Source organism: Glandiceps talaboti, chromosome 16, assembly GCF_964340395.1.
Source record: "Glandiceps talaboti chromosome 16, keGlaTala1.1, whole genome shotgun sequence".
In the NCBI taxonomy this organism is placed as follows: domain Eukaryota; kingdom Metazoa; phylum Hemichordata; class Enteropneusta; family Spengelidae; genus Glandiceps; species Glandiceps talaboti.
The window spans coordinates 5249633-5302860 of record NC_135564.1 but is presented as its reverse complement, the minus strand read 5'-3'; the positions used below and the strand labels follow the sequence as shown (position 1 = coordinate 5302860).

At 35.3% G+C, this 53228-nt stretch overlaps 1 protein-coding gene across 1 annotated transcript; it reads left to right on the top strand.

Annotated features, from left to right (window-relative positions):
• The first annotated feature begins 13310 nt into the window (after window positions 1–13310).
• On the top strand, window positions 13311–49782 carry LOC144447285 (N-chimaerin-like). The gene is made up of 12 exons (XM_078137208.1): window positions 13311–13469; window positions 13749–13790; window positions 25936–26023; window positions 37833–37949; window positions 44114–44384; window positions 44882–44962; window positions 45365–45449; window positions 46567–46740; window positions 47428–47505; window positions 48252–48389; window positions 48790–48904; window positions 49588–49782. The coding sequence occupies exons 1-12, from the start codon at window positions 13451–13453 to the stop codon at window positions 49763–49765; spliced, it is 1386 nt and encodes a 461-aa protein (XP_077993334.1). The 5' UTR covers window positions 13311–13450; the 3' UTR covers window positions 49766–49782.
• The last annotated feature ends 3446 nt before the right edge of the window (window positions 49783–53228 follow it).

The following is a 53228-nucleotide window of genomic DNA, read 5'->3' as shown; positions in this document are numbered from 1 at the left end:
CTGTATTCAATGTTCATCATTGTAATATTTATATATCCGTGTCAAATAACGTAATGTACTTGTGGTCTAGGTAGGATTATTAGTCAATCACTGATGCTAGAATCAAGTAGAACCAAGCATAAATCAATACCTTCAAAGCTATGTATTCTTCGTTGAAATTACTGTATATCACTTTACTAACCTGCTTTTTATTCGGGACTAGTTGATATTTTGTTGAATCTTGAGCTCACCATTCATGTGACTTTGGGGATCACTAAATGCCAAATTCTTGAAGGGTTATATTAATTGTTTTGACATCGTGATAGTCTACAGAAGTGTAACAGCTCCATGTCACTCTTAGGCAGAACAAATGTTTGTTTCCGATAACATGATAAACAGGGTAGGTAGGTAGGAATTTTACTTTATATAGTTAAGTAGGCTAACACATTATGCAGACTGCGTTGTTATAGTCTAAGGGCAGGTGTTTTGAGTTAAACATGTTTTGTTTTCCTCAAACTGAACCCTCACCCCAGCTCCGATGACAAAGCCAAAGTGACCCTCCCAGTAAACATCACAATTTCCAAAATGCCCCTCCCCCACAGACACACGCCCCTGTATATTTTAACATAGCATTTTATAGGTCTTATCTGAGGTAAAGTGTTACCATTTGTACCTCCACTAAGGTAGTGTTATTTTATGCTACAGTCTGTCTGTCTGTCTGTCTGTATGTATGTATGTATGTATGTATGTCTGTCTGTCTGTCTGTCTGTCTGTCTGTCTGTCTGTCTGTCTGTCTGTCTGTCTGCCTGTCTGTCTGCCTGTGTGTGTATGTAATACTATGTATGTACTAACTGTCTTGTGAAAATGAAAATAAATCTAACTTGGCAATTGACTTGCAAATGCAAATAGATATGAAATAAACTTGTTTCTTTCATTCTACTTTTAAAAAAAATGAAAATCCCTTTTCTCCTTTTTCTTTTTAAATCAAAGTGTTATCACAAGCCTATTCAGTTGCCGTACTACACGAATATGATGACATTAATGTGATACAGTACAATTGAATCTTTGGCCATATACACAACCATGATATTGGTTGCTATGAATATAACGCCCAAGGAATTGTAGCTGCACTGTAGATCTTCAAAACTTCATTTTTGATATAAACCTAGCTTAGTAGTGTATGTTGAGATCCATTATCTGCATTGCTCAATCAAAGTGATCTTCAACCAACGCAACATATTATGACACATTTGTCATTTGAAGTACCTCAAATTTCTTCCAGACCCTGCGTTATTAGTTTTTGAGTATGCTCCACATGGCGAATTGAGGAAATATCTGCATAATCACAGAAACAGACTTGAAGAACGTGATCTGTTACCTTTTACAGTTGATGTAGCCAAAGGCATGAAATACCTCACATCTAAAGGGGTATGTATATTTAACAAATAGTCTCGACTAAACAATCCTCATTGTGTGTAACGTTTTATTAATACGCTTGGACTGTTCTCACGTAATTCTAAAGTGATACGATTTTATCAAAGAATCTAGAGAACATAATACTAACGATGCCTGTAAGTACCCCACAATTCCATTTGATGTGCAGCCTAAGACATGATTGCATCTTGAATTAAGACACATCTCACCTGTATATAGGATTTGGTGACAGCATTTTGCCACATACAAAGCTTCTGATCGCCATTTCCATCCATTCATACATATCAGAAATTTCATTTATTTAATGGCTACAGAAACGGCAATGGATCTATTCAACACCTCGCAGGCTTTTCAAAAAGTTATACAAGTGTATATGTTATGTATATGTTACCGGAAAAATGACCTTGGGTAGCATGATGTGGAACAGTAGTGGGGAAATAGCATACTTTTACGTCACCTGCGGGGTATTGTGACGTAGAACTACCAGGCTATATCATCAATATTTTTCTGTTCAAATACAATAAAGGGGCTTGCGCATGGTATAAATGTAGACATTCTGTGACAAAACGTTCAAAGAGTTCAAATGTTTTAATACAACCTCTTTGATGCTTTATATCCAGATCATACACCGTGACTTAGCTGCACGCAATGTCTTAGTAGGAAAGAATAGGATCTGCAAAATAGCAGACTTTGGATTATCCCGACTAGGAGAGATCTATGTCAAGGAGTCTAAGGTAAAAACTACAATTAACTGTACTATACGAAAGCCGATACGGCTCACATTTTCCATTGTTTTTTTATCACAAGGTATGGGCACACACACACACACACACACACACACACACACACACACACACACACACATACACACACACACACACATACACACACACACGTACGTACGTACGCATGTACATACGTACGTACGTACGTACGTACGTACGTACAACCATTTATACAGGTGAAAGTGTGACAAACAAAAAACTTGTTTATTACATGTATATGTGCGTTGTATCCTGGCGGAAATGTCGGAACCCTCCTCCGCCATCTTGTTTTCTCACAAGGTATGGTACTTCAAAATTCAAATTCAAAATTCAAAATTCAAAATTCAGAAAAAAAGTTGGCGGAATGCCATCAGTTTCAGTTTTGTCTAATGAGACAGTGTTCCCGCAGACTCCATTTTCTGAAATCGGGTCTATTGAATATGAATAACTTGCCTGGGTTTCAGAATTGAATCACTAATAAATTTGTTTGAAGGGTTTATTTATTGATGAGCACCACTAAGAAACCTTTATACAATTATTTTTACTACTATATACACTCTTTGTCATAAAAGCTTAGCATTTGGGTGTTTGAGACACACAAGCCTTGGTTGAGACACACTGAATCCTGGTCACAAGAGCTTAGCATTTGACGTTTTGTGCTACAATTTACTCTAAAACAGAACACATCAAAAGATGCGTTAGTCGGAGGTGACTTCTTCGAAGCATGTGCTGCTTTACACACTGTTACAAGTTCGTGTGGTGTCTAAGACACACTAACTTCTGGTCTGTTGAACAGAGTAAATTGTTGACATTAAATCAAATGCTAAGTATTTATGAACATCAGAAGATGCCGCTTTCAACGTTGAAGAGAGCGCTCGAGCAGTCAGTAGACGTCTACGCGATGTCCAGTGTTACATGCTTTCGGTGACCATCCCGCTTTCCACTGATATTTCTTGTGTCTTTTTTAACCCCTCTCTCGCTGTGTCTTTTCGTACAGTACGTACGTGTCTACATCAAATTTTAAAAACTGGCGTATGATACGTTCAAACTTCAATGATTCTTCTAAATATGATATATTGTACTGTGTTCACCATAGGGTAAGATTCCGATTGCTTGGACCGCTCCTGAATGCCTGAGCAGTGATAACCCTGAATACAATACGAAAACTGATGTCTGGTCTTTCGGCATTTTAATGTGGGAAGTAATGTCACTTGGTAAGTATTAGAACTTTGAATTTTCGAATGAACTTATTTATTGTATTTTCAAGCCGAGCATTATTTTCCATCGAAGTTGACAAAAGGTGAGAACGGGTCACGTGATCGAGGTTGCGATTGGTTTACTACACAGGCTTTTGGTGGTATTTAGTAGATCAATAACACTATGCATTTGATTTATATTGATTTATTTTTTATGTGTGCATGTAGACATAAAACGATGGAAGTCAGATACATCATCATGCACACATACCACATTTCTTTTTGTTAAAGTTTGCAAATTGCATCATAATCAAGTAAGCAAGACTTAAAGAAAAGTAAGCTTGATATGCCCAAGTGAAAAGTGTAAATTCTATTTTTGTTTTTAAGTAACCCTCTCCTCCCCTGATATTTTCTTTCCAGGAAAACAACCATATGCAAATGTGGCGAATCCCACAGCTCGCCTGTCGCAACTACTCTGCGTTCAAAATTATCGCATGGACAAACCAGATATATGTAACGAAGAAGTGTAGGTTGCTATTAATGACAGCATAAAGGATATAATAGTTAATACATACATGTCATATGAGTTAAAATGAAATATGACCTCCATATATAAACACTTATTATGTTCAACGCACACAATCACACGCACACGCACACACACACACATACACACAAACAAACAAACAAACAGACAGACAGACAGACAGACAGACAGACAGACAGACAGACAGACAGACAGACAGATACATCTCACTATAACATGAAATATTATAATCAGAGTAATAATACTATGTAAGAGCTCAATCTCGTCTATACATGTTTTGACAATGGTTTCCATTTGGCAGATAGTCACACATTAGAAACCTTCTATGTAATCTTTCTTCCAGAGAGTTACATGTGTAATTAATATATTATTTCAATAGTGTTGTACTGGTAAATTTACATTATCATGGAAAAGAAAATAATATTATTTAGGCATGCCTATCAAGAAGTCATATAAAAATCTATCTACAACTTCCAAATATTATTTTACAGATTGAGTTAAGTAAACACACATAGAAGTAATTATCAAATATTGAAATAATCAAAATTTATTTTCTTATCAAGCTACGAGATCATGGGGATGTGCTGGGCTAAAGACCAAAATGATAGACCTGATTTCTGTTATCTTGTACAAGCCTTGGAAAGAATCAACTGTGAATTGAATGTAAGTTTTCGCCGTTGTCACAAACAAGCTTTCTTTATAGTACATTATTTCTTTTATTACAATTTGGAACATATTATATTCCCAACAGAAAATATATTAATATTGTCATCTTTGTCGTCAATTAGAACAGCGTAATTGAACAGTTATGCATGTAATACTTACTGCGAATATCTTACAGTTTGGTTAATGTAAAGATCGTGGATCGTGGATCCATTGAGTATATCTGACTATTTATTTGAAGGAAGTAAGATCTTAGGAATCATGAATATCCAATGTTAATCTAATAAATATTCATAAATGACAAGACTCATGATCAAGGCATGGTGCTCCATTGAAAGAAATTAATAGATGAGAAATAGAGTTTCAATTTGGTGGTTTTTGGCACCTGGGCCAAAATGTGACTCTACAGAAACCAAAAACTATTGAATAGGAGAGGCGTATTATTAGCACAACTCAACTGCTAAGGTTCAGTAGTGCTATAGGCATGGCAAAGTGTCTGTCTGTCTGTCTGTCTGCATGTATGTATTGTGTGTTTATGTGTGTGTGTGTGTGTAAGCAACATAATTAACAAGTCATATTGAGAATGACATAGTCCCCGCTATGATTGGGTTTTAAGGAACTAGCAGTTCATATTGTCATTTTCTTGATATCACTACTCTGATCACTCAACAACACTTGTGAACCTAAATCAAACAGACTTAGATATGTTGTGTCTGCTCGTTGGACATGGAACACACCTACTCATGTTGTGTCTCCTCGTTGGACATGGGACATGCCTACTCTTCAAGATTACGTGATGGAATAAACCATTCAACAATAAAGGATCGGTTGGGTACGGGAGGGGGGGGGGGGACCTGTTCAAGCATGTCTGAGTTATGGCTTTGGACATGAAAACTGCGCCAACAAAGTCACTGCCAGGCAGCCATATCAGATTGTATCACAACGAAAATGAATATGCACATATATGTCATACAACACTGTCCTAAGACCAACTTTGAATGAGATCTGTTCAGGCATGGCTGAGTTATGGCTTTGGACAGGGAAAATTCACAAACAAAATGGCTGCTAGGCAGCCATATTTGATCATATCACGACAACAATGAATTTGCACATGTATGTCATAGAACACTGCCCTAATACCAACTTTGAATGAGATTTGTTCAAGCATGTCTGAGTTATGGCTTTGGACAGGGAAAATTCACAAACAAAATGGCTGCTAGGCAGCCATATTTGATCATATTACGACAACAATTAATTTGCACATGTATGTCATAGAACACTGCCTTAATACCAACTTTGAATGAGATCTGTTCAAGCATGTCTGAGTTATGGCTTTGGATAGGGAAAATTCACACACAAAATGGCTGCTAGGCGGCCATATTGGATCATATCATGAACCAAATTGACGTGCATATGTATGCCATGTTGCCTCTGTACTAATTTTGAAAAAAATTGGTCTGGGTATTTCCAAGAAACGGCTCTGGATGGACGGGCACACGCACGCATGCATGCACGGACAGACGGACGAACGGAACACAATCCATAAGTCCCCGTCAGGCAGGGACTAAAAAAGTCAAAAATCGCTGGACCGATTGCCATGACATTTGGTGGGTATACAACCTTGGGCGTATAGTTGGGAAGTTGTTAAAATCAAAATGATCATACTATCGGTATATGGCGTTGAATGCCTGCCAATATTCGAAAATTCAATACTGCAATGACTATATGCAATACTGCAATGACTATATGCGATATGACTACATGAGATGATTACATGCGATATGACTACATGCGATGTGACTACATGAGATGACTACATGCGATATGACTACATGAGATGACTACATGCGATATGACTACATGAGGTGACTACATGCGATGCGACTACATGAGATGACTACATGAGATGACTACATGCGATATGACTACATGAGATGACTACATGCGATATGACTACATGCGATGCGACTACATGAGATGACTACATGAGATGACTACATGCGATATGACTACATGAGATGACTACATGCGATATGACTACATGAGGTGACTACATGCGATGTGACTACATGAGATGACTACATGCGATATGACTACAAGAGATGACTACATGCTATACTGCAATGCGAGATGATGACATGATATGCGGCGATTTTGTAATGACGTTATGCTATTCGTAGATTATTCAATATGCATAAAGGGTAGAGCATTCGATATCCTGGGGGGCTTTGAAGATTGGTGGAGAGTCATTATTTTTTTCCCACCTGCTTGCCTGAGAATTATTTTTTTCTCCTTCGCCTATGCTGGCAACTTTTTTTTTCTTTGCTTTTCTGAGATATCCGTATTTTTTTTACGTCAATGTTGAACACCTACATTTGTTGCCACAATTTTCTGTTTGGTTTTGGCACACGGTAATAGAGAGAGTAAAAAGATGTTCTATCACACACATATTATATTTAGAAAACTACATATTTCATACATGTTTGATTTTCAATTAAATAAACATCGTTGACAGTTTTTATGCCATGGTATGGTGACACACTGAAAATACAAATCGGAAACTTGATTGGTGAGCTCAAACATTCAGATAGACCGGTCAGTTTCTTTAGCTTGGGGGATGGGGGGTGTCAGTGTTTTTTCCATTGGGCCGACAAAAAGTCACTGGCCCCCCTGAATAAAGTTTCATAGCATCTGACAGTAAGTTGTAGAGGGAAGAGCTTTGAGACTGGGATATGTCCACCTCTTGTGTGTGATTGTGTGTGTGAATGGGGGGGGGGGGTCTAGGGTTCTACAAAACGGCCTGGAGGATTTTTACTTCTAAAGGCAATGTTTAGGCTATTCACAGACACTTTCAGACAATAATTTACAAATTTTACAAGACAGCTCTAATATGTAAAAAGCAACTCTGTGAGGTTGAAACATTTTTGAAATAAAGTTTCATAGCATCTTGACAGTAAGAGTTGGAGGAAAGAACTTTGATTTGAGACTGGAACATGTCTACCTCTTACGGGGGGTTCTTGGGGGTCCCCTGGAGGTATTTTACTTCTAAAGGCAATGTTTAGGCTATTCACAGACACTTCCAGACAATAATTTACAAGCTTTACAAGGCAGCTCTAACAATTGTAAAAAGCAACTACATAAGGTTGAAACATGTTTGAAATAAAGTTCCATAGCATCTTGACAGTAAGAGGTGGAGGGAAGAACTTTGATTTGAGGCTTGGACATGTCTACGTTTTTTTTTACCAATTTTGGTGAATCTTATTGTTGGTTTAACGAATGAGTGGCCTCTGGGGTGATGGAGTGCAAGGGGTCCCCCCCCCGCCAGATCTGCAGTTTTTTGTTTCTATTTAGGCAATTTTTAGGTTATTCATAGCCTCTGAGATATATATTGCCAAGCATCGAAAAGCTAAAGTAAATATAACTTTTTACCTAAGTTTTCCATGTTATAAAAGTGGGCCTGTAACATTGGTATAGGGGCATTGATATTGCATGTATAGTAAAGTTACTGATGTGTTAGAGCACTTTAGGAGGTCATACCTAGTGTACAATAGAAACTTGAATTTGAGTTGTGGTGTCGATACATGTAGTGTCTGAAATATTAAGTATAGCATCCCTTTTGACACATTCATACTGAAGAGACTAGAACAATTTAGATTAAGTTCTTTTATAAACTATCCAATAGTATGAAGGTTACCATTACAAAACCTTCAAGTTCACTTTTGCCCCAAAGTGTAAGATAAGTGAAGCACTGATTGTGAAACAGCCAAACACTTACATGGCATGTTCTGTAACTAATGTGGTAGCTAGGTAATACATGTATTATATGTATAATGTTATGTATAGTTATTTATGAACCCTTACATGAAGTAATATTTAAACCATTTACGAAAGAAACAGAGAAAAGAACAAATATATATATATGTACCACATGCTAACGAAACTGACTGGTACCTGACATGTGTTTGAAACTGTTTGTCATGATTTGACAAGTGTCCTGGTTGGAGAGGTACGAGCAAGTTGAACAGTATATTCGAACCTGTGCATCATTTCCCTGCCAAGACATTTTTTTTCTAGCAGCAGTGGTCCATCTTTTTTTTCCATCACCCTCTCATCATATCCGGATTTTTTTTCAAGCAAATCCATTTGGCATCTTTTTTTTCCCGAAATCTTCCAAGCCCCCCCCCCCCGGATATCAAATGGTCCACCTCTTACCACGTGCAAGTTGCAACATGCTGAGGAGTACTCCCTAGCCTGTTTCATATCAATACTCGTATTATGCGTATTGAATAATCTAATATTTGATCGTGATTACGATTCGCCGTCTTTCGTTGTCTTCTTTTGCTGGTACACATGGCGCGGTACAAAAATTGTTATATGTTTATTGCCGCTACACATGTCGCTAAAAAATAAAATTTAGTATTGATAGTATGATAAGCCAGACGATAAAATATACCGATGTTAATTTCGGTTGACCAAGACGAAGAAAAGTAACAACGTTAACGTCAGCAAGATATTTTGTTGAACGAAACGATAAAATGTAGCAAATTACGTTAGTAATTATATTTTTGTCGTGTCAGACGATAAAATGTAACAATAATGTGAGTAAAAAAAATTTGGCGACGCTATGTTTAAGGTTAACTGGCTTCTATAGTAAATTTTGTGAAATGGTCATGTTCTTGATGTTTTCGCAATATTTCTTAATTCTTTGTAACAGTTTCGAATAGTATGGACTACTTACATGGGTATTGTTACGATAAAAGCATAAAGATAAAAGTGTTTTAGTCAATAGTAAAATGATTCGTTTACTGGTATCATGGTGTCAGATTTCCCAACTGTATGTTGGATTAATTTTTGGGAATATTTAGAATTAGTTCGGTCTGTCGATTTGACTTATTACCTCAAACTGGGTGCTATATTTTAACTCTATCTCGAGCTCTGGCTGTACCAAATACAACCGTGACGCCATTTATGCATGCTAAACATTTACTTTCAATAAACACTTTCATTAGACGACAGAGGAAAAAGACAAAATTCCTGACGGCTGGTTTAATTACCTTGGGGAAGGGGAACAACGTTAACTCTATGTAAAATGATACGGGAGGTTCCGCCTGAAAGCTCAAAACCCAAACAGCTGCCATACCCCCCCCCCCCCGAGAAGAAGATCATTCTCATACCAACTGCATGTATCGCAAAATAAAGATACTATTATATATAGGCCCATGATATATGCAAATGGCAGTTCGTATGATGAAATATATAAACTTTTAACATTACTGTTAACATAAGACGGAATAGAATATTCTTACTAGTTAAATTTGAAGCAAAGTCTACTGGTTCAAATGGGCAGGCTTTACCAAAATCTTCCTGGCCAGAAAAGTATTACGGTAACCTTTCTCATATACCAGTGAGCACCATAAAAACATCCCCTTCCATCGGTATCGGACCCACCCTCGGCCCCTTCAGTTGTGTTGTGTAGACTGAACTTTAGAGAGAAATGATTTTGGTTGTATAAGAATGATATGTCGTCTTCAGTTGTAATTTGAATATCGTTGTAGGGTTATGTAAACCCAGTGGATATCTCCCTGGAGGGACCTAATACCTATGATGATGTTGAAGTTGGAGATGCTGGCATCCACGATGGTGATAAAGTTGAATTGGCAGATTTACAAGACCATATATATAGTCCTGTTTGATTGCATGTGACATCCCGCAAAGTTTCAAGGAAATCGAAGAAGTGGTTTCACGAACTCCACATGTACACCTCTCTCAAATTAATCACTTTAGGGTGATGAGATGTAGACACAGTAACTATCGTATAACCGTATAATACACAATTATAAGTGTTCATAAAAACAAATTAAAGGCACAGTCAAATCACAAGCTGTATTTGGTATGATCTAGCAATCATAGTACACATTCATAACTAAATTTAATCTAAATTTTATGAATTTCTAATATATAATTTCCATTTATATTAGTAGTCCCCAATGGGCAAAGCCCGAGATGAACTATTATATTGAGTCCGTCCGTCCGTCCGTCCGTCCGTGCGCGCGTGCTTGCTTGTGTGCGTGCGTCCATGTCCATTTGAAATGCATGAGTCGATTTCAACTAAACTTGGCATAAATGTCTTATATTATAGTGGGCATATGCACGTCACTTAGATTTTGCGGCCTTCACCATAATGGCCGAATGGCGGACATATCTGTTGTAAAAATTCACATTTATCCACCACCTCTTTATTAATAGCTTTAATAGGTGCATACCTCATTTGGATGTCTACTTCCATGTTATCCATGGTGGAATTTATGATGAGGCATTGACCTTTGACCTTGTCTAGTCAAATAACCAAAGTTTTTCAAGGTGTATGACTGTGTACACCTGACATGCAAGGGTCAATCTCAACCAAACCTAGCACAAATATCAGATGCTATTAGTCTGCATATGCACGTCACTTTGATTCTCATAGCCTTTTAAAAATTGGCTAAATGGTGGCTACATTTATTGTAACAATTCATGTTTGGCCCAGTAACTCTAGAAGCTTAATACTTAGCAATCTCATTTGAGTGTAGTCATCCATGATGAGCTTTCTAAGAAGACCTTGACCTTGAACTCTATGTTCAAGGTCAGATGACCCAAAATATTCAAAGTGTAACATGTATAATACGACATGCATGGACCAGTTCCAAACAAATATGGGACAACTCTCAGATACTGTACTCCAATTATGTACATCAGTTTATATCATGACCATTGCAATATAAGCAATGAATAATATGGCCATAGTTGTCATAAAAAGTCAGAATATGATCAGCTGAAAGGTTGCCCTATGTCTTCAACGAAGACTTGTTTTTCTTGTGGTCTTTTTTTACTCAAATGTATATGAAATGTTTTATCAGAAAAAATAAACCAGAATGATTGTGTGTGTTTTAATATCGATCATTGTTGTCTCCTTCATTGTTACTTCACGTATTTACTATACTATACTTTACTCCTTTAGGAGATTTTTAGTCTCATAACCTTCGAATGTCTTGAGTTTATTATTCACTTGTAGTTTTTTAGGGAAAATATTGCCCTCGTCATTTTATTTTTTTTTTTCCAGTTATCTGGGCTTATGTGTTCATTGGACTGCTTCGACAATCACTCAGGTTACAACTTTCAAAGAAAAGAACATTAGTACTGCAGTTGTGTTTGTAAACAAAATTAGTTTATTCAAATAAAGAATAAAAAAGACCGGAGACTTGAATAAGTCTAGAATAGTATTCGAAATTCAACGACACAACACGACACGACACGACACGACACGACCCGATTTTAAAAAGGAACACCCCTATTCCCCCGGACTCTTGTAATATTACTGAAGGCCCCTGTACCATCTGCATTATGTGTACAATGCTGTCTTGTTCAGTGTGGCCATGTGGTGTGTGATTGTGAAGCGATGTTTGGATAGCGCCACCAACGACATAGCGATGATAACTCACGTGCTATTCAAAACAGAAATCCTCAAACAAAGATGTATGGTTAAGCAGCTAAAGGGCCAGTCTATCCTAACTTAAGAAAATGTTAACCTTATACTATATGTTTTTCATAAAGAGCTATTGCCCAAAATGTTAAGACTACTTTACCCACGTTTTTCCAAGCAGCATCAGCGGAAACATAATATTTTGTGCGAAACTCGAGTTGTCAAAACCATAAACTCAGTTACTCTGGAGTAATGTCAAATTGCATTTTTCAAACCTCAGCCATCTGCTTCACTAATATCTTTCTAAATAGTCAAACAATAATGTTTTTTTTAAAATGAGAAAAGTTGCCCATTTACTATTTCTTAATATATGATATATACATAACATAGGCGTACGTAGCTTGCCTAGCCTATATGCACACAGGGGCGTGTAATATTTCATAGACTGTTGTTTTCCAGGTCTACTAAATATAACAACCTTTTGATTATATATTCCTACATGTAAGGAGAAGAGACTAATATTTCCTAGTAGTATAGAGACTGATACGTTTGTAGCAGCAAGATTCGTACGATATTTTCCTAAGAAAACGGCATTCTCAACAATAAGAAAACAACAATCTATGAAATATTACACGCCCCTGTGCCTATGCAGACCACTAAAAGTGTATAGTGGTCTGAGGTACTATAGGTCTGCCGTGTACCGTCCGATCATGCTATATAATTACACGTGTACACCAGTGAGTACATGTACAAGAGAGTTTATTTCTTGAAATGACTCGAACCCCGGCCAGGACATTTAAATACCACGACTTTGATTCTAAAAAACAACAGGTGAATGATGGAATTCGGTAAAATGAAATCAAATTTGGGTTTCCAGCTTTCCTGTCATTGTTATCATTTTACTAGCTGCAATAATTGTAGCGTTTTTCTGCGATTTTGAGGGTTTTTTCCGTCTCTAGGTGCGGGTTAAACACCAAAACTTAAAAAGTCGCCAAAACAGACGAAAAAAACCTAAAAATCGCAGCAAAACGCTAAAATTGTCGCAGCTAAAAGAAAAGGTAACGATTTTGGCTTTTGTAAAAACCCGACCAAAATACACCATATATTGTTTTATTGATCCCCAAGCATCTTTCAGTTTGAAAAGCTTCGCCGACGGTCCAGTCGTCGGAGTCAAGTGGCGGCATGCAACTCCGCCCCCGTGCGTGCGTGAATGATAGAAGCAGAGAGTCTAGAACATAAACCGGAAGTAAACAGTTAAGATGGCGGCTAGCTCGAAACTCTCACTATGAGAGCTCCTTTATATTGGCGATTGCTGACAATGTTCCGATGCACAACAACTGTTATTTCCCTTCCAGTTTTAATAGCAACAAAGCCTTTATTAAGATATTGAAACAAGTGACAGTCTACGATGGCGAGTAGCACAGTTGGTAAGTTATCAAATATTGCTATAGTTTCCGTGTTGATCGCCCAACGTGAGAACGATCTGGTCGGGCGTTTTACTGGAGATAGATCGAAGTTAATTACCGTGTGTACGAACGAAGTGTTCGTTCATAAAACTATGGATAATTCATGATGCGATAAACTACAACTACCTTGATATTGGTTGACACAGATATTTATCAAATTCAATTTGCGTGATGAATACCATATCTTCATTCGATATGTAACCGATTGTAATATATATCGTACGATCCGTTTGTCAACAGGAGATCTAATGGCAGGGTCATCTACCATGTGGAAAAGTTATTGTAAGTATTATTTTAAAGTCTACTTAGAAATTTCAAGCGGCATACTTTCGACGCTTTCTTCACATACAGTGACCACCCCACCCACTCACCCCCACACACACGTACACACACAGTAAATATACTCGACCCGTATAACCCAATAAATAAATATACATAAACGAAATGGAATTCATCCTTCCAGATATTTGTTTGGTAATCTGGTCATTATTTAACTTGTAAAAGTTGTTTCCTCATACCAGAAATGGAAGATTAGACCATGATGGAATTATTTCTATGATTATATTGAGAAATGCATTGTACCCTGGAAACTAATAATATTAGTTATTACTGAAACAGGCTATGAGAATTAGGTCAAATTAGATTGATTTTAATGTCATTCAAATAATTGATAAACCGTTTGTAGATGCATTATGTATACAAATTCCAAGAGATACAAAGGGGGTACTGTGGAGAGATCTCTTCTGACTAGCGTACTATAGTTAATTGTTGATCTATTGGCTATTGATATTATTACAGTGCACTCGATCACAATGGAATGATTCAGTCTATGGGATGACCCATGCAGTGTTTTATTTATGTCGACTTCCAGTGTACATTTGAGTGTACATTTCCAGTGTACAAGTTAGACAAGCCAAAATGAAAAAAAAATAAAATAAAAATGTCAGTTAGGATCTAGGAGAATTGTCTAGTAGTGACAGTCCTTCATGTCTACAGGTAATCTATAGGCATTTTAGGAGTCATGAATATTCGATGTTCACCTAATGCATATACCTTTCTGCTGACTTCCATGAGGCAGTGTGGCTAACAGAAAAAATATTCTCAACTGAGGGACAACATAACAATAAAACTAATACTAATAAAGCCACAGTTGTTGTTTTTTAGTCTGTATAAAGTGTTGAGTCAAACCTGAAAGTGCAATGTTACATTTCACTGAATATCAATCAAAGAGAAAGTGAAAGAAGTGTATTTCTAAATATTACATTGTAAAATGATTAAGGGGGGGGGGGGGTGTGTGCAGAATGCAAAATGTGACCAAGAATGTGGCGTTATCATTTTACTTTCCAATTAATTATAGTTTGTTTTTTGTTTTGTTTTGTTTTTTTAATTTTTTTTAATTTTCAAAAAGATTTGAGATTTAATTATAGTTACAGAACTGTTTTGACCTAAATATTAAAATGCAATTTGTCGTAACAGTTTGCCCCGAGTAAACCAATATGATGTGCCATTGACTTACAATGTAGCATCAATAGTAATTTACCAAAAGTTTGGAGTTCTCCCTCCCACCCTTACAACGAATCCCAGTTTTGAAAATTGTGACTCACAACAAATTTGTTTGTCTTCTAGTAGAGGCAACACACTTATTTTGAATTTTTGACATGAATTGCAGACCATAGTACACAGCTGGTAGTAAATGTATATCACACCTATAAACTATATTCAGTTAAAAAAAAAATTTGAATTCACAAAATGCAGTGTTTTCGCTAAGGTTATAGAACTGTAGTAACAGAGTGAATAGTTTGGTAAAACTCATAAAAGTTTTCTATATATCATGCTATGATATGAGTATATATATCCTACCTATCCCACTGTGAATGCTTTAGGTTACTCAGATCACCTTGCTTTATTACCTTACCATGACCTAAATAAACTCACTTGAGTACAAACAACACACAACAACAACAACAACAACAACAACAACAACAACAACAACAACAGCAGCAGCAGCAGCGGCAACATCAATATACAGTAAAACTCCTATGATCTGAACTCCCTGGGGGACTTACTTTTTCCTTGGATACATTGTATGCAGGCATTTTCACTATGTGGTCAAATCAGCACATATCTTGTTGGGTTGGAAACATGCACACACTAACATACAATGACACACATACACTGACACACTTACATACACATACACATACACATGGTAATTCACACAGACTAAAACACACACCCACACCCCCTACACACATACACACCCACACCCACACACACACACACACATTAGAGTCCACAATGATGAGAACAAGAAGTAAATAAAGCACATTTCTAAGTGTTATTGTATTGTGAAAGTTGTACTTAAGAAAAATGCGATATTAGGCATGAATTGTTGTCAACAATGTTTCGTCAAGGACACTGCTAGGGGGTATCAATTCCGCCAGATCTGCACAATGCTGCTAGAGGTCTCAATACAAGCAGATGACTGTCATGGTTGAATTAGTAGATCAAGTTCCTTTTAAATACTGAATCATTCAATTTGATGTTACGTTGTTATATCATTTTTTAATTTTTAATTCCATAATGTTGTACACATTTGAACATTGATTATATTAAATACAAAGACAAAATATTTGAAAATTGAAACTAAGAATTTCTTGAAAAAAGTTCAAGTTCACATACATTTTGAAAAGTACAGGAAGTCTAATAGTCCAGCCACTGATGTGTTTAGCACTGATGTATTTTATCTCCCAAAATGAGGTTAACGGAAGTGGAACACATAAAAATTTTCTACTAGTACTAGTCTAGAAGTAATTACCCAGCAGTTTTATCGGCAACGAAATGTCACTCACAGGCATTGTAGCATTTGGTTTTCCAACTCAAAATAGTTGACATATTTGGCCAAACACTCAAATGATGTCATACAAATGGGACCAAATTTAAAACAGTGGCAACTTGTAGTTGACTGTATAAATCAAGCCTACGTTAGGGGGTCTTATCCCATTCCGATCTCTAACCTCTCTTGACTCTGACTCCCTAGCATACCATAAACTGAGGTCAGTCTGCTGTTCTACATTTATTGCCATGAATTGTTTAGCTGACACTGACAGGCTATATTGATACATAGTAAAGCAGAACATATACATACATGTACATGCTTCATTAAACTTACTGTATATTTATTATGTGTGGAAGCACATATGGTGCACTGTGCTCAGCTTGTCATGAATCTTTACGTTCCTGCTGTTTCACTTTGTTTTAATATCACTGCATATCAAATGTTCGCAAATCGAAAAAAGTTGACAAGATTCAAATTTATAAACCCTGCATCAGATTTAGATACCTCTCAGCTCAGTGTAATTGGAGTAAAGAACTGTTTACTTATTATACCAGTCATGGGGCTTTTACAAGAAGTGTCCTTCAGGGTAATGGATACAAGTTTCTCTTTTCTCTAAATCTGGGACTGATCACCTCTCATGACAAGCTATCAGGAATGTAAATGGAGAGTACTTCCATGCATGTACTCATGTCCTTTATGGAACTCATTAGTAATGATGGCCAGTTTATGGCCATAACAGCAACTCATTTTATTTTTTACGTTTCTCATGACAACCCTATTATTTCTTTGATTCAACAAAATATTTTAAAAAATTACATGCTCTATGGCTTGATCAGAACAAAATTGTAAAGTCCCTGATGGTGATGACACAATACAAATTGTTATTCGTTGCTGAAATGTGGAACATTGCTAAAGTACATTAAATTCCTCAGACTCTGTACTTTCTAAGTGATCCAGACTGCAGTATGATTATGAATTGACAGCATCATCAACATGATATACACTTACTTTTTTTACCTGACTCATGGTGAGAAACAATAGAAATAAATAGGATGGCCCTTAGACACATTCCACAAGACTAGCCTGGGAAGTGTCCGGTTAACAGCCATGGAGCTCAAATGAAATAAGATTAGCACAAAACAACCCATTATTGGGGAATATAAACAGGCCACAAAAAAGTTTCAAATTTTGTGAGATGTTAAGTAGTCACTGTTGAAGATACTGGTAGTATGTTTTTACCATCAGCGATGCACAGGAAATGTTCTGTTTCTATGACAACTGAGGGTAGCTGGTTTGTCATCAGTTTCTGCTAACTGTTGGGTATGCCTGGACTGTCACTGGATATCTGTGGTAATATTGATGTTTATCATTTGCAGTTATGGTTGAGTTTAAAGTCATCATACTGTCTGTCTGTCTGTCTGTCTGTCTGCCTGTCTGTCTGTATGGGGGAGGAATTTTTCAACACAAAATTCAACTGATAGTGTTGTTGATGAAATTTGACATGCTTTAATTGTAAACTCACAAAATGACTGGTCGTGATAATGTGACCCTCGGGTAAGATTAATCATACATATGCCTATATATATAACCACCTCAAACAAAAAAATTACCAATATTATGTCATTTTTGAAAACTGGATGAGAAAGCATGTGAGAGTGTTCTAATCTAAAGGCAACACACCCACACACTATGGAGTTTGAGACATCTTTCTTGAACAGTGTGGAGTGGAAGACTGGATGGTCCTGTTTTGATGAAGTGTGCACTGAGTTTGGAAAACCTACCAAGCCCTTCAGACCAAAATGTATCCAGATACATTAAGTATTCTTATCCTTTCTTTTCGAAAGACAGAATGATTTACACTTAGGAAGTACATGTACGGAGGCCATGAATGGCATAAAAGTCTAAATGTAATATTTAGTTTTTGTTATTTTTATTAAAGGGGCAACTTCGACAGGGGTTTAGTTTGAGGTGTTAGAAATAATATATGCTGGTAGAGCTACATGTTGAAAAATAATCAATTAATCGTCTACAATGCTAGTCTAGTAAATATACATGTGGTTGTTTTCTATATTCTCGCTCTCCACATATAGTCAAATGGACAAATTCTACCAAAAATCTAGCTACACCTCCTGCTATGGAAAGGGTGAATAGCGCATGTAGTAATCGATCACACTGACAGGCAGTTGTAATTGGTTACTTAGTTTAGTTTACTACAAATTCAACCTCCAGTTTGAATGTAGGTGACACGAGGGCACAATAACGTCATCATGTACACATTGTATATCAACACTCCAATAGCATTTAAACTGCCACTGTCATTGCTAAGAACGAGATGTCGTGCTAGAGAAAGCTATTTGATTATACCATGGAGAGAGATCGCAGAAAATGACCACATGTATAGTTACTAGACTACTGCAAGCCCTATACCTCCATCAACATGATCAAGTTAACTTGTTCTCGCAATGCCAGATTCTAGCATTAGTGTTATCTTATCACTGGAGCCATGGGGGTTACATGGGATCTATCTTTAGTTTGGGGCTAACTTTTTCTGTAGCTCTGCCAGACAGTTGATTTTCTCATCTATTAAAACTTTAATCCTAATCTGAACTGGGCCTTTAGCTAAGAATAGAACATATTATGTATTGTCATGTGCAAGCTGAGTGTTATCCTGGTACCTTCGGAAAATATTTAATTATCCATGGTGGTGTCTTGAAATTTTACCAGATTTCTTCCTACATCTATCCTTTCATTTAATACAGGAACACTCTGTTGGAAGTAGATATAGCAGTTAAAGTAGCATGGAAAACTTTAATGGCGATATCGTAACTGATATTCAAGGCCAGCCTATACATGTAGTAGTTAGTGCTGTAATGGTCGAATTAGTTTTATTTTCCTCATAACACATGTGACTCTTCTGTGGACATTTGATTTTAATCAGAATTTCAAGTTTGTTATTTTAGAGTCTATCTGACACTATCTAGTCAAAATAGTTTACTATATTACCTGTACTGCTGTTTTTCATTTCAACTGAAGGAAGTATAAATTACTTCGCTTTGAATGTAGTTTGTAGTGGTATGACATACAGGAAGTCGGAAACATAAAATGCTGTGTTGTACATGGATATATGACACAAATATATATTATCACACACTATCAGGAAGATATTGTAGTCAATAAACTGTGTGTGTGACTTCTGGTGTGGTAGACCACACATTGTTGTATGCAAAGTTCGGAAACATGTCTTGGTGTTTCCATCTCAAGAAGCTAGTAACAGAGACTTGCATTGGTGTTAGTACTATCTCAAGAAATTCTCTACCATGGTCCAGAGAGTCTTCTCATCTCCTGTTTCCATTTCAGAAGCTCTTGAAGAGTGACATGTATGATATGTGTTGGTATAACAGTTTTTATCTCAAAAAGCTCTCTACACCCAATTTGCCCACATTTGCATATGTAATGACTTTCGGTAATTTATATAGAATGCAAAATTCAAACTTAATATAATTTGGTACTACATTCATCAACCATTAAACAGATAACACTTTTTTGATGTAGTTTTTAATTATGATGTGTAATTTGCATGAATCAAATTTTTTGACTTTTTAAATTTGAAACTTGTTGATGTAGGTTATATTATGGTTTATTTGCATAAATAATGATGCTCAGTATGCAAATTTCATATAGTTTCATACAAATAATTTTCCAATTAAGGGGTACATCAAATATAATAGCTACATTTTGTATAGCCCAGAATTTTGCATTCCAACTATTTGTGTAGAACCAAAAATCTATGGTTTTGCCCTTTGTATGGGAGGTATTCAGTTTAAATCTGGTTTTGCCCTTTATATGGGAGGTATTCAGTTTAAATCTGGTTTTGCCCTTTATATGGGAGGCATTCACTTTAAATCTGGTTTTGCCCTTTATATGGGAGGCATTCAGTTTAAATCTGGTTTTGCCCTTTATATGGGAGGCATTCAGTTTAAATCTGGTTTTGCCCTTTATATGGGAGGTATTCAGTTTAAATCTGGTTTTGCCCTTTATATGGGAGGTATTCAGTTTAAATCTGGTTTTGCCCTTTATATGGGAGGCATTCACTTTAAATCTGGTTTTGCCCTTTATATGGGAGGCATTCACTTTAAATCTGGTTTTGCCCTTTATATGGGAGGCATTCACTTTAAATCTGGTTTTACCCTTTATATGGGAAGCATTCAGTTTAAATCTGGTTTTGCCCTTTATATGGGAGGCATTCAGTTTAAATCTGGTTTTGCCCTTTATATGGGAGGTATTCAGTTTAAATCTGGTTTTGCCCTTTATATGGGAGGTATTCAGTTTAAATCTGGTTTTGCCCTTTATATGGGAGGTATTCAGTTTAAATCTGGTTTTGCCCTTTATATGGGAGGTATTCAGTTTAAATCTGGTTTTGCCCTTTATATGGGAGGCATTCACTTTAAATCTGGTTTTGCCCTTTGTCATGGGAGCTCGGGAGGCATTCAGTTTAAATCTGGTTTTGCCCTTTATATGGGAGGCATTCACTTTAAATCTGGTTTTGCCCTTTATATGGGAGGCATTCACTTTAAATCTGGTTTTGCCCTTTAAGTTTATATGGGAAGCATTCAGTTTAAATCTGGTTTTACCCTTTATATGGGAGGCATTCAGTTTAAATCTGGTCAAAGATTGCCATAGTACTATATTACTTCCTATACCTGGATATAATTTGTTTAATATAAAATCAAATTTTTCAATATTTTAATTTTCCCATCACTTTTAAATTCAACTTGGTTTTTTTGTAGTATAATATAATATCTCACACTGGTGACTACATATACAGAATACATTGATAAATTCATTGGATATCTTTGTTAGCATAAGGTGATGTTTTAACCTCAGCTACTGTACGTCGCATATCAAAGTGCATGCATTCAATTGCTACTTAGAAACGCTGATGTAAATTATATGTGTCTCAGTAGAGGTAATTAATTCCCAAAGTGCAAGAGTTTGATAATATCAGTGGTTTGTTACATCAACTCTTCCTACATTTAGTTCTCAATTTGACAAACATGTATGAAATAATTTCTAGTTGATGCAGTAACCCCGGTTACGGTTCATAGTACTGCCAAATATACAATGTACATAGCAACAAAACACATACATGTACCACAACATGTATATATGTACAAATGTATGTATGTATGTATGTATGTATGTATGTATGTATGTATGTATGTATGTATGTATGTATGTACGTACGTACGTACGTACGTACGTACGTACGTATGTATGTATGTATGTATGTATGTATATATGTGTTGCTGATAATGTAAATTGTACACATCTAGTTACCATCTCTTGTTTTCTTGTCATCAGTACATAATTAATAAGGAAATAACACAAAATACAGCACAGTAACCTTGGTTACTGTTCATACAACCAGGCCATGAATAAATTTCACCAAAGTTCATTATGTATTCTAGTCAGGGGAGCACACTCGATGTGAGATGAAGTCAGCCATATTGATCACATGTACAATTGGTGGTTTTTATAGAGTCGTACACAGCTATGATTCATCATGTTGTGAAACGTACGATACTAATTATACCGTGTACTTAAAGACGTACTCTGCTATCAATAACGCCAGAGTAGCTTACGTATACAAAGCAGTTTTCAAATACCGCCGTACTCTAAAGATCGCAGTCTTGTACATGCCATTAGGGTAGCTACCTGTTTTTTATTTGATGTAATCCACATCATAAAGCAATCAGATGAAAATCTGCCTGATAGAAAACTAAAAAAAAAAGTCAAACGAAATACTTCATTTTCACTGCTTCTGTCAATGTTTCTTTTCATTTCGAATTCAATCTTAGTAGAAAAGACATTTCTTTAGTCTTTACAATGTACAAGAATAATTCCTTCTCAAATAGTTAAATTTTGTATCAAGGTAAATTTCCAGTTTTCTCTAAACTTGTTATGTACAGTGTACTTCTCTTATCATTAATTAGAAGCAAAACCTGAGTTGAATGGGAAGCTTTCCGGTCAACCTGAATTATTTAAATTCAAAATGTACTTTGGTAATTGAAATGATAAGCGGCCAGTATACATGTAGTATATCGAGTGAAAATTTATGAAATGGAGCAGAAAAACAAATATGATTTTGATAACATGAATTTAAAAGTGAGAGTGAAAATTCAAACAACAAAAATTAAGACTGACGTGAGGGTATTTAAATGATGTGTTTGCTGACCAGAAACAATTATCTTTTTTTGGCTTAAAAAGACAAGATAAAAATGAGGACAAAATGACAGTTTTGGATTTGAAGTCATCCAGTGAGCATGTGTAGTCTGTTGACAATACATGTATGATGTAGATGAGTTTGTTAATTTGTATGCATGAAGGTTCCCTCACGTCAAGATTATTTCGCCGTGGAAGATTGTTTGTAAGTGAATTCTGTCCCTAGACATGATACGAGAATCTCATCAGATTGGGGGATATCGCAATTGGAGTGTAAGTAATAAAAAGAAAGCTGGTTCATTTTAGTTGATTTTGTTGCTTGTAGTCAAGTTTAAAAGACATTGATTTTGAAATGATAGAGGATTGTAGATCGGATGAAACAGACTAGCTTGATTGGATAGCCCTAAAGCAAGGTGTATAAAATTACAAGCATTGGAAGTAGATGAAAAGAACTATTTCAGAATGACAATTGTGAGATGTGATTATTTGAATCAATATTAAAAAGGTAGTAAGTTCTACAGAATGGTTGGATTGTGTGGGCAGGTATGGTTTACAGTGCATTGAGTACAGTTGATAGCGATATATCTATGACAAAAAATAGATGAGTTAAGAACCTTAACAGTTATGAATAAATACATACATACATACATACATACATACATACATACATACATACATACATACATACATACAGTGTACATGTACATATACATACATGTATTAAACTTGCTATAAGTGAATGAATTTAATAGCCTGTTGCTCATGAAAATACTCAGATTTTTTTTTATACAAATGTAATCGGTGACAGTAGTGTTATAATGGTAAAAAGTACATGTACATAGTCATGTAAAAGTGAAAGTCTAACCTTGATATCAGGTTACCATAGTAACCACATATTTATTACACATTCCAGAAATAAGGAGCTTGTGTAATGATTATAAAAGGACAAATTCCATAGCTACAAATGTACATGTTGGCAGTAACTTTCTGTTTCATTCTCTGATTCATCATCTAACTATGGAATTTAATGTGGGTAACACATAGTGATTTTGAGGATCTTAGTTTAGATGAGAGTTTGTACTGTTAGTTATCCTAATAATATGATGTGTTTTATTGTCATATATACACACACACTGGAACATATGATATATAATGAAATGTTTATTGATTTCGTGCAATGAAAAATTTTACAAAAACAGTATTAATACATGTACATGTAGCAGTAACAATGTAGAGTTTAGAGAACTACTAACACGAGATTGGCGTGTTATCAGAGAACTTCATTTAATTCATTAAGAGTGTGGACCGCAGTTGGGTAAACCTTATTTGATTATTGCAGTTATAACTGTCATGATTACTTGTATCAGAGTGTATACTGTGAGTCTTTGCAATATTGAAAACATTATTTGTGCAAATCATAATGAATGCACATAATATTGGTATTTACAAATGTATACTGCAGTGCAATATATGTTATAAACATTAGTGCATATGAGCACACATTCATTCCATATAGAATCATATGAAAGAACATGTTGTATTTTCAGCAAGTTTTGTTAGTTAACAAAATGAGGAATGCAGCAGCATTTGTTAAACTCTTGGAATACTTTCAAATATTAAATGATCAACAATCTAAATTATTTCCTTCATGCCATGTGTAAAACTTATATTAAATCATAAATGTAGATGTCAGTCACTTCAAAACACAATTTATTAATTTTATGTAGTAATATTTCAGTCACAATCTATCCTTTGTATCACTACTTGTTTTAAAACATTAATATGAAATTTGTTCCATTTGGAAACCAATACTCTTTCATTAAGTGTTGTCATAGGTAGCGATTACCAGTAGTTGTATATTTGAGATTTATGTGTTTAATTAATCGCAAAAAAAAATATACCCAAAAGAGCCAGTCTTATACTTTGACAATACATCATACATGTACACATATACAGGTAGAGGTTTATTACTCCATCATTGATGTATAGTTTTACTTCTCTTCTGATGGTTCCCCGTGGTATCGTGATCTTGTCCCTGGAGTCCACTTCTACTGGGCAGGAACACTTGTCTTGAGAAAGACATCATCCACTGCAACCTTGTTCTAATTTACAACTGACCGTAGCAATCCATAATATTTTATCCCTCTATCCTTGCTATCCTTCCTTCAAAGATAGGCGAAAGGAGAAAGGGCTGACAAGTTTCATGATCTTTATTTTATCTCTTATTGTCCAGCGTAATTGCCACTTAAAGTTGATTGTATTACAGTAATAAAATTTCCTCAATTTGCAAGCATGGTGGCATGTTCAGTTGTCGACTGAGAACAGTATCACACACTACCACATGACCATGATGTTATAGTTATTATTCATGTTCTCTGTCCTCTTTGTACAATATCTAGGCCCTGTAATGAGCATTCATACTTATTTGATAAACATGTCATACACATACACAATTATCAAAGGGCATACCCATGGTGACATATCTTTCAGCTTAGCAATCGCATGGGATATGTGCATTATATTATAATAGAAAAAATATGAAGTTAAACAAATTGAATATTCTCTCAGATGCAAGTTCACCTTAATAATAAATGCAGCCTGATGGATTAGAATGAATGTTTGTGAACCTGAAGAGTGATGTGATCCATAGATATACTGTTTACCCCATGCTGTGTTTAAACTGAAGTAAACTGAAGGAGAGCAGGACATGATTAGTGCAATAATAGAGTACATGTAAATGGCCATGTTTATATACCATTGTATTATTATTTTGATCTTGAAGGCCTGGGGTTGAGTAGCCTAGAATCCAGTCTTGTGGAGATTTTGTTCTCGCTTTTCCTCTACCACGCCTAGCATTTTGCTATAATCTAAAATTAGATTATGATTTCCTGCAGTGACATTGAATATATAATCATGTTTACATTGCATAGCTCAACCCCCTGAGTTGGTTCTAATCATGTGGTGATGCTGTTGACATCATCACAAAGTGGGAAGAATTGAAAAGCATTAAAAATTAGAAATTGTGCCTGTTTTCTTGCTGTAGCTTTATTAAAGTGAATTAGGGAAGAGGGAGAGTAAAATCCCCAAGCAAGTGGATTCCAGGCTAGGAGTTGAGTATCTTTGAAATGAGCCTGATATTGTACATTGTAAATGGAAGCTAATTAGAAAAATATATCAAAATAAAAAAACTGACCTTTAACTTAAGCAGCTTGAGATGAGGACATGACTAGAGCTAAAAAGTCAAAGTTGAATGATTGTTTTACAGATTCATAGTCCTAAGAAAATAATTTTATCTGCAGTATTGCTTGTTTTGCACCATCCATTGAATAGCAATTAATTATGTTTTCCCTGTTCTATTTTTTTCAGTATATCAACTTCAGCTGCAGGCACCAAAACCTAAGAGACTTGTGTGTGAGCATAATGTAGAGAATAAACCAGAACATTATGGCAGAGAGTAAGTAGTTTAATTTAACCAAAGATGCCAACAAAATAGATACATGTTGTAGTAGAGAGATTGCTTTTTTGTTGGTATCTTGTTCTCGCTATGGAATTGTTTTCTTGACAACTTCAGTATTTTAAAACAGTTTACATGTACATTTTGTATATATGGAAATATCCCCTTCAGAATGGGGGTCCATCTATATGTCTGTGTGTGCATCCATAATATGTAATTTTTCTAACTTATACATGTAATATACATTTCATTCAAATCTTGCACAAAGGTGTCATATTATAGGGGACATATAAACGTGTCACAGTTTCATTACATAATCAAATTTGACTGAATGATGGCTGCATTTGTAGTTAAAAATCAACATTTACTGTACAACTCAAAAACTATACAACATAGAGAATCCATTCATGTGTCTGCTCCCATATTACCAGATGGAGGAAGGTGTGTGTGTGTGTGTGTGTGTGTGTGGGGGGGGGGGGTGATGACATGCTTTGTTCTTAATGATGTTCATTGTACCAGGTGCATTGATAATGTGTGCACCATTTAAAAACAACAACAAAAGACATGTTTTGGATCTGCATAATACAGAACCATTATATTGGCATTGTTGTGACGTGTTTGCCATGTGTAAGATCCATATATACCGGTACATGCACAGCTTAATGAAGTCAATTTGTATAATGCATACAATTTCAAGTAACTGAAATGACAGGCATTTCCTCAGGCTCTGTTCACTAGATTATATAAGATTTTCATTCAGCTAGATTTTATACAGTCACAGTCAATTATGAGGTAATGACAGCGAGAGCGATTCTTTGATTGACAGCGAGATAAATTTATGCATTTGCATGTGAATTAAAGCAAAGTCATAGAAATATAATACATATAATTGTACTTAATAGAAATATTGCAAACATGAAGTAACATGTACGTTACAAACTGATAATGAACCTGTCTACATTGCACAACACTTGCATTTACCAAATGTTAAGAACAAATTCCTGTACTTACCAAATGAAATATTTTCTCAATTTATAATTTATGAGCGTAGAATATTTATTCTACTTATAATCATAAATGTTAAATTTATTTTCTAGACTTGAAAAAATGAAGTGAAATTACAGTCAATAAATCAAAATAAACCTTGGCAAAAATTACGATGATTTATAAGTGAATGAAATGAGATTTAGAAAATGTATATTTCATAGAGTAATTTGGGACTGTTCATTCCTATTTAATGTCTTGATTTACTGCACTTTCAGGGCTGACTGATCACAAGTATACAGTGTCTAGTGACAGGTGACAAGATGGATTTTAATATTATGCAGTGTATGTGTGGAAATTGCATTATATGTATTAAATGACAGTTATTATACAAATGTAATACAGGCCTGCTAGGCAATGTGTAAATAAGCTGTAGTACAGACCAGTAAGGTTGTGTGTTACAGTCCTGTAAGGTAGTGTGTTGATGACTGATATTCAGTACAGTGCAGACCTGTAAGGCAGTGTGTAGATGACATGCTGCAGTATGCAGGTCAGTGAGGCTAGCGTAGTTGACATGCTGCAGTACAGGTCAGTGGGGCAGTGTGTAGTTGACATGCTGCAGTACAGGTCAGTGAGGCAGTGTGTAGTTGACATGCTGCAGTACAGCAGGTCAGTGAGGCAAGTGTAGTTGACATGCTGCAGTACAGGTCAGTGAGGCAAGCATAGTCAAACATGTTGCAGTACAGGTCAGTGAGGCAAGCATAGTTGACATGCTGCAGTACAGCAGGTCAGTGAGGCAAGTGTAGTTGACATGCTGCAGTACAGGTCAGTGAGGCATGCATAGTCAAACATGTTGCAGTACAGGTCAGTGAGGCAAGCATAGTTGACATGCTGCAGTACAGGTCAGTGAGGAAGCGTAGTTGACATGCTGCAGTACAGGTCAGTGAGGCAAGTGTAGTTGACATGCTGCAGTACAGGTCAGTGAGGCAGTGTGTAGATGACATGCTGCAGTACAGGTCAGTGAGGCAAGCATAGTTGACATGCTGCAGTACAGGTCAGTGAGGCAGTGTGTAGATGACATGCTGCAGTACAGGTCAGTGAGGCAAGTGTAGTTGACATGCTGCAGTACAGGTCAGTGAGGCAAGTGTAGTTGGCATGCTGCAGTACAGGTCAGTGAGGCAAGTGTAGTTGACATGCTGCAGTACAGCAGGTCAGTGAGGCAAGCATAGTTGACATGCTGCAGTACAGGTCAGTGAGGCATGACATACATGTACATGTATGCTGTAGTACAGTCCTGTAAGGCATTGTGTAGTGTGGAGATGACAGACACTACAGTACAGCCCTGTACTGCAGCTTGTGACCAACACACTGCCCTACAGGTCTGTACTACAGCTTTAGTACTGTACAGAAATTATGATATAGATACAAAATAGTATGTGAGGATACTGGTATCATTAAAGTGGAACTGTGTACACTACTCCAGGAAATAAAACAATGGTATTTTCATAAACTTTCGATCTTGGGGAATAATTGGTGATTTCACATCACATCAATGTTACCAATTTTGAGAACCAAAAGTTATTTTAAGAATTTTAATTTGGTGTTTCTTGGCAGCCAAGCAAAATTCAAGTGATGTGAAATTGTGAGATATGACTCTCCAAGACCAAAGGTTAAGAAAATATCTTTAGTTCCTGGAGTGGCATTACCCTGGATGACAGACATTATTTAGTACAGGCATGGGAGTCAGTGTGACTGAACAGATGGTACATTTAGATGCCTATGGTGCAATGTAGAAATAACAGATACTTGAGGAATTGAAGGTGAAAGGAATACAGGCAACAATACATTTAAACTTCATCACTTCCAGGCCATACTTCTGCTTTTTACATTGTCTGAAAGGTCCAGACGTTGGACTGCTTCAGCATGTAATCATTCACAACCCACATATACAAACATGTACATGTAAGATGAAACAAAGACTGGATCTTTCATTTAGATTTTATTCCCCAATATTTTTCTTCATTCAGCCAAGGTAAATACATATTGCCTATAAGGGATTTTGTCACTGCGAGTCGCTAGACAAGTAACGATAAAACTTAGGTCACAAGTATTTTCCAGCTGAATGAAGAAATATATTTGGGAATAATACAATCATACTTCCTTAAGTATATTTCATAAAAAATCAGGGAAAATAATGGCGATTTGGAAGATTTTGACTCATATTTCGAGCGTTCCAGAAGCAGTTATGTAGACACGGATTGTCATGACATAGAACAACCAGGTTATATAATCCACATTTTCTATTCAATGACATTATCTATGCTTGTGCATTGTATAAGTGTACATATACTAGAAAGTGAATGTCAGCAACTTTCAGACAAATGATTCTAGTAGTGCAGTATGGTATACTATAATGGAAATCTGACGGAGAAAAATACACCAGTCATATCTCTACAGCTATCAAATTAAGATATTATTTTACAAGTAATCGTCAAATAGTCTGATTATAGTTACCTCACCTCCACCTGTTAGAAAAGTTTCATTTCAAAATGACAGTAATTGTACTGGGGGCTGTATTATCTGTAACTTTGTACCCTTGATTAAAATTGTTGTATCTGGAGTAATTCATCATGTTATTCCTGAAATAGAATCAGGTCGACAATGTCCAAATAATGTGATACAGAAAGACATCAGATAAAAAAATGTGCAAAGATAAAAAGAGGTAGCTAAACTGTAAACCAACCAAATCTCACAGCTCTCTAGATTTTTATCAAATCCATCTATCCAATTCCAAACCCCCCTGTACAGAGCTACATGTAGAGACAGGCTATTTATTCTTGTTGGTGACCTTTGACCTCATGTACTAATCATTAGTGGTTACCTAGGTAACAGAGAATTCTCCCTGGCTACCTTAGCAGTTGTTACTCAGTTTAACCTCTGGACAAGTGTAGTCATGCAAGAAAACCCCATTCATCAAACATTTACTTGCTGGTAATTGTCTCTCTATCCATAATACATTAATCCATCAACACACTCATCAAAGTCACTCTTCGGTCTGTGAATCAAGTATAGCTTTTAGCTTCTAAGCTCAGTTTCGCTGAAAACATTATTTTTCACTCGAAGTCAGTCATACAATGTACTATAAAGTGGCACAAACTGAGTTTATAAACCTTCTACTCGTTTGAAAATATTGAACATGAAATCTTGATTAAAGTTACACTAGCTGTAACTGAACATGTTTTTTGAAAACGTGTTGTTAGCTACAATAATGTACACATAATATCATACACCCTGAACAGTACTAAATCACCTATAGGTGAATGCATTTCTTGCAGCTGTATACATGATAACTCAAATCAATTTGATTTTTCGGTCCATACCCAAAAATCAGCGCCCTCAACGGCAATCACGATTTAAACCTGTTATTACAGTACTAATGGATAAGATCAACCATTGATAAACATGTACAATGTAGAAATTTTCATTATTTCTTGACTGAAGTCAATATTCTGGAGAAGATATTTACTTTTGCAGCATTGCTATTATTTCCAGTATTGTTTTTGAAAACAACATAATTATCATGTGTGTCAGTAACCCCAATATAATGTTTTCCTGTTTGTCACCGGTCATAATCAGATTTTAATAACTTAATGTAATAAACCTTCTGTAATTACTTCTGATGACTCTGTTTTTGTGGATGAAATGATTATTGTGTTATTCAATAAAAGTAATTTCTGTTTCTAATGTTACATGATAGCAGTACTATTGTTAAAATTGATTTTGCGCTGTAATGAATGGAGATTATTGTAATGACAGAAAGTAGTAGAAAATGCTATTTCTTTCCTGAAAGCTGTCAAAATGGCGGATCATGTATGTCGATCGAGAAAAAAAGCGGGAAAAGAAAAATACTAAAAATATTGTGAGCGTATGTATTTTAGCTCTAAACTTAGCTTATTTAGGTGAAATACATGTATTGGTAGTGCCAAAATAATGGAGCATGAAATTGGAATCACTTTCAAGGGAAAATTTAGACTTTTTCAAGTCTCTGGGTCTTTTTCACTCTTTACATTCAAATAATATTTTTTAATACAAGTGTGCGTGAAATAATACCCTAACTAGGAAATTATTTTCAAGAAGTTGAGGACATTTTGCTTTACAAAACTAAAAATGTCACAGTATCACTCTTCTGGGCATTAATTTTAGAATGTTTTTGAAGCAATCATGCCTAGAGGTTACCATTTTGCAGAAATGTTAAAGTGGCCATATGGATGAGAATTTGGTATTTATTTTGGATTTTTATTTGATAAAACAGCTTCACTATGTTTTTCTACTTGAAAAAATAATGTGAAATAACGTATACCAAGTCTATGTTTGCAACTCAATAAACTGCAAAAGATTAAACAATGTGTAAAATGTTTGTTATTGTACGTACAAATACAAACTTTTTACACTTTTTGCATCTTTTTACAATGTATTGAGTTATGAACATGGACTTGGTATATGTTATTTCACATTATTTTTTCAAGTATAAAAACATAGTGAAGCTGTTTTATCAAATAAAAATCCAAAATAAATACCAAATTCTCATCCATATGGCCACTTTAAAGCATCACTTTGTACTAAATATATTTTGATATTGACATAGGAGCAAAATTCCAGGGTCAGTTTTTGTCATTAAAAATAAAACACAGAAAAAATAATAGTGTAGCCAGTATACTGTGAATCAATGTAATGGCTGTATGTTATTGATTTCTGTAGCGTTTATCAGTAAAACTCAAACAGCTGGGTTCTGATGAATCCTTCACCCTGGAAATAATCCGTTATCTGATTTTACGTCGTCAGGGGACCTTTGACTTGATCTTGAAAGTGTAATTGGAAATAGTAACCTTTTTATGTCAACATCAAATCTTACTGTCAGTCATTTGTATATAACAGAATGGTTGTCACCCTCAGAATTATATAAGGATGGCCATTTACATGTATATTAAAATTTTGGAAAGAAATGAATGAAATTTCAAGAACAAATAATTTTGTAAGATGTCAATTTTCTGTTAGATTAGATCTCACAATGATCATAATCACTGCGACCTAAAAATTCATGATCTTTACATCACATTACCATGAAATTCTTAAGGAACACCTTAATTCTTTAAATATTTGACATACTTTCCAACTATTTTGAAAAAAATGTCTGATATTTGCACTAAATTTGTTTACAAAATTTACGTAAATGATAATTTTTACAGGAAAACACTTGTATTGGAGCATGCCAAACATATAAATTATACTGCTCTGTTATCAAAGAAACAGGTACAAAGTACAGTACAATTTATGTATCCCGAACTCAATTAAGATCTTGAACTGCACTATTTTGGAGATTAAGATGGTGTTACAGATGTATAGATCGACCGATTGTAGAATATACAGTAATCTGTTAACTAACCAGTCTAGGCTGCTAAACTCTTATTGGCTGTTAATGATGATGAATATTGGATTACAAATGACCTGCTACTTTCAGTCTCTCATTAGTGACAAATAATAATGAATCCTGGTTTACAAATGACAAGCTACATTCAATCCCTCATTTGTTAGATTGGATTTGTAACACACAAGATACATTCGTCAAATCCAGGGGCTCTTTGACTCTCACATTACGTGTGGAATCATGGCATTAGAGATGAGAGACTTCAGTTTAGCTCATATAATGTGATACTCATGGTTTTAACCACAGTCTTTGTATATAGTGTTTTATGAAACCACACACAAGCCAGGTTGAATGCGTTTGAACAAAAAATACCCTGGCAGTGACAAAGCCTCTAATAGGTCATAAGTATTTTTCTAAAGCTGAACAAAGAAAGGTACCCTATTAGGGAATAATATCGAAATATGCTAGGATATGTATACGTGTGTATACATTAGGACTGACAAACAGTAAATAGATGTATGCAGGAATTTACCAAAAGTCATACATGTACATTCAAATATACACTGTATAAACCCTTGGAATGTCCTATATGGTAATAAGACACTGTACTAGGTCAGCAGAAATAATATATTCATGTTTGCACTATGAATATTAATGAGATGTTTTACACTGAAAAGAATAGGCACTTAGGAGTCATCAATATTCATTGTGCAACCATGCCTTTATTTCCTTGAGTAAAATTCCCCTTTAAATGAACCAGTCGATTATAAAATTCCAAATACATGCTAATGGTGCTGTCATCTTTAATATCATAAGTGAAGTGTTTTTCCAGATTTGGCCATAGGGGGTGCACTTATTTTTTTTTTTGGTCAGATCCTAGAAATGTACTGTAGGGTCAGTTTTGTCAGGAGAAACATGAAAGTAAATATGGTAACCCTATCACATATTTCCATAGTTTGTTGTTCCAAACAGACATCCTTAGATGTATATTTTTGGCCGTATCTCTTCGTCGTCTTTCACCGCGGGTCGTCAAACCATATTTGGGCAATAAAGATTAGATCATAGATGTACAAGGACCAAGACTGTGAAAATTGAAACTGATTAATATTCTGGTCTGTGTGTGTGATGATATATTTCCCATATATAAAAGTGTCTCATTACCCTTCATCACTTACTATATATAAGCACTGAAGTATGCAACTCACTCAGGTAATTTGTTTTCATCAAACAGCTGCCATATCTCAGATGACATCAGTCTTAGTGTCTACACCACAAGCCAAGGGATATTGATTTACTGGTTATCTTGTATGCATCACTAAGATGTGTATGTAGTGTCAAATTTCAGAACACTAATATATTTGTTGATATTATCATTAGAATTGCATTGATTGCTAATAAAGTGGTAATGAAAAAGATAATGTGAGTAACACTTAATACTGCAAGTTGTATCGTTCCACACCAGCCTCCTCTCAGGGAGGGGTCCAGCCTCCTTGCAGGGAGGGGTTGACTGATGTGTGAGGGCACCCCATCACGGTGTCCTTTACAGACTTTTGATAATGAATATTTCGTTGCAATTTAGGAAATGGTTATAAAAGTAATGGACCTTGTCAACACTTTATCATGGCTAAAAATTTTCTTGGATCTTAGTCATTTTTCCCCAAGGCATTCAGTTCAGAATTGCATGTACGTGTATCATTACAACATCATGAATCAATGAGGGTTCGAATTTATTTCTAAGTCAAAATACAAACACTTGAAGTGATGGGGAAATTTTGATATATTGGGCACGGCCCCCTCAGGGTTCATCTGATTGAAGGTAGTCATCAAAATATTATGATTCATTCATTGGCTTCTTACAATATGGATGTGATGAAGACGTGCTTTTATCAAAGTAGCTGGTATGAAACAACCTTTCTGATTGGTTAATAAGTTACTTGATAATGGTATGTTTTGGCCATGTGAGGATATGTGCTACATACTCAAAAATCTTATAGTGCCGTGAAGGGTAGAATCCATGATTTGATCATTCAAGTTGTGTTTAGATTCTAATGAACTTCCTTTCATGCGTAGAGGGACATTTGTTCAAGTTCATGGATTCACACTGTGACATACAGATTAAAGTGGCCATATGGATGAGGATTGGGTATTTATTTTGGATTTTTAATTTATAAAACAATTTTATCATGACTTACATATAAAATCAATGTGAAACAACATAGACTATTAAAGTCAGTGTTTGTAACTCAATTCAGTGCAATAAGCTTAAAAGGGACAGTGTAAAAAGTTGCCACATTTTTATCAATCTCCTGCAATTTATTGAGTTACAACCAAGTATTTTGGATATGTTGTTTCATATTGATATTTCAAGTAGGACGCCATGATAACATTGTCTTATAAATTAAAAATCCAAAATAAATACCCCAATCTTCATCCATATGGCCACTTTAAGAAACAAACCCAGTCATCATATTAAAATGTAGAGCATGCAGGTGATGATCAACTTGACATTGAGTTACAAATCGTCCTCTGAATCAAACATTTGTATGGTCGTACATACAAATTAGAATAGTTCAAACTTTGTCAGCACAAAGCAATGTCTTAGCTAGACTCTCTCATAGTCCTCGAAGCTTTGCATAAATAGCTACAACTTGGGTTGTTTTGTATGTATCTACTGCATAATTGTACTTGCATGTATACTAGTATCCCAGTACTGTGCGCCCTCATCAATCACATAGGGCTAACATTTTGTTGATGTGTTAGGCGCAGCTCCGAGGCACATCAACAAAATGTTAGCCCTATGTGATTGATGAGGGCGCACAGTACAGGACTAGGGATACTGGGATACTAGTATACATGCAAGTACAATTATGCAGTAGATACATACAAAACAACTCAAGTTGTAGCTATTTATGCGAAGCTTCGAGTACTGTGAGAGAGTCTATGTCTTAGCTTGCCAAAATAATTAAAATATTGAGATATCTGAAACTTTTTGAAAATCTTCAACTTCATTTTGGACTGAAATTATAGATTTAGTCTTAATGTATGAATCTTTTCCAAAATCGAGTTTGAAAATGATCATGTTTATTTTATTTTCATAGTTCAAGAAATATTTTAGAGTTTGAAAAAAATTGATTGTCTTTAACTTTTTTTTAAAAAGTACATGTTATTTTGGATTGATATCATACATGTCTGAAAACTTTGTATATTAATGTCAAATTTGACTTTGGAAATAATTATATTTATTCTTGAATTTTAAGGTTTTTGAATCCATATGGGGAGTGGAAGGAATGAAATAAAATATGCGTACCATAATTTACTGGCAAATCCCCACCTGAGAAACTCAGGTAGATCTTACCTACTGTACCATCGTGCAAATTGTATGTTCTGTTCTTTAATGTTACACCTCAGAAACTAGGCATCAGTCACAGATGTGTGGGATTTGAAAACATTCCTGCCATATGGTTGATTATTAGTAGTTACTTTAAACTTGGGATGTTTTTGATTGCTACATGTGATTTCTGAGTTTAATTGAGAGAACCTGATCAATAATATCAGCACGTGTTTCATGGATTATGTGTATTTGCTATCTCTTAGATGTTACAGCCGAATGGTCAAAGTAAATATTGACAAATTATCCTTGGCCTTCCAAGGTGGATGAGTCATATTATTAAAGGGCAGTGACTCCATGGTTACAAGAACTGGTCCTATTTGACCTGTAGAGGGCGATGTTCAAAATCAATTGCAATGGCATGAGAAACTTACTTTACCAGGCAACTATAATTATTATAACTGTTACTATTGGTATTGTAATTGTTTAACAGAAGTTACTTAGCAAGGCCTGCACGTTTATTAACAAGTGAAAGCCGAAAGTCTTAAATGTCGGTGTTTTCACAAACGTTTGTGAACTTCAGTAAAAGGCAGGGTTCGAAATTAACAGTAGTCCCATGCCCACAGACTATCAATTCTTGTCATGGGGCTACCATAATTTGCAGCTGGTAGCTCACTCAGGCTACCACTGATTATGTGATGAAGATGTAAGATTTATGGACTTGAAAGTATTTTAATAACACACATATTTCCAATAGAGGAAATCTGTTTTCAGTTCAGGAAAATGGGACTACAGGTCACAATCCTTGGGTTACCAATTTCTGAAATTGGTATATGTAGCCCACTAGTAGGACTACCAAAGACAAAAGTTGATTTGGAGTCCTGAAAGGGTATACACTGTTACAAGGAAGTCATTATAACAGTTTTTGAAAAAATGCTCCAGTTGCAACTACTTGTACTTACAGCTTTAAAATGTGGCACTATGAATCTCACAGCTCCAGTGATAATGATGAGATATGTTTCAGGAAGTAGAATAACACAAGATGTAATTCCTGACATTAAACAAACAACCCCTTCACCATCGCCCAAACACCAACACAGAGAAAAAACGTTCAGATTTAGGTTTTCCCCATTATGGATTCCCAACTTTCTGTCGTCACTTTCTACCTCAGATTGAACTACTCAGACTATGTGACAAAATCTGACTTCCTTACCTCAGACTGAACTACTTGCATAGTGAAAAGTATGTCAACATGGAACAAAAAAAAGAGGAAGATCCTTTGAAATAAGCTCCATACAGACTAATAAAACAGGATTAGGAGTCTTAAAAACAAGTACTTGTGCATATGGCTCCAAGAGGTGTCACTTTTGTCTTGAAAGGTGAAACAATTGAAGTGAGAAGTATTTGTACAGACTAGAATAAAAAGGTGTTGATAAAAAGTGGTTGGTGTCTGTATTTTTAACTTCTGCTTTCTATTAAATATAAAGGCTCCTAAGCATTCCAAATACTTCTTATTCATTTCTGCAAAGACTGATGTAAGTACGTTGTCTTATTGATTTCTGCAAAGATTGATGTACGTATGTTGTCAACTGTTATATAACTTGTAAAGTTCTCTTGAAGGTAACACAGTGTTTTTAGTAAGGTTGGGGAACCCTTGCAACAGAAAGGGAGAAAGGGGTAAAGCATGGCAGTGTTTCCCCATAGAGTCTATGGTAATTTTGTTTGAGAAACCCAGGTAAAATGACATGGGAACCCCCGGTAGATTTTATACCTACTTACCATCCTTAGCAAAAACTCTGTAACAATTTTATAAAAATGCTGAAAAATTGACGACTGTTCCTGAGCATTACAGATTTAATGTATAAATTATATTTTTCAGATGCAGAATATTCATTTATTTGCTACTTCAAAAGAACGAAAGCAAACAAATTGATTAACACTGGTGCTAAAAATGTTGGATTCACCAGTTAAACAGAAGCTGTTTAGATATATAGAGAATTTGTACACCTCATTTGCTACTCCACTAATACATTTGTTAGAAGTTTAAGCAAATTTCTGTTTTATTTTCATAGATGCCATGGTGCCATATCTAGAGAGGATGCAGACAGACAACTAGCCAGGGCTGGTGAAGGTAGTTATTTAGTGAGAGAAAGTCAACGCCAACCTGGAACATACACTCTTAGTCTAAGGTAAGATACATGTATATACATTTGTACATACACATGTACACTGTTAATCCCCCTTGGGCCATACAGAGGGTGGAGTGGTGGCTATTATTATAATGGGCTTCGTGCATCTATCCATGTGTCCATATCTCCTACATTCAATGGCTGATTTCTTTCAAACCTTGCACAAAGGTGATATACTGTATAGGACATACTATATGTATGCAGTTCACTTTGTTTTATAACATTTCATTTCATCCATTTGTCACACAGAATAAAAAATTATGTGCGTGTGTGTGGGGGGGGGGGAGAGGGGGTGGTTGTTAATCAATAACTTACAATTACATAAAAGTACTTCACCAAGAATAAAGAAAGAATAGTTGACTATTTGTACAATAAATTCATTATTTATATTCAAGCTAGGGAGTTAAAATCAGTGTTACAATGTATATTATATGGATATAGGGATATGATTAGACTCCCTAGCAATGACCCGTTTTGTACATGTATCATCTGCTTTCCTTTCATCACATACAGTTCACTGTAAGTTATTTCAGTTTGCCTCAGAGCCAAATCTTGTAATTTAACCTGGTAAAATAAAGTCATTGTGAAATTTTCATATAGTCAATCATTTGATTGAAATTAGGAAATGTTGTAGACCTATCGACATACAAGTGATGCTATATGAAATTAAATTTACAGCGATTACATTACTGAATAGAATCGCAAAGTACGCACTCACAAAAGACATGTCAGATTTTTTTATACTGACAAGGCATCAGATTGAAATGTACGTGGCTGACAGGGCTGATTTAATACTGTAGTCTTGGCAACCCAGACATGCAAAGAAAGTGACATGCCAAAGTAATTTACTAAAAGTGTCCTGAGGTTATGAGGAAGTCATTGTGATTATGGAAAGTTTACATGTTTTAGCTAATAACTGAAAATGCATGTACATGTGTTACATATAAAGTAATCTGTATGTACTGCCACAACTTGGAATATAATTTTCTAAATTGTCTGTATTGTAATTGCATGTTACTAATACATGTATGCATGCATGTATGTATATCTATTACTTTACATACTTCTTACCTCTACCTCCCACCCCCTTCTCTCTCTCTCTCTCTCTCTCTCTCTCTCTCTCTCTCTCTCTCTCTCTCTCTCTCTCTCTCTCTCTCTCTCTCTCTCTCTCTCTCTCTCTCTCTCTCTCTCTCTCTCTCTCTCTCTCTCTCTCTCTCTCTCTCTCTCTCTCTCTCTCTCTCTCTCTCTCTCTCTCTCTCTCTCTCTCTCTCTCTCTCTCTCTCTCTCTCTCTCTCTCTCTCTCTCTCTCTCCCCTTCACCTCACACAAACAGAGGCACACATACACACATGTGTACATACTATATTTTGGTGAACTGTCTATTTCCCCTGTGATGTTACACTTACAGTGTTAACCCAGTGCACTGATGTACAATGGAAAAGTCAAAGGGCAGGAAGGGGATATCTTGTTTATTTCCAAAATGTATCAACTGTAATGAATTGATTATTTTGCATCTATTCAATTCTAGTCAATGATTGGTTATCAAACATACATATACTAATGTTGTCAATAGCATCTAGAGTTCACACTAAAAAGAATAACAAAAAACCTTATTTTTAATATAAACTTAAGATATTTGTAGAATTATTTTGACTGGAAAATAATATACAGTATGACCACGGCAGAACATGTGCTAGTTTTCATTCCCCATTTGGACACTGTCACTTGCTGTGTATTGATTGAATCAAATCCAATATTGGACTGAGGTATAACTGGTGTGTTTTCTAAAGTTTGGGAACCTTGCAATTGGTAACACAGTATTGGATATAGCTGGGGTGTGTTCGCTAAAGTTTGGTAACCCTGGTAACAAATGTGGAAATCAGGTAAAAGTTGCCCACGCATTGTACTACATGTATCTTCATGTACCTCAGTTTTGTTTAGGAAAACCCCAGTATCGAGACTGGGGAACCCAGTACATAGATTTGACCTACTTATAGACAGTGAGATATGTGGTGTTATTAATCAGCTAAGCCTTATCAGGCTCTTAAATTACGATATTACCCTCTAACAAAGTGTATGTTGTAGACTATGTGTCCTACATTGTCAAAAATATATTTAAAAAACATAAATGGATAAATCTAATTTCATCATTTGTCCAGTTATCTTTACATGTATGAATATTTCTGATTTTCATTACATAATTCATGACGGTTTCCTTCCATGAAATTGTGTAACTATAGGTTTCTAACCATTGGATTCTAAGCAGGTAAAACAAGTCTTCACCATTTGAAGACATAGCCCCCGACACAAGATGCTGTAAATTGGTGTCTGAAATATGGCCATACAATCTTATCAGAAAAATTGCCCCTAAAATATAAGTGTTGACAATTTGAATGGGAATGTGCTTATCAATACTTTTAAAGTTATTGAGCAAATTTAAATTTGACCTTGAAGAAGATGATCAGGTCAGAAGTCTGTCAAGATAGTAAGCGTACCTAGAACAATTTGTGGTACACATTTTGAATGATGTCTCTGTATGTAAAACTTCCAAAGTTACTGAACAATTTGCTATTTGACCTAGAAGATGGAGGTCAAGGTCAAAGCTTAGTATCACACTTGGAAACTTACCTTGATAAACATAGGTACAGACACATGAATGATGTCACTAGAATTTAGAAACAAATCTTTGTAAATTACAGAGCTATTTGCTATTTGACCTTGAATATTGAGGTCAAGGCCAAAGGTTAAGGTATAGAAAGAAAGCTTACCTTTGATAATATGGTGGTAGACACTTTGATGGGTCTCTGTGTGTTACAGTAGAAAGACAAATTTTGGGCATGTGACATTGAAAATGTCGTGAAGTTTGTATCAAAAGTAATCAATAATATTATAATTCTGTCACTAATATCCAGCTTAAAATCTCTAAGTATTTAATGTACCGGTACAAATATTTATACATCAGAAAGGAATACATTACAAGAATTCATATTTTTAGATTAGATAAATTAGCGTTACAAAGACAGACATATAACTGATACAAAGACAACAGTGGGGTAGTACCTCTGATGGAGGTTGACATGACGTTTTGATCAGTTTGATGTGATGAATGTTTTTTTTTTGTCTGTTAAAATTATTACAAAGATGTGGTTTCTTTCCTGTAGTCCCTGTTATGTTAATTAAATCACCCTGTGCAAGAGATAGACAAATACAGGAATTGTAATACAATGTATATGAATCACTCTTTGTAAAAGACAGACACAAGATACAATTGTATCCATTATGACATTTGTTCCTGTACAGCTTATATTCTTTGCTATATTGGATCCGGGTTCAAGTGGGGTTTAAGCCCCGGGGGCAGTACCTTTGGTCAGCTCTGGTAGGGGTGTGTGGTCAGTGCTGAAAACCCCAGGCCCCATTTTAGACCCACTTTGACCAAGAACCAATACCGCATTTTAGGCGATTACAGGTTTTTAAAAGATGAAAGTTTATACCAAAATGCATTTTCTTTATGAGGCAACTTTTTGGGGCAATTAATGGCAGTTAATGATTTGGTAAAGGACAATGGACCACATTTTAGACCAAGCAAAAATGAAAATAATGCAAAGTGGACCCCATTTTAGACTCTTCAGCTAGAAAAAAAACAGACCCCATTTTAGACCAAAGGGCTAGAAAACGCACCCCAAAGGGCAGCACTTATATGTATACTCAAATAAGGGGGAGTAAGCCCCCCCCCCCCCCCCCCCCCCCCCCCCCCCCGGGTTTATGCTGTGACAAGTTACCAACACTAATTTCATTGCACGTGCTTGCCTGAACCTTGTCGTATTCCTGCTTACCATGAACAAACAATTGCATTGGCTTTACTCACAAGTTGTATATATGTATAAAATTTGTGAAGAAATACTAGGAATTCATATTTGATAGACTATCCCCTCATACAGTGTAAACAAACCACAGGACACTCTCCTGTATTCTATGCATCAATGACTTCGCCATTCTGTGGAAATCAAAGTTTGTCAACTGGTCATTGTCAAAAATGTGAACTTCTGGGCTAGGTTTCTGATTTCATCAATGGAATGGAATTTGTTCGATTGTTAATTTTAGTTGTGTACATGTGTATGATCAGGTTTTGTGATGTCATTGAGACGTCATCAAATTTCCAGAGGTAGATCCCTATTCTGTGTTATTTATAGTAACAGAGTGATCAGTGGTTTCAAATATCAATTCATTTCTGGATTTATTTCATTTTCATTTTAAATTTACTGTACATCTTGACTCTGACAATTGGATTTTGGTGAGTTCAAATCTTTGTTTCTGAATTTTAGTTTTGATTTTGATTTGCTGAATTTTATGAAAGTACAGCTATGTTGCTGACTATTTTAGTAACGAATCATCTCAAATACTCACAGAATTTGTGTAAAATTTACAGTTCAGACTTGGTCTTTGATAGCAGACACAAATTTTCCTCTAAAAAAATCAATTTAGGGTTAGGCAAGCTTCAGCTACATGTAGCTTGGACATTTCAAAGCCTACCATGGTATAGAATATGATGGTATTCCTCCACAGTAGGGTGACGTTCGTTGAAGGGACTGAGGTTGTGTGTTTTTTGGGGCATAGTTGTTGCTATACATGTGTATACTAAAACATATGTATTCTACACATTCAATTGAAGTATACTAAACCATCATTTGCTATTGGTAGAACTCAGATCTGTGAAATACAAATAATATATTTTCTTCAGATAAATAGTCATGAATATGCATTGTCCATCTAATAAATATTCATGTTTGCTAAGACCCATGATGCACTGGTGTACCAGTGAAAGAACAATAGAGGTTAACAAGAGTTTCAAAATTATGTGACGTGAAAATGTGTGAGTGAGATTTATGTGATGTGAAATCATGAAATGACTCTTCAAAACCCAAAATGTATGAAAATATGTTTATTTCCTGGAGTGCATGATGTTCCTCTTTCAAGGGTTGCCAATGGTTACTTGCATCATAGAGGTTGGAGATAGTCTATGATCTCATTGTCAGTTTAATCAGATTGGGGAAGTGGTAAAAACCTAAATAATGTCATGGAATACACAAATGTAAAAATAGTGGAATTAGAAATGTAAAGGAAAATCTGCTGGTTAATTATCTCTGATATTTTCATCAGATTGCTTCATGTTTACTTAGATACCCAGCAGGAAAACGTCCTTAAATGATGCTATATGTGGATGACATATGTGGATGACATCACATGTTTATTGGGTGTGATTGTTTGTGAAGCGTGTCATAGAATACCATATTTGGTTTTTCCAGTATTGAATAGGTTTTGTGTTGTTTGTGTAGTAAAGTAGAATACACCTTGGGGACAAATTTCACCTGACAATAAAAGTTCTTCAATTCTTGGTACAAAAAATAGAATTGTATCACTTACATGTAGGAGCATAATGCCATTGTGAAAATAAGGAACATTCAATTTCTTGGTCAATACATAGACTGCCGCTCCACACATTACACATGTAGTACTATAGGTTCCTGTGAGACATCATCGCAAACCATGACCGTTTTACGGTACCGTTCTTATCGAGCCGGTCCCTACATATTTTGAGGTGTAGTGGAAGAAATAATAACTCTGGTTTGCGAGAATGCCGTGAGAATATGTCGACCTTCTTGTTATATTTTGATCCTCTAGCACGAGGTGAAATACTACTGCAGGTATTGAGAAATCTCTCCAATCTTTGCCATACGACAGTTTGTTCCCGGTCCTTTCGAAATAATGAAAGAAAATTGGTACAAAATGTAGTTCATCATTTTCAAAGAAGTTATCAATGATCGTTTATTTTCAATAGAGTTAACACAGTATTCGGTGGCCATATTGGATTCTAAAATGACTAAATTTGGATATTTTAACCTCTATTTCAAGAATTTGTACGTTGACCCCAAATTTGTTTTATTTTTTGTTGCAATGTATGTCTTGTCACAAGAATGTGTAATTGCATGTCAATAATGATGAACGCATTACTAATGAAAATTTACTGAGTCAAAAAATTATTTGGAAGCATATCCCAAATTTTCTCCAACATCTTGTCATCATCATCAGGGGTTTTACTACAAAAGCAGAGTTCTGTAGAGTTTCACTTTGACCTACATGTATGTTTTTCCTGTTTATTTTGCCCAGATTTGGAGGAGTCACCAAGAACTTCCGACTTTTCAATGATGGCTTTCACTATGTAGGAGATAAAAGATTTGACACCATACATGAATTAGTGGCAGACGGGTTAATCACTATGTTTATGGAAAACAAAGCTGCAGACTACATTGCAGTCATGATGGCAGAACCAATTTATGAACACCATTCTAAATTCACAACGTTAGATGGTAGGACAAAGAAACCAGAGAAGAAAGAAGTCAAGATACACGATGATTTGAATAAGGCAAACAAAACTATGGTATGTGGGCAAATCGCCATAGGCTTGTTATCAGAAAAACAAAAGATCAACTATTTTGGCCACTAGGGGTGCTATATAGCAGTAGATTTTATTTGACAGTGTGGGCCAGATCTGTGCAATACTGTAAAACTTTGAAATCACAATTTTACAATCTTTCATGGCAAGTTTTGGTAACATCCTTGGTTAATTCAAGTAGTTCTGTTTCTTCTAGTTTCAAATGTTTCAGTTTTACAGAATGAAAATTTGTTTACACCCATTTTTTGCCTGATCAACCCAAAGGTACAAAAACATTTTAAAAATCTGAAATAGTCAAAAAAATTTATTAATGCTGCTTGTAAAGTTACAATTATATGATTTCCGCAATACTTGTTTTCCTTCAGTCAGAACATACTTGTGATATCAGGGTTTTGTTTAAAATTGTGTGACACCGTATATCACCCAATGCTCTTAAACCGATGTGAACGGTACAGCTGACAGTTTTTACTATGTACTTACAGACGGATGGACCATCCTCACCAAAGAAAATTGAAGATGTCGACATTTCAGCAGCATCGTATGAAAAACCTCACAAATTTAAGGTCAGTTGGCAAATTCATCAAATTTAAAAGAAATAGGGTATGGTTCCATGATTACTTGTTCCTTCTTAGTTTTTCCCTCCTATATGAAAATATTTGATATAGCTTGAATATATTATGAAACTGTGAAAATCAGAAAGTTTAAAGAGCTCACACAAATAGCAATATCATTACACACACACACACACACACACACACACACACACACACACACACACACACACACACACACACACACACACACACAATGACACCAGCATTTGGTTCTTTTCACCTCAACCCCACCATGACAAGAATGGACTCTTGATTTTGACCAAAATACAGTGACTTTTTATAGAATATGGTTTAGTTACATAAAATATTGTAATTTTGGCTTGCAATTTTCTGTCTTGTTAAATTTTACAGATTCATAATTTTGTTGGTCCAAATTGGTGTGAATATTGTGGAAATTTTATGTGGGGACTCATAGCACAAGGGGTGAAATGCACAGGTAAGAATATTCATGAGAATCACCTTCAATGACCTTTGACCTTTGATCCATAAGCCAATCATTATTATTATTATTATTATTATTATTATTATTATGAATCAGTGCAAAAGTTTGTTATTATCTATGCAGTTTAACCACAGTGTATCTGAAATTTTTTTATATTATGACGTGATCCTATATCACCTGGGTAATGTAATTTGAAAATATTCCAAGCTAATTGGTCACAGTGGAGAGTGATTACCTATATCAAACTGTTTGATTATTTAAATTAGTCATTTTCTATGTAAATATGCATATGTAACTGCTAACCCCTACGACTTTACAAGTACCCAATGCGTAAAGTGTTATAATTTACATGTAATGGATGTGAATGCAAATATTATGTAAATCTAAACATACATTCTCATAATGACTTTTAGGGGTGTGGCTAACTGAGTCAGTTTGAATGGCTATTATGACAAGCTGAGTGTAGACAAGAGCTATCGTAAACACAGATCAGTGTTGTTGACATGAGTGTAGGTGAGAGCTATCGTAGACAGATCAGTGCTGTAGACATGAGTGTAGGTGAGAGCTATCGTGGACACAGATCAGTGTTGTAGACATGAGTGTAGGCCAGAGTTATCGTAGACACAGATCAGTGATGTAGACAAGCTGAATGTAGGCGAGAGCTATCGTAGACACAGATCAGTGTTGTAGACATGAGTGTAGGCGAGAGCTATCGTAGACACAGATCAGTGACATAGACAAGCTGAATGTAGGCGAGATCTATCGTAGACACAGATCAATGACATAGACAAGCTGAGTGTAGGTGAGATCTATCGTAGACACAGACCAGTGACATAGACAAACTATATTATGATGTATTTGAAATAAAAATGTTAAAAGCAAGTTAATTGTTTCCTCCACCTCAAAATATGTGAGAAACAGTAGTCTGGAAGAGGTACCAAAAAAGTTAGTCCAGAACATCAGAATAATCCTACGTAACTTGATCCTTTGATATATATTTGATAATGTAGTAGTAATCTAAGGCCATGGGATTCAAACATTGGGGTTTAAGGATAGACTCAAATAAATATGTAAAAAGTAACTTCTAACATTTTCCCATTTATGTATATAGATTGTGGTCTGAGCACACATAAACAGTGTTCCAAGTTAGTGCCCAATGACTGTCAGCCAGACAAGAGGCTAATCAAAAGGGTGTATAGTATTGATTTGACCACCCTAGTCAAAGCACATAACACCACCAGACCTATAGTGGTTGATAAATGTGTCAAAGAGATCGAAGCTAGAGGTAAGTCAAAAACAGAGGACACATTTATGCCATCTAGTGTACAATCTGAAGGCTAAGAATAGTGTGTTAAGTGTAAAATACAAAATTAGTCGCAAGCAAATGTTGTCAGAAAACTCTATCCTTGTTCATAAAGCATTTAGATCAGGAATGTTAGGTATAGTCATGTAAATTGATTTATCAATTAATATGCTGATTTATGCAAATTTATTATCAGTGTAACTAAAATATTCATCACCCTTAGATGAATCCATGTAATATTGTGTGATTTATATAATGATAATGATGTTACTGCTGTGGCGATCTTTAGGCCTTTGAAGTGAATACTGCCCTCTAGTGATCGACTAAAGCAGAGATAGATTTCATAAATCATGTCATCTAATTAATGAAGTAGGGAAGTGAAACAAATGAGTGCAAAGCAGGTCAGTAGACCTTTTCAATAAATCATGCCCTCTACTTTTGAAGTAAAGAAATGGTGTACATGAGTAAAGGCAGATCAATAGACCTTTTCATTATATCATGCCCTCTATTGTTGAAGTAAAGAAATGGTGTACATGAGTAAAGGCAGGTCAATAGACCTTTTCAGTATGGCATGACCTCTTTTAATGAAATTGCACAATATATGGAGTGAACAAAGTTCAAAGACTAGGCAAGCCATCTAACAAGACTACACTTGGTTCATGTCTGCAGGTCTAGAGTCTGAAGGTTTATACAGAGTGTCTGGGTTTAATGACGACATTGAGATGGTCAGGCAGTCATTTGATAAAGGTGAGAATTTGAACTTGACCTACATAGTCACTTGAATTGGGCATGTCATTCTGGTAAAGTGGTACGTATGGCTAGATATGAATTACTGGATGCACCTTTGAATTACAATAACAATCACAAAACTTGAAACAAAATGTCGGCTGGCTGAACCAATTTTTGTATTAATACCGCTATATTTTGTCTTCTTGGTCAACAACCGTCTTTAACCAAAACTGGTACATTTTATTTCATTTTATTTCATTTTATTTTATTTATTTATTTTTTGTTATATCATTTACCTTTGGTTTTGTGAAGCCCAAAGTATGAGTGAAAATGCTCAAAATTGTCATTATTTTCCACATTTTCTAAAAAAAAATAATGTAAGCATGCATTGGGATATGCATGTCTGTGTGACAGAAAAATGTAGTTTTCACAGTTTGTAATGTTTTGTACGTGGGCCGGTAGCCTAGAAATACAATAAACATAAACACACGCACACACACACACACACATGCACACACGCACACACACACACACACACACACACACACACACACACACACACACACACACACACACACACGTATAATTATATATTCGAAGAAAAAATCCTACAATAGCATCACAAGGCAGACTACCTAAGTTGATATATCTGGTTTTACAATGGTACATATACGTACCTTACTATGTACTGCATTCATATCAAATCTGGTAACTTTTTATTTTTTTCCAAATCAATGTAGTTAGTTCTTTTTAAACTCTTTCAGATGGTGAAAATGCTAAGATAGGCCAGTCTGAATATGAAGACATTAACACAATAACAGGAGCTTTAAAGTTGTATTTCAGACAACTGCCAATACCAGTTATTTCGTATGAAGTATTCTATGATTTCCTAACTGCTGCAGGTGAGTCAATATAAACTGTTTATTGCTTCAATTTCATTTTAATTTGCTGAAAAATGTAACTAATTTTTGTTGAACTTGTAATCTCATTATGTTATTAGTGAAAGATATATTACCATGACTTGCATAGTAGTGAACTAATTAGCATATCATTACCATATACATGTACATTTGACTTGTTTTGTTGGCTTGCAGAGATGGACAAATATGATATCACGTTTGCATGACTTGCATGATAATGAACTAATTAGCATATCATTACCATACACATGTACATTTGACTTGCTTAGTTTTGCAGAGATGGACAAATCTGATATCAGGATAGAATTAATGCATAATAATGAACTAATTAGCATACAATCACCATATATATGTATATTTGACTTGTTTTTTTGGCTTGCAGAGATGGACAAAAAAGATGTGAGGATAGAATTAATGCATAAAGCAATATGCAAACTTCAAGAATTGAAACCAGCTCATTATCAAACACTCAAATTTATGATTAGTCATCTTCATAGGTAGGTACTTAATCTGTTTTTGTCTGATTCTTAGTGAAACACTATTTCTTGCATATTAAAGGTACATTGTCCAGTCCAAGCCTGAACTTTTTCTGTGTAATTTTTTGTTTCAAATGAAGAATTACTCATGATAATTTACTTGTGAATAAATATAGTCCATACATGTGTGTTATGATATGTTTATGTGTGTGCAGCTTTTGTACAAGAAGTGTACAATCCTGAAATGATGACAAATGCACGGGAAGTTATACCCTTGAATTACTCATATATTTTGCTTAAAACAATGCTACAGATGTGCTGTTTACTAGCAATAACTAAATATGTCTCAGCATGCAGAACGTGTACAAAACATAGTGCAGAAAAATCTTCAGATAAGATGAGTTTCAGAACATATTATTGCATTCACCATAGGTCTGTTGTGAACACCAAAATATCACATCCCTCGCTCGTGCCATCACATTGTAAACTGTGTACATTGTTTACACTGTCTGCTTTAGCCAAAGTTGAAGCCAAAAAGTAAAATGATAAAGATAGTGAAAATTGGTAGATTGAAATAATGACAAAGCTGTCACCAGAGGGCGCTATCTATTTTAAAATTGTAACAAATTGTTGTTCCATATACCGGAAGCAGGCACTGTTGATAGGAAGAATGAGACTTGACTAAAATTATTTTGATCTTTCAGAGTAACAGAGTGTCAAACAAAGAATTTGATGGGTGCTGAAAATCTTGGTGTTGTGTTTGGACCTACGCTACTACGATCACCAGAGGCCGAATCTCTTGAAAGTCTGGGTAAAATGAAATTCCAACAAACAGTTGTTGAAATTTTAATTTCAAATCACAATAAACTCTTTGATTTGTAAATATTGGAAAAGTTTCTAGTGAATAATATATAGAATTGTATTTATGAAATCTGTAATTAGGTATTCAAAAAAAAGGAGAAAATTGAATTTTTTACCATCAGAGCATGACACCTTGTTGTTTTGAAAGTTTTCAAATAACAACTGTGCAAAGTTGTTTGATATCATATCGTAAAATTATCCGTAACTTTAATATCGTCCATGCATTGTAAGGATTGTTTACTGTTATAGAAGTGGAAAGTGTGTTGACTAACTCAAAGTACAATGTAGTTGTGAAAACCAGTTTTATCCAGTTGAAACAAGTTCAGTCCAGATGCAAGAAGTTTGTGTTTCCATTACTCTGTACTTCTAACCAGTTCAAACTGGTTCATACAGGTTCAGCACACTTAAGCCCATCAAATGTCATCGATAGAACACTAAAGGCAATTCATATATAAAATGGCTAATTACATAATTATTTAAATGGTTTCAACTGGTTCCATATTTTACTGGTTTTAACTGGTTCCAGCAAGTTTAGACCAGGAAAAGTGATTTTTGATGGCTTGTTTATACTAGTTCCATCCAGTCTAGAGATTCAAACTATGACCAGTATACTTAAAGTCACTATTAGTGTATACACCAGTTTTGACTGGTTTGAACTAGTTCTATCCAGTTTAATCTACAAAACCTCATCAGTGTATTTATTTACTGTGTAAATCACAGTGTACAGAAATTTGTCAAATAAGTTGGACACAGGATTACGTGACAAAGGACAGTAGCTGCCATATTTGAGTGAAATAGTCGGGGTATGTACAGAGACTTTTCACTCACATTTATGGGAATTTAGTATTGCTATGCAGACATGTCATATTTATAAATTGGTTGTAAATACATAAGAGTGTGGAAGCATAATTGCACATGTCTGTGATATTGCCTCAGTGAGACACCTCACCCCATCCCACCCTCTCCCAGACATCTGCACTGCAAAAGTAATAGTATTCCACAGCAATGTAAAGTGTAACCAGGTTTAGCATAAGTGAAAGACGTTCAAACCAGATGCAAGTAGTATACTCCTGGTGATGCTGGCAAGACGTCAGTAAAAGTTTGGGATTAGCTTTCAAGAAATGTTTTGACCTTTTATGACTGGTCCAGTCCGGTTCTAACCAGTTTAGACCACCAGACTGTCATTTGTGACATAAGTTTGAAAACCCTTACTATGGAAGGGATTCAAAAGCTGTAGACTAAGTTTTCAATTTTCAATGCAAAGTCCAGTTTTCTTTTAAAGTATATTTTATTATGCAAAGATAGATATTTTGGTTCGATAAGTACAGCCAAGTGTTTAATGTGAGTTGTTATCAATAACCAGTGTCATATACTCAAGATTAAGATAAGTTTTATTATGATCTCTGGATGAAATAATGTAACCAGCTTTAATGTTTTAAAGATATGCCATTGAAACTATGGTTACACAAAATGTTACGTAGCAAGGAGATTTGAGTGGATGAATTTAGCATTTCATTATCACCCTACAATTATGATAAAAGTCCTAGATGTATGTCAGTGTTTTTGCAAACTTTAAGGATTGGGAACAAGATTTCAACGCTTCACACCGTAGATTTGGTGGAAATCACGATAAAGTACTGTTAAAAGTATGAGGCATTTGTAAGTAAAATGAGAGTAATGCACAAATACTTTGCCAAAAAATTGACTTTGTTTTCCATACATACTACGTGCAGTAACTATGGTAACCAGATTTCACACTGTGCAGTTTAGCTGTCAATTCCTTTCTTGGTTACAAGGTATTAAAGTTTGCCAAAAAATATGCAAAATTGTGCAGTATGACCAAAAACGATAGAGGGTTGTGCATAAATAATTATTATAATATTTTAATTTGGTTGCATATTATGAATTATTATTACCAATAGTACAATTTTTAAAACAAGACGATGGAGAAGTCTTATCCATTGAAATAAAGATAGCAAGCATATCAGAGATTTCTACAAGTTTATTTTTTTGATTTCATGAAGTAATACTGCTGGACTGAAATTTTGATATTTCAATAACATTTTTAAGTTTGTAAAGAACAATCTAATTTGTAATTTTTAAATTCACTGAACAGTCCAGCTTGGTTGTGTATAGTTGTAATACGCAATCATTCAACTCATACATTCAGCCATTCTTTATAGACTTTGTGCAATTCCTGATCATCAGTAGGGGAATAAACACATCACAAAAAGGAAATACCTTAAAGTTGTGTTGATAGCCAACAATATACCAAAGACAAAGTAAGAAGACATATTTTTATCAGCTTTTAAAAAAATGAATTACTTTCAATATGCAAATTTTAGATGCATTATGTTCTTCCATTTATACAGTAACTATGACCTTAATTTAATATGTGTCCTCACCGGCCTGCTTTGAAAGTGAACGGGATTGATCGATATGTCACTGCGCCCTCACAGGCCTGCTCTATCTATGAAAGAGGTTGACCGATGTGTGAGGGCGCCCCATCAAGGTGTACCCAACATACTTAATTATTCATATTCAAATTTATGACATTTTTGTGAAGATTAATTATATTTGAGATATAATATTTGCCTGTTTACTGCGCTGTGCTGAAACACTTGTATGATGTTAAATTTGCATAATTACATATAAATTATCACATGCACACTTCATATATATCATGTGTTAACTCCTGTGTTCATCTCTACTGTGCGTTCACTTACCTAATGACTTCATTTGAAAAATGTCATGGTTGTAATCAGGTCAGTGGGTGTTCATTTACATAATGACTTAATTTGAATAATGTTGATATGAATGTAGTGATGTTATTGGGTGCATAATTTCAAATCATAATTACCAATTTATCAAAATAAGCATTGGTTTCCAGGGCTATATGAGGTATGGTGTCAGCTACTGCTGTAGCACAACAACATAGTAAACAAGCTAGTGAAATGTTTGCTTTTTTAAGCCCAGTTTCATTTCCTAATATATATGTAATGTATAGATAAGGAAAAAATAGTATTAGTTCTATGCTTTATTTCTCCCTTCAAGTTAAAGTTGATTAATGTAGGGAAGGTAAATTTCTTCGCTGTAGTGGAAAAAGTCCTTGGCCAGGGGAGTCTTTTGCCTGAAAAGTCTATGGCATCTTATGGGTTAATAATACCGTATTTCCAGATGTAAACCAAATTCCATGTCAAGAGAGCTGATCAAAAAACACACTTTGAATTCAGCTGAGTTGATCTGAGAAAATATACATTCTGAGAAATTGGGGTTCCTGTATTATATTTGCATGTCAACTTCCAACAGAATACTACAGTTTCATGCAATCTCAGATATTAGCAATCAGGGGTGGGGGCACTAATTGCCCCAGAATGTTGCCTCCTAAGAAAAATGTATTTAGGTCTAAACTTTCATCTTTTAGAAACCTGTACTGGTCTAAAACGGGCTATTGATTTTTGGTCAAAGTGGGTCTAAAATGGGG

What these genes read in the sequence shown, in the direction of transcription:
- LOC144447285 (XM_078137208.1), top strand. An exon ending in CAGGCAGTCATTTGATAAAG is followed by an intron (nt 47,506 to 48,251) that starts GTGAGAATTTGA and finishes AAACTCTTTCAG; the next exon opens with ATGGTGAAAATGCTAAGATA. An exon ending in TGATTTCCTAACTGCTGCAG is followed by an intron (nt 48,390 to 48,789) that starts GTGAGTCAATAT and finishes TTTGGCTTGCAG; the next exon opens with AGATGGACAAAAAAGATGTG.